General features: G+C 38.6%; 2 protein-coding genes and 2 long non-coding RNA genes across 7 annotated transcripts in view; 3 read left to right on the top strand and 1 right to left on the bottom strand.

Moving 5' to 3' along the window:
• The window catches only part of LOC106676425 (uncharacterized), a 38108-nt gene extending 18214 nt beyond the window's left edge, over positions 1 to 19894 (top strand). The window contains exons 17-42 of the mRNA XM_076882174.1: positions 1553 to 1708; positions 1805 to 1972; positions 2582 to 2611; positions 2922 to 2960; positions 3158 to 3196; positions 5389 to 5544; positions 5641 to 5808; positions 6419 to 6448; positions 6759 to 6797; positions 6995 to 7033; positions 9034 to 9072; positions 9375 to 9524; positions 9623 to 9790; positions 9927 to 10195; positions 10295 to 10347; positions 12429 to 12550; positions 12647 to 12865; positions 14034 to 14237; positions 14422 to 14553; positions 14672 to 14865; positions 16088 to 16264; positions 16349 to 17722; positions 17819 to 17860; positions 18409 to 18459; positions 18580 to 18646; positions 18965 to 19894. Coding sequence (XP_076738289.1) covers positions 1553 to 1708; positions 1805 to 1972; positions 2582 to 2611; positions 2922 to 2960; positions 3158 to 3196; positions 5389 to 5544; positions 5641 to 5808; positions 6419 to 6448; positions 6759 to 6797; positions 6995 to 7033; positions 9034 to 9072; positions 9375 to 9524; positions 9623 to 9790; positions 9927 to 10195; positions 10295 to 10347; positions 12429 to 12550; positions 12647 to 12865; positions 14034 to 14237; positions 14422 to 14553; positions 14672 to 14865; positions 16088 to 16264; positions 16349 to 17722; positions 17819 to 17860; positions 18409 to 18459; positions 18580 to 18646; positions 18965 to 19023 — 4184 coding nt within the window. The 3' untranslated portion in view covers positions 19024 to 19894. The remainder of the gene's footprint in view (positions 1 to 1552; positions 1709 to 1804; positions 1973 to 2581; positions 2612 to 2921; positions 2961 to 3157; positions 3197 to 5388; positions 5545 to 5640; positions 5809 to 6418; positions 6449 to 6758; positions 6798 to 6994; positions 7034 to 9033; positions 9073 to 9374; positions 9525 to 9622; positions 9791 to 9926; positions 10196 to 10294; positions 10348 to 12428; positions 12551 to 12646; positions 12866 to 14033; positions 14238 to 14421; positions 14554 to 14671; positions 14866 to 16087; positions 16265 to 16348; positions 17723 to 17818; positions 17861 to 18408; positions 18460 to 18579; positions 18647 to 18964) is intronic.
• Positions 19895 to 29363: 9469 nt separating this feature from the next.
• LOC106674789 (uncharacterized) lies at positions 29364 to 56600 on the top strand. Its single transcript, XM_024799151.2, has 30 exons — positions 29364 to 29488; positions 30679 to 30699; positions 31750 to 31905; positions 32002 to 32169; positions 32416 to 32445; positions 33240 to 33395; positions 33499 to 33666; positions 36434 to 36463; positions 36847 to 36888; positions 37066 to 37104; positions 39863 to 40018; positions 40115 to 40282; positions 42037 to 42066; positions 42473 to 42514; positions 42692 to 42730; positions 45636 to 45791; positions 45888 to 46055; positions 46197 to 46654; positions 46761 to 46813; positions 49971 to 50092; positions 50189 to 50410; positions 51573 to 51776; positions 51961 to 52092; positions 52211 to 52392; positions 53539 to 53715; positions 53800 to 55173; positions 55271 to 55312; positions 55670 to 55720; positions 55841 to 55916; positions 56203 to 56600. The coding sequence occupies exons 1-30, from the start codon at positions 29431 to 29433 to the stop codon at positions 56259 to 56261; spliced, it is 4779 nt and encodes a 1592-aa protein (XP_024654919.2). The 5' UTR covers positions 29364 to 29430; the 3' UTR covers positions 56262 to 56600.
• A 6809-nt stretch (positions 56601 to 63409) lies between these two features.
• On the top strand, positions 63410 to 68127 carry LOC143416416 (uncharacterized). Of its 4 annotated transcripts, XR_013096792.1 has the most exons (6): positions 63410 to 63623; positions 65395 to 66167; positions 66645 to 66775; positions 67028 to 67156; positions 67260 to 67381; positions 67527 to 68127. It is a non-coding gene; the product is annotated as an uncharacterized LOC143416416 (long non-coding RNA). The 4 variants fall into 4 exon arrangements; XR_013096786.1 differs by lacking the exon at positions 63410 to 63623 and having other exon boundaries at positions 65053 to 66167; XR_013096798.1 differs by lacking the exon at positions 63410 to 63623 and having other exon boundaries at positions 65055 to 66167; positions 67028 to 67066.
• A 2020-nt stretch (positions 68128 to 70147) lies between these two features.
• The window catches only part of LOC143417050 (uncharacterized), a 2964-nt gene continuing 1022 nt past the window's right edge, over positions 70148 to 72089 (bottom strand). The window contains exons 2-4 of the long non-coding RNA XR_013097265.1: positions 72056 to 72089; positions 71572 to 71629; positions 70148 to 70640 (exon numbers count right to left, since the gene is read on the bottom strand). The exon at positions 72056 to 72089 is cut by the window's right edge and continues 124 nt beyond it. This is a non-coding gene — a long non-coding RNA (uncharacterized LOC143417050). The remainder of the gene's footprint in view (positions 70641 to 71571; positions 71630 to 72055) is intronic.

Genomic DNA, 72089 nt, shown 5'->3' with positions numbered 1-72089 from the left:
AAAAAAAGTTTAACCCTCTGGGGTCCAGGGTATAATTGGACATTTTTAACAACTTTTGATTTTACCTCTACAGTTCACTTTTAAAAACGATTTACTTTGCCTTGTTTGGTATCATCCTTTTCAGCACAACCTCACGTGTCTGAATTTACAGTTTTGTTTTCATTTTGACATACTGTATTAACACAATTGATCTAAAATCAGACAAAAAACATAACATCCAAGTAGAAAAAGTTATATTTTTTACTGTAACAACCACAAACATTTTTAATGAATCATATTTCATAACTTTAAATGCAAATATAAATTGTCAATTTTAAAATCATATGTACAAGTTTTGCAAACAACAAAGTTATTTGCAGCCATTCAACTTTCACCCTTTAAAAAAAAAACATTTAAAGCTATTTACATAACAAGCAGGTGTTCTGCATTCAATAAGATGCCACACAAAATATTTGTGCGACTCCCAAAAAATAATTTCTGTCGACTATAAAGGAGAACATCACAGCCTGATACCTGGAGGTCTGACAGCAGCAGGTGTATCACTCCTGTTTCTACCTGGAGACAGCAGTCGCCTCATTGTTCTGACACACAACACCAACCTATCCACAACACTACACACTAAATACACTAGACAACACATTAACTACACACCCCAAACACGCTAAACGTCACACATCTCTCACATCTCAAAACTCTCTCTCTCTCTCTTTCTCTCTCGCTGACACTCCTAAAACCTCCCCCTCTTCCTAAACAACCAAATGTCATGTTTTCATATCATTTTTTGATTGGTCGACATGGTGCATTTTTTCACCAACATGAAAGGTCTCTTTTTTGTTTAGTTTTTTTATTTTTTGCTCATAAGCAGAGAGTGCTTGCTGCGCTGTCCTTGGACAGTAAACATGATGAAGCTATTGAGGAAAAAACTCTGCGTATATATTGTTTATCATGACTCTGGTTTTACGTGGCCTCTCAACACAATTTAAAAACTGGTATATATCACCATTTTGCTTTGTCATCTTAAAGTGGTCATGTGATTGGCTTACCATGACTACCTTATTCTTCCTCAGTCAAACAGCAGCACTCATGTGATTATTTTGCCCCCTTTGCTTCAGGTGTTGTGCCAAAAAGCAATTGTGTGCCAGAAAGTGATTGCCGTCCGCGGGAACGCGCGCAGCTGCTTAAAGCTGTAGCACGTAGATTAGAGCATTTTCAGATGAAAACGCCGTTTTAAAACCTGTCCGGGCTAGTGTGGACGTACCCTTAGTGAGCTCTTTAGAATGATCCATCCTTTCATAAATGTTTGGAAAAAGGGGGACTGCATGGCTAGGTGCTCTTTTATACACCTGTCACAATGGAGCTGAAAAAAAATCAAAAAAAAACATTTAAGAGGTGTGGCCCTTCACTTCTGTACTTCTTCTAGTCCTGTACGTCTCAAAAGAAGTAGAAACATGTTAGATCAATGGGATGTTTGTTCATAAACAATTTATGTAAATGTTGTTTCTCATAATTGTGAAAGAGTTTTGTGACGATTTTCTCCTTGTCTCCTCTACAGAGCCAGTGGAGTTTATTATAGACTTGAACTTGCTCTTCCCAATATCCAGTCTGCCCCCAAATTTCATTGATCTATTCAGAGGCTATGTGAGAAATGTGTCCTTTCCCCAAAACATCACTGGGTCTTTAATAATAGAAGACTTGAACTTCACCACATGTAAGAATTTTGTGCTCAGTCACATTTAAATGTGTTCATACTCTGGTGCATGATTTATGAGCTGTGTTTGGTGATTGTCTTAAATGTGTTTATCAGGGTGCTATCCAAACTCCACTGGAGGACAGCAGTGTCAATGTGAGGACCAGTTTGCCTGGTCATGTGAGAAGTGTGGCCGATACGGTGCATGCAGTAATGTCACCTCTCACACCTGTGAATGCATCAAAGGGCTTCCTCCTGGTGGAGAGTTCTGTGAACCAATCGCAAGTAAGCCTCTGTCACAGCCAGTTTCTAACTCCTTGCTCTGCAGCACAGACACCCCCAATAATGCAAACCAACCAAAAATAATTATTATCCTGTTTTGTTTTTTAAACTCTTTTTACAGTATGGCAAAAAAAACAAAACTTCAGCTTCAACTTCTCTCCAGTCCTCTCTATCTTATGTTTTTCTCTATATTGTTTATTGCATATTAAGGTTCCTGTTTACTCTCCATAGAAAATAGAGAAACGGTACATTTGCAATAGCAAGATACATAAAATTCGATGATATTTCCGTCCTTCTAATGGAGAGTTTTGTAAACTAATCACAAGTAAGCACTGAAATCTTCTCGGTGTTGCTACAGAAAAGTGCTGTCACCAAAGACCTTATTGAATGTATCAGGCCAGGATGTGCTCATCAATATATAGCTACGGTTACTTAGAATCATCTATTAAACTTCAGTGTAAACTTTCTGTTTTTAAAAATAACGGTGTTCTTGTATTTGGTTTTTTTTTGTCTCTTTTCTTGATTGTGTTTTTTTTTGTCTTCTTTGCTGTTAATCATTTTTGTCATATACTAAAAAAATAAACATTTTCAAACCCTGAATTTCTTCCACAGATATTTCTCCATGTCCAACAACAACTCCAGGTATGTGAACAATTCTTGCTTTCCTTGTTCCTTCTTTAAAGTATTGTTTTGCAGTAAATATCATTAAAAAGTTGTAGTCACTGTATTTACTAACCTAAAGTCTTTCAACAATTTCACCAAGGCTTATATGGTGATGATATGTAAGCACAGCACTCCTGTCCTTAAAGCAAACACTTGATATTAAAGACATAATATGTACATTGCAAGGGTAATTTAAATTAGATTCTGTGGCTGCATTTAAAAATATTAATCTACAGCACAAATAAAGTGTGCTGAAATCTAAACTGCTGCTTTTTTTCCTGTTTTATAGCCATAACACCATCAACACCAGAAACTACAGCAACAAACGGTATGGTGTTTGAAATGTAAAGTGAAGAATGAATGTTTGTATGTGAGCTCCAGATTATCACTTGCACTGTAAAATCTAAAACGTGAATCACTTTTGTTGTACCAACACATTTATATGGCTGCATTTAGAAAAGAGAAATTTGAAATATAAGAAAAGTGTGCTGAAATCTGAACTGCTGCTTTTTTCTGTTTTCACAGTCACAACACCAGTAATAACAATGCCTACTACAACATATGGTATGATGTATGAAATGTGAAGCATAAATGTTTTTGTGTGAGCGCCTGATCATCACTTGCACTTTAAATTCTGAAAAACTGCATGACTGTTGTTGTAACTACATCCGTATTTAAATGATCTGCAACTACACCCTATTTATGTGATTTTGTTAATAAATTTAATCTCTGTTAATACTTTATATATTCATATGCAGTCCCAATCAAAAGTTTAAGACCACCTGCAAAAAGTCAAAAAATCATATTTTGCATGGATGGATATTAACAAGGTTCCAAGTGGAGCTTCAAAATGCAACAAGACAGAATGGGAGTGTAATGGATGTTTTCATTTAATAAAGCCTGGACACAAACAGTGAGCGGTCGCTGGACAGAACCCCAGGATTTTCCCTCTGGAGACTCGAACTCCTTTATAGGAATAAGATAAATCATTTTTTGAGCATGCAATTTATTGAAAAAAACTGAAACGGGCTGTGTTACTGCTGGATTCATTGTCATTTTCTGTCAGGTAGTCACACTGTAATTCCGATGGCCAAAGACAAAAAAGGTTTCTTTTGTTTAACGTAGTCGGGTTGTTTAACTGCATAAGCAGGATCTCTCACGGCGCACCATCGCTGCTGAGATGGGCCGTAGTAAGACAGTCATTTGAAATTTCTTAAATGATCCTGAGGGTTATGGAACAAAAAATTCAAAGCTGTTTTGGTTGTCGCCATTACATATTCAGTTTACCATTCTGCTATCCCTGAGTATCTATGGCTGGACACTAAAACTACTCTGTGTTCTGTCCCCTTCATATCTTCTCTGTCTTTTGTTTTCAGCTGTGCCCATCATTTTAAGTGGATCTGGATCAACTCTGATGTTCTTGTAGAGTTGACGTTTTTTTAGGAATTGCTACCTGATGTGGTCAAAGCATTTGTTCCATTCGATCCAGGTTTTAACCATGAGTTGTTGTCATGAACTCTGTGTAGTGACTGAACAAATTAGATTGTGGATATTAGCAGAAATAAGCCTATTATTTTAGTGTGTCAGTAGAGTCTCTCTTTTAGCAAAATAGTGAGGATTTTGGAAATTACTCACCAAGCTCTACTTGGTGTAGAGCTGCTGCACCAAGTTCTTAAATCAACTGCAGCAGGACTATATTATTATTATTATTATTATTATTATTATTATTATTATTGAGCAAGTAAATCTGAGCTGTCCACTTTGTACTTATTCTTACAAAAGATTTTTTGATATCTTCAAGACTTTTTAATATTCAATACTCTGACATTCTCACTATTTTAAAAAATAGTTTACATTTTTTTTTTCTTTCAACCAGCATTTCCTAATTATACATTGTATGCTTGACGTGGGTCATCAATATGGATACATCATTCTAAATTTCATTTATTTGATCAGTCTTCAATGCCATAATTCTTTCTTGTGACTCATTTTTAAGGTGGTTCACTCACATTAAATGAACACTTGACATCTGAATCATGTATAATCCAAAAAACAAGAATATGATAACTACCATCACTTAAAATTAATCCACTTGTTATTGAAAAATGAGCATTTGGAAAAACCATTTTGTTAATAAGGGTTATACTTTCTTTGGTAATCTGACTAGGTTTACTAGGTCAATTGAAACCGATGACTTAATGTTTTTAAATAATTTACATTTTCAACAAGATTTATATAAATGCTTCTACTATTTAAATGCAATATGCAAATACTATTGCATTTCTTCTTGAATAACATTTAGAATATTATTCATCATTATAATAAACAGTTGCATCAAAATCAATGTTGTTTTTAAAATTAAATAATTTATGTTCGATTGGAGCAGCTGCAGCTGCCCAGCCAAGAAAACTCATGTCTTTAAGCTCATGCCAGAGGAGGTTTGGACCTCTGTAGTTAGTGAGTTAGTGAGCTCTTTAGAAAGATCCATCCTTTCATAAATGTTTGAAAAAGGTGGACTGCATGGCTAGGTGCTCTTTTGTTTTGTTTTTTTTACACCTGTCACAATGGAGCTGAAAAAAATGTGAATTAAAAAGTGTGGCCCTTCACTTCTGTACTTCTTCTGATCCTGTACATCTCAAAAGAAGTAGAAACATGTTAGATCAATGGGATGTTTGTTCATAAACAATTTATGTAAATGTTGTTTCTCATAATTGTGAAAGAGTTTTGTGACGATTTTCTCCTTGTCTCCTCTACAGAGCCAGTGGAGTTTAATATAGACTTGAACTTGCTCTTCCCAATATCCAGTCTGCCCCCAAATTTCATTGATCTATTCAGAGGCTATGTGAGAAATGTGTCCTTTCCCCAAAACATCACTGGGTCTTTAATAATAGAAGACTTGAACTTCACCACATGTAAGAATTTTGTGCTCAGTCACATTTAAATGTGTTCATACTCTGGTGCATGATTTATGAGCTGTGTTTGGTGATTGTCTTAAATGTGTTTATCAGGGTGCTATCCAAACTCCACTGGAGGACAGCAGTGTCAATGTGAGGACCAGTTTGCCTGGTCATGTGAGAAGTGTGGCCGATACGGTGCATGCAATAATGTCACCTCTCACACCTGTGAATGCATCAAAGGGCTTCCTCCTGGTGGAGAGTTCTGTGAACCAATCGCAAGTAAGCCTCTGTCACAGCCAGTTTCTAACTCCTTGCTCTGCAGCACAGACACCCCCAATAATGCAAACCAACCAAAAATAATTATTATCCTGTTTTGTTTTTTAAACTCTTTTTACAGTATGGCAAAAAAAACAAAACTTCAGCTTCAACTTCTCTCCAGTCCTCTCTATCTTATGTTTTTCTCTATATTGTTTATTGCATATTAAGGTTCCTGTTTACTCTCCATAGAAAATAGAGAAACGGTACATTTGCAATAGCAAGATACATAAAATTCGATGATATTTCCGTCCTTCTAATGGAGAGTTTTGTAAACTAATCACAAGTAAGCACTGAAATCTTCTCGGTGTTGCTACAGAAAAGTGCTGTCACCAAAGACCTTATTGAATGTATCAGGCCAGGATGTGCTCATCAATATATAGCTACGGTTACTTAGAATCATCTATTAAACTTCAGTGTAAACTTTCTGTTTTTAAAAATAACGGTGTTCTTGTATTTGGTTTTTTTTTGTCTCTTTTCTTGATTGTGTTTTTTTTTTGTCTTCTTTGCTGTTAATCATTTTTGTCATATACTAAAAAAATAAACATTTTCAAACCCTGAATTTCTTCCACAGATATTTCTCCATGTCCAACAACAACTCCAGGTATGTGAACAATTCTTGCTTTCCTTGTTCCTTCTTTAAAGTATTGTTTTGCAGTAAATATCATTAAAAAGTTGTAGTCACTGTATTTACTAACCTAAAGTCTTTCAACAATTTCACCAAGGCTTATAAGGTGATGATATGTAAGCACAGCACTCCTGTCCTTAAAGCAAACACTTGATATTAAAGACATAATATGTACATTGCAAGGGTAATTTAAATTAGATTCTGTGGCTGCATTTAAAAATATTAATCTACAGCACAAATAAAGTATGCTGAAATCTAAACTGCTGCTTTTTTTCCTGTTTTATAGCCATAACACCATCAACACCAGAAACTACAGCAACAAACGGTATGGTGTTTGAAATGTAAAGTGAAGAATGAATGTTTGTATGTGAGCTCCAGATTATCACTTGCACTGTAAAATCTAAAACGTGAATCACTTTTGTTGTACCAACACATTTATATGGCTGCATTTAGAAAAGAGAAATTTGAAATATAAGAAAAGTGTGCTGAAATCTGAACTGCTGCTTTTTTCTGTTTTCACAGTCACAACACCAGTAATAACAATGCCTACTACAACATATGGTATGACGTATGAAATGTAAAGTATAAATATTTTTGTGAGCGCCTGATCATCACTTGCATTTTATTTGATTTTGTTATTTTTTTTATATATATATTCATGTACAGTCCCAATCAAAAGTTTAGGACCACTTGAAAAATCTCAGAAAATCATATTTTGCATGTTTGGATCATAACAAGATTTCAGGTAGATCTTCAACACGCAACAAGAAGAAACGGGAGTGACACAAAACATTTTTTTGAACGTGAATTTATTGAAAACAACGCTTAAACTGAAACAGGCTGAGAAGTAGGACCTCCTTGCATTCCTCAGTTGTAAATTATAATTGTGAAGTTTCTCTTTATAAATGTCATAATGAACCTGGAGGTTTGTTTTTCTCCATCTGCGCTCAGCTTTCCTACACTCTCTTTTTTCTTTTTTCACCAGTGTGGAGTTTCTCCATGGAGACTTTTTCCTTCCAGAGATAACCTTCACCTTAATGGGAGCAATAGTGTCCATTACATTTAACATGTTAGCATTGAAGCTATTGACGAGCTCATTGACTGACCCTCTGGGCAGGTCAGGTGTTAATGGGAAGACCTGGTTAAAAATTGCACTACTGTGTTCAGTTATACAGCAGGGTCTCTGGCAGTGCACCATCGTTGCTGAGGTGGGACAGTCATTTGGAATTTCTTAAATGATTCTGAGGGTTATGGAACAAAAAAGTCGAGTGGAAGAAACAAACAATTTCTCCTGCAGTGAGCCACAGGATCCAATTGGCTGTCCCTCAAGACACTGGACGATCCGCGACCCAAATTAAGGCCGTTACTGGTGCCAACTGCAAACCCATAACCATCAGATGGCATCTGAGACTGAAGGGCTTCAAATATAAAAAAACATCTTCAAAGGCCTTGTGTCCTGGAACGCCACAGAACTGACTGTTTGGACTTTGCAAGAGAGCACCAAACACTGGACATTGAAAGGTGGAAGAAAGTTTTATTCTCTGAAGAGAAAAAATCCAAGCAGATGCCACTTCAGATGTTTTCTATGCACCACAGTGGTGGCACCATAATAGTCTGGGGTGCTCTTTTTCTTCAGTGGAACAATGGAGCCTCAGGAGGTGCAGGGGTGTCAAACAGCCCCTGGCTATGTCCAGATGTTGCAGAGAGCATCCCTGATGACTGAGGCCCTCGTCTGTGTGGTAACAACTGGGATTTTCAACAGGACAACGCTACAGTACATAAGGGCAAGGGACTTCTTTCCGGAGAATAACATCAGTCTTTTTTGGACCATCCTACGTGATCCCCTGATCTAGATCCAATTGAGAACCTTTGGGCATGGATGGCAAGGGAAGTTTAAAAGATGGACAACAATTCCAGACAGTAGATGTCCTCGGTGCTGCTGTCTTCACCACTTGGAGAAATGTTTCCACTCACCTCCTGGAAATGCTTGCATCAAGGATTCTGCAATAAAGTTTTGAAGTGATCGACAATAACAGTGGAGCTACTCATTACTGAGATCATGTTTGAAACTCTGATTTTTGTTCTTTTGATCAGCTGTTAAACAGCCTGTTTCAGTGTAAGCATTGTTTTCAATAAATTGCATGCTCAAAAAGTGAATTGTCTCATTTCCATTTCTTCTTGTTGCACGTTGAAGAACATTGTTAGGACCCAACCATGCAAAATATGATTTTTTGCCATTTTTAAAGTGGTCTTAAAATTTTGATCAGGACTGTATAAATTTAAAATGCTTTTGTGTCAAAGCTCACACAGTGTTAATATCAGACCAAATCACTTCAACTGTCAATAAATATGTGTGTCAACATGTCTGCTCATATGTTGATTGAAAAGATTTTAAGTGTTCTGTTTCATGTCCATAAAGCAAACACTTGGGTTTAAGATATAATATGTAGTGTTGCAGCATGTACGTTAGATTCTCAGGCTGAGTGGGAAAAGAAAAAATATACAATTTTAAAAGTATGGTGAAACCTGAACTGCTGCTTTTTTTTCTTCTTTTTTTACAGTCACAACACCATCAACAACAACACCTACATCTACAAATGGTATGATATTTGAAATGTACAATGCTCCAGATTATCACTTGCACTGTAAAATCTAAATAAATCGAATCTCTTTTGTTGTAACAATACAGCTATTTAAATTATCTAAAAATGAATCTGTTTGCCAAGTGACTCATGTAACTGAGAGCTGGGGTAAATTTAATTGTAGATTGCTGCCAACAGGATTTTGACCATGTGGAAATTGCTTTTTTTTTTTTGATATGGGAGCTTGTTGTCAACATTTTATTGTGTCCCATCATTGTGACAGGTTCATGTGATGCATTCACTCATTTTCTCCTTCACAGCACCAGTGGTCTTCTATATAGCAGTTGAATTGCACATCTCAGCAACCAATGTGCCCCCAAATATCACTGTTGTACTCAGAGACGTTATGAAAAATGTCATCTCTCCTCAAATTGAGTCTTTAACAGTAAAAGACTTGAACTTCACCACATGTAAGGACTTGATCTTATTTATGTGATTTTTGCGCTATTTTTATATAGTGCTATATGAATGAGCTTTGTTTTGTCATTCTTTTAACTGTCTTGAAAAGGGTGCTCTCCAGTCTCTACGGGAGGGCAGCAGTGTCAGTGTGAGGACCAGTTTGCTTGGTCATGTGACAAGTGTGACGAATATGGTGCATGCAGTAATGTCACCTCAGAAACCTGTGGGTGCATCAACAGGCTTCCTCCTGGTGGAGAAATTTGTGAACCAATCTCAAGTAAGAATTTAGTAAATAATTTTTATGTGACCTGAATATGATGTATTCAAATATGTCTTTAATACATTTATTTCTGTTGGAATTCTCTGGTGTTAATTTCCTTCTTTTTTCTTGGATCTTAATTTATTCTCCACAGCTTTCAATCCATGTATAACACCAAATACAACTACATTACCATCAGTGACAACTACAACAATGCCAACACCAACAACAACAACAAAAATGCCAAACATAACAACAACAACAACAATGCCAAACACAACAACAACAACCACAACAACAACAACAACAACAACCACAACAACCACACCAGTGACACAGACATTTGAAATAACTATGGATGTTGAATTCAAGGAAGAATACAATCAAGAAACCAATGACTTTCACAAAAATGTTACCAACACCGTAAGTCTTTGCCTTTTTTTCTTTATTTAGTTTTCTCTTTTTCTCCTTCTACTAGCTATATGGAATATTTATTCCCTGTTTTGCCACTGTCTCAAACAGATCAGAGAAGAAGGACTGAATCAAGGAATACAAGCAAAATTAATTAAATTTCGGTAACTCACAGTGTCTTTTTTTATTACTACACAATTCCTAACAAGGTTTTTTCTTCACTCCTTTTATGGTATGGTTATTGAAACATTCCACTTGTTTTTGCAAAGTCCGTTCACAGAAACGGATTTTGCAAAAACGTTATGCAAAAGCGTTATGGGGGGAATATCATCATCCCCACCCTATGAGATTAGTTACCAACCTCCAAGAACAACTGATGTGTTGAAGGCACTGAATGAATTGAATTGAAGAAAGAAGTACACAAAAGAGTAAAGAAGTAGAACAACCTTTACATGCCTGGGGCCTTAGAAACTGCCATTTTTTATTCCAAATGCACCCTGAGATAACTTCCTCCATTATGAGTAAAGTCACCCTATCCATCTTAACCATGTGTGGCACCACACACAAATGTGAGTTTTCTGCACAGTGAACTTAATCAAAACTAAATATCGGTCCAGGCTTGAAATAGGCAAATGAGAATGTGCCCAGGTTTAAAATCCTGGCAGCAAAAGCGAGAGCTTAGTTAGTAGGGAAGTTGATTAAAAGAGGGGGGAGAAAGTGAGCCCCTGCTACTCTATAGTTATTATCAGAATCAGAATACTTTATTGATCCCTGGGGGAAATTATTTTTTGTTACAGTGCTCCATTTTAAACCAACATTAAGACAAGACAGACAATACACTAACTAAGAATAGTACAATATATACATATACATACATACATACATACATAAGTCACTCATAAATAAATAGCTGGAAAAGAAACATGTGTAGTTGTAGCAGCAAACAGTGTGTTAAGTGGATGCGTTGTACAGGGAGATGGCCACAGGCAGGAATGATTTCCTGTGTCGTTCAGTGGTGCTTTTCGGTAATCTCAGTCTCTCACTGAACGAGCTCCTGTGACTGACCAGCATGTCATGGAGTGGGTGGGAGGTGTTATCCAACATTGTCTTTATCTTGGACAGCATCCACCTCTCCGACACCACCTTGAGGGAGTCCAGCTCCATCCCCACAACATTGCTGGCCTTACGGATTAAGACTTAAGATGAGATTTATTATCTGCAAAACTGGTTGAGACTGTTTAGTCAGGATGTGAAACACAAAAGGGGAAATTTAAATTCTTTCCCTTCACCTTCACAGACACCTTCACAGACATCTTTCCCTATTCATTTAATTTTTCTGAGGTTAGCCACTTAATTTGAAGGACAAAATTTTCAAATTTTATTATTTTCTTTTGTTTTAAAATGGAGCCTTACTTTAAATAAGAATGTTGTGGAATCTAAATGCAACATGGGTCCCAGTGGTAATCACAGCACCCGGGGCAGTGATTCCTAAAATGGGGAAAAGGGTCCAGCAGATCCCAGGAAAAACATCTGACATCTATATCCAGAAGTGCGCAGTCCTAGCAACAGCAAAGATCCTGTGCATGGCCCTCAAGCTGCCAGGATCTGAGCTTGAAGGATAAAGACTGCTCGCAGGTCGAGTGAGGAATTTATATGTTCAACATTTCAGGACCTAGAGAAGGCCTTTAACTGCAGTCCTCAGGGTGTTCTGTGGCCCATTGTTGGCCATTGTGGCTCATGAATATGGACCCATTGTTGCAAGATATCTGGCCTCACAAGCAATCATGGTTGGTTTGCATTGCCGGCAAGATGTCAAATTCATTCCTGGCGGGTTCTGGACTTTGCAAAGGCTGCAGTTTGTCAATCATTCTGTTTATTACTTTCATCACAATTAAGACATTACTGTAAACATTTCCATCTGTTAAGTTGTAAATTAATGTGACTGAGGGAAAACTCAACATGCAGTAAAACTGTCTCTACTACTCATTCTAAAAACATATAATCTGGAAATAGTCTGACATTTAGCCTTTACCCAGTAGAGGAAAAAATTAATTGTTAATTATTTGCAATTTACTGTAATGTATTTATTTTATGTTATTTGCCATAACTAAAGGCATTTGATGTTTTTGTTATTTGAGATGAAACTTGTTTGGCCTGTGTGAGTGAACATAGCATGTGAGAACTTAAGAGTTGGCAACTCTTTTGTGGTTACGTTTTTTTAAAGGAACTCTGTTCTCTGTTGCAGGAGTGGAAGTACCATTGCCCAATATGAAGTCAGTGGTCCCTCTTCTATTACACCAGACTTTCAGGCACTAAAGTTAAAAATATCTAACAACCTGGCAAAATTATACCCTGTAATATTTGAGGGTAAGGTAGTTTTTTACATTTATGCTCTTAAATGTTGTGAATATTTGTTGGTCCAGATAGTTGTTTAATAATTGTGTGACATTTTTGTCCTTAAAGCCTCGGGTCCCCTGACATTTTCGCCAAATGATGGATTTTATGAGCAACCAGTGACTGTAACATGTGGCCCTCAACCAGGGGATCTCAATTTTGGCACTGTCTCAGCAGCAGAGTGGAGACGTAATATGGTGCTCATATCTGAAGATGGAGAACACAGAATTTCAATTAAGGATGGAAAATCAACCTTAACTGTGTCCAGGTTTATTAGCGCTGACGATGGTAAGAAATGGGTTGGTGCATTTAATAGGAATACATTTTAATAGAATGTGTTCAATTAAAATTAAAATTAAAGTTCTGCATCACAGTTTTCTCTTAGTACTCAGGCCAGAGCAACAGCAAAATTCTGATTGGCTGGGTAAAATTCATCTTACAGTGCAACGCAAGCATTGTCAGTGCATCAATCAGTGTGACCTGGTTTTGAAAAGAACAAATTGCAGAGAAAGTTTCACCCAAAAATAATTATAGTGCAGTCTGTCTTAGTGTAGTAAATATACCACTACAATTATTTTATGTATTGAAGAGGTATCCAATGGTTGGGCCTAAGTCTCTCACAGAAATACAGTGCAGAAGAATTCTGCCATGTTACTGAACCACCGCAATAAACTCTGATGAGAGCAAAATGTCTGGTGCGGAAGACTCTGTATACAGTATATATGTTCAGTGCAGATAGATATATAGTGTATAGGTATACATGTCATCCAAAAAATCCACAACACAGATCATACAAAAGAAATATGGTACAAAAGCCCAAAAATGTTTTCCTTTGCTGAGCTGTTACACTTCATGTGAGCAGTATATGCATTTTAACCAGTGATTTAAGGACCACAATAGCATCTAAACAAAGGGACGTGACATTTATAGGTACACTAATATTCTGATATACAGTTTTTCCCAGTTTCTATGGCTCACTTCTCAAATAATAGTTTAGTGATGCAAAAGAGTACCGCCATTGGTTGGGGGCAGACAAACAGTTTCCCCTCTTGGGTTTGCAAGCACATTATAACGGGTGTGCAGTTTATGACAATTTGTGGCCAAACAGAGTATTAGGTTTTTTTTTTTACTGTACTATTTTATTATTAATGAGCTGATATTCTACTTTTTAGTTCTGTGCAGTCCAGTTTTTTTTTTCCTCACAATACATTGTAAAGAGTCCTTTCATTTCAATACAGAATGTAATATGTTCTGCTTTTAAGCATTTAAGCTATATTTTTACACAATCGCAGTTGGTTATTCCCAGAAAAATTAGGGTTGGATTGCTAAAAAGTAAAGTTTCAGTGTATGAGGGCGGAAAACCAGGAGTATTCCAAAAACGTTATTGTTGTTGTTATTATAAATATTTTATACCTCTTTTGTTGGTTTAATTTGAAAATTTCACTTTTAATTACAGGAGTTTATGAATGTCGGCTCATGCGCACAAATGACAAAGCATTTTTTCGTCAGAAATCAGCAACATCATTCAGTCTGAAAACAAAACCCACAATCACAGTCTCACCAATCAGACAGTATGTGCAATGTTCCGGAGGAAGTGTGAATCTGGAGTGCAGTGTGAGTGCTGGGTATGAGGTTCAGTTTCGGGACATTTCTGAAGCAGGTAAGCCTGACACAAAAACACAAAAATCAACAAAAGGCAAATCTGTTACTGAGAAACATTTTATATCACAGCATTTTTCACAAAAGCATATTTAATGCAATTAATATTATTTTGTAACTTTTTGGTCTTGCTATTGTTCTGCTCTCTAGGATATTTTTAACTTACCTTTATTCTTGTTGTTTAGGCACTGGTACTTCGATTACCTATAAATATCCTACACCTCAAGGTTGTCAACAAGGGGAAAAGACAGTCTTCTGTCAGTTAAAAAACCAACCTTTATTTGCAAATACAATAACACTACAGTTGTCCTCACAGAGTGAGTATTACTTAATACATTCAGATATTCACAAGTATGATCATGAACATGCATTCATACATACAAAATGAAAAATACATATTAAAACTGATGATGAATTTGTTCTCTCTCTGCATAGGTGCTTACTGTACAGATGACACATTTGGCCAAGGAGATATAGGTTACAAAGCTGCAGTGCCCTGTGATCCAAAATTTGTGGGACCAAATAAGGTGGGAGAAATAACTGCAGTGTGCAAGGAAAATGGGAAATTTGACGATGTTGAATACAACTGCATCCTGTTGCCAGTTCAGGAGCTGCTTGACCAGTCCCAGGTAACCTAGCGCTCTGGTTGTTTCCAACAACAGATAATGAATCATTGATTCAATTAAGGCAACACAATGCAAGTCAAATCAAATTACTTTTATTGTCACATCACAATATACTGGTACACTGGTACAGCACATGCGAGTGAAATTCTTGTGTGCAAGCTTCAAGCAACAGTCTTGTGCAAAATGCAAGAAACAAGAGAATTACAAGAATAGGAATATGAGAATTATAAGAATAAATATATGTACAACTATAATAATGTATGCACCTCATTAAGTGTGTGTGTGTGTGTGTGTGTGTGTGTGTGTGTGTGTGTGTGTGTGTGTGTGTACATATGTATAAAATACACAGAGGTCAGATGTAGTAATGGTCTGAGCCAAACCCTAATTTGGCAACTGTGATGGAGTTGGTGGGAGGTATTGGCCTGTATTGAACTTATCTTAGATACCATCCTACTCCCCAACACCACCTAAAATAGGTACAGCATGCAGCATCACAGAGGAAAGCACTGCCCACAACAGATTCATAGAGTATTATCCAACAGATGTTAAAAGACCTCATCTGCCTCAGAAAATAGAGAAAACTGGCCCTTCCTGTAAAGTGCAGTTGTGTTTTTAACCCACTCCACTTTATTGTCAGTGTTTTCTCTGAGGTATTTATGTTGTGGTGGTTTCATGGTCCTCCTAAAGTCCACAGTCAATTCTTTGATCTTTCTCACTTTGTGGAAGAGACTGGGTACAGTAGAAACTCAGCCACGGAATAGTAAAATCATATGGTCACTGGACACCTCTGCACATAGTGTGCCAGACACAGCCTGCAAAAGAGACATGGGCTCATCCTCCTGTAGGCCCACAGTCCTGTAGGAGGTGCCATTGGGGGTCAGCTGCAATGGGTGTCGCACGTCAAATGGGAGCAGAGGCCCTGGCAGACTGTTTCCGGGGTACCAAGACTAGCAAATAATTATGTGTAATAATAATTATATATCAGTATATTGGCTGTATGTAATGAATGAATATCTGTACTGTTGATGCACAGTGGTCCTGTGTGTGTGGTCCAGTGTTCTCCTTAAAAAGGGAATGAGAAAAATGCATCAGAAGCCTCATATGTGATTTTAAAGCAAGTGCATCACTTGTGCTTAAACCCGCAGGAAAACTAGAAGAAAGTAAAATAAGTAGAATACATAAAATTATTAAGTGGAGTTAACATGCCTCTGTTCAAATCTCACAGTTCTTGACTGCCACTACATTGCCAGTATTTTTGGAAGAGCTCAAGAACGTCACTGTCAATTTTACTCAAGAAGTGATTACATCTCCTCCCAACATTAAAGCTATTGTGAGAATATTCAGCAATGTCGCCAACAAATCTTCATCCCTCGATATCTCAATTAGCAGAGTTTCAATGGAGGTATGTTGATTAGATTGCAGACGTTTTCACATTCTGAACAGTTAATGTTTTTAATCTAAAATCATTCTTTTCTCTTTACTATAGAATGTCTTGATAACAGCAGGGGTTCTCACCATCAATGGAACAAAGAAAACATGGAACATTCTCAATAACAATGACACCAAAAGCATCTCAAACAACACTGATGTTAAAAGTGTTAGCTCATCATTTTTGGACTCCCTTGAAAAAATAACATCTCGTCTTGTCAATGCAACTTTTGAGATTACGACAGGCTTTATTCAGTTAAACAGAACTACATTCACAGACACTTTCAATGCTGAATTTAATTCTTCAGTGACAATACAAATACCAGAGTCTAATGGAGATAACAAAACAATCACTATGATAGTATTTAACTCCTTAGATAACGTACTACCTGCAAGAGATGAGGCCAATTCATCGCTCAAGTCCATAAATGGCAGGGTTGTACTTGTTCAGTCCACTGGCCAAATCAATAATATCTCTTTCACATATGACATTTTAAATGATACACTGGAAAACCCTGAATGTGTCTTCTGGAACTTCAGCCTCTTTGATGGTCTGGGAGGATGGGACGGCAAGGGCTGCGAGTTAGTGTTAAACATAAATGAAACAGAAACTGTCACCTGCAACTGCAACCACCTGACCTCATTCTCCATCCTCATGTCACCGAACAGTCCGAAGAAACTCTATTTGGACATTATAACCTACATTGGAGTTGGCATTTCAATGGGATCCTTGGTCATATGTCTCATCATTGAAGGCCTCATTTGGAGAAAAATAAGAAAGAATGAAACCTCTTACTTGCGTCATGTTGCCATTGTTAACATCGCCGTTTCCCTCCTGATTGCAAACATTTGGTTTATAATTGGAGCGGCCATTTCAGATGCAGAAGTTAAAAACCCCCCAGCATGCACTGCAGCTACCTTTTTTATCCATTTTTTCTACCTAGCCCTGTTCTTCTGGATGCTGGCCTCAGCTATGCTGCTGCTCTACCGTACAACTAATGTTTTTGGTGGGGGTTTGTCTAAAGCATCTATGCTGGCCATTGGATTTTTTCTAGGCTACGGAGCTCCTCTCATCATTGCAACAGTAACTATAGCTGCAACTGCACCTGACAACGGATACATTCGAGATAATACCATATGCTGGCTCAACTGGGATAAGTCCAAAGCTCTGCTGGCATTTGTGATTCCTGCACTTTTAATAGTGGTGACAAACCTCATTATCCTGGTTGTGGTTTTGTACAAAATCATAAGGAGAAGGGTTGGAACAACTGCTGCACAAGCAGAGGAAAAGCACGTCTTAGTGGTTATTGCCAAGAGCTTGGCTGTGCTCACACCATTTTTTGGCATAACTTGGGGTTTGGGAGCTGGAATTCTGGCTGATCCAACAAATGAAGGAATCCATATTGCATTTGCATTCTTCAATTCGCTACAGGTACAAATTCATTTCCCCCCCCTATCCGTATACCATGATAGTAGCATCTTTAATCACTGAATCCTTGATAACTCATGTTACTCTGTTTTTAAAAAGGGCTTCTTTATTTTGGTATTTGGAACACTGCTGGACGGTAAGGTACGTACAGCTCAATTTTAGTGCAGGTTAATTCAAGGAAAAATAATAATTTATATATGAATGATGTTTACGAATGAATATATGATTATTCCTGAATTACTTAAAAATTAAAGGTAAATGATATCAATTTGGTTTAACAACCAAGTGTGTACTGGAAAGAAATGTAGTAATTGTCTCCTGATCTTTACTGACAAAAGACTATAAATTGTAATAATATTACACTAAAATCGTCCTTTGTCAAGTCAAACTTCCGCCTTTACATTTCTTGAGACTTCTTGGTTTCTCTGTAAGTCCATTCAAATGACTACTCAGACTTGAGCATGAAAGTAGGAGACAGGCCCACACTTCAATAACTAACAGTTACGTGTATGTGGTCGCATTCCACACAAGCACACAAAACAGCACAATGAACATCTTCACAGAAGTGCAAAAATACAAGATGGTTTGCTTGTAGTGTTTGGCTTGGCCACATGAATAAATTAAATTTTAAGAACAAATTTATGTGACTTCCATTTTAGTAATCTAACATTTGACATTTCATTTATCAGGTGCGGTCAGCAATAGCATCATGGTCACAATCCTCCAGAAGTAGGACAGGGGTAAGAACAGGTTTCCTAGTCATGGGCTTCATGTTCCTTGTTTTTTTCCTTTCTTATGAATCACCGATAATTTGCTTCTTGTTAATATTGTATGATTTATTTTTATTTTGTTTTTTTTAGAGCACAAGTGCTGGAAATTCAACATCAAGTGGACTTCGATTTTTAAGGAACTGGAGACGTGGAAGAGGTAAAGAACCATCAAGGAAATTAATCAATTAAGGTTCCATATAAAAATGAAGTGAAAACTGTGTGTTTTTAGGTGTGCTTGTACTTTGATCAGGCAGTCCAACCGGGAAAATAATAATTAGATGGGTGGCGCATCAACAGATACAAAATGTCATTTTTTAAACATTTTTATTCATACAATTATTTTAACTGCCACCGAAACTACAGCTTCCTGGTGTAGTACTGTTCCTACTGTTGTATTTTTTTTTAAAATTCATACAACACAGAATAACTGTTCTATTATTGTTTTGCTTTTTTTTGTTTGTTTGGTTTTTTTTAGATGGCTACAACATGACCTCCAGTGCATCCAGTGATGTGCATTCAGCTAGCAACACGTAATCTATGCAGAAATCTGTGGTGATTCAGATAACCAACAAGAAGTCAGCCCCACTCTTACCTTTTTCCCTATTTGCAATAAATTCAACTTTGATGGGTTTTATTTATATCTTACATAATATTGAATCCTAGAAGAATCTGGCTTGATTTAAAAAACAAAAAAACCCCAAAATAAATAAATATGTGATTGCTACACTAGTTTTTGAATGGCGTGATAAATGTTGAAATCATAATTATAACGTTTTAAATTTTTTATTCATCTTTGATTTTGATTTGAATGTATGATTATCACATGTCAAATAGTACATATTTGTAGTTACTAATACATTCTGAATGTATGTTTGAACTGTTTTAGAAGAAAAGTGTTAAGTTTACTTATTCTAAAGAGTGAGCAGATTTGATTTCTGATGTAAACATGAGTTAAACATTGCACTTGCAACATCAGTGCATCAGCGAATCTTGGTTGCTAAAAAAATATTTAACATTTTCTACATGTAGTCATTATAAGCTAATTTTAAATACCAAACAACCTTTGTTAAAGAAAGTTTTGGTGTTAATCACTTTATAAGCTTGGCTACCACTTAGTTGTAGAAGGAAATCTGTCTCTAAATCTTGCGGTTTTAATTCCATCTGAATGTATTATAGTGCATGATCCCAAAATTAATCTCATGAAAATAATTAATTTAGCTTTAATAATATCATTAATTCTTACCAATCGCTGGTATTTTTTTAATTCTGTATATTTTATGCTGTATAATAATAATTTCTTAATAATTTCTCATACATCTTACTTTTACCCAATCCTTTTTTCTTTCCTGACCAAAAAATTGTTATACTAACTAGCACTTTCATGTTATAGTCACTCTCTTCTGGCTTCTCAAAATAAATTAAATATGCTTTTTTTTTTTTTTTGCGCACTTATTGTTGTATATTCTTGCATAATTTTGCCATGCCTTAACACCTGACACTCGGACCGGCGGCCGCCTCGGGTCTCTCCTCCTCCCCTTTCCCTCATCCACCTGCTGGCCTCCAACACTTGCTAATGTTATTGAATCTGTGGAAGCTCCGCGATAGCCACCACACAAAGTAACGAATAACGACCTTCTCTAAATCCCAGTAACGATTAATGTGTTCCTGATTTTGGCATAATAACTAGTTACTGTGTTCGTTACCACAATAATAACGTAGTTACTGTAACGTGTTACTTAATAAAGCGTTAGTCCCAACACTGACAGTAAAGCAGTCGTTTCCATTTAATTATATGTCATTTGTGATATTTGGGTTTTCTACACACATGGAGCAACACAACGTTGAAGTCACTGTCAGTTCCTGGGGAGGAGTAGGTAACAAAGCCAGGTGGTGTCCCTGTGAAGGTGTCCAGTGTTGGGAAGGTTACTTTTAAAATGTATTCCATTACAGAATACAGAATACATTCCTAAAATGTATTCTGTAACGTATTCTGTTACGTTACTCAATGAGAGTAACGTATTCTGAATACTTTGGATTACTTAATATATTATCATGCTTTTTACAACAACGTGAATGTACTATTGCTGTGTGATTTATTACTATTACTGAAGGTCTGCGACTCCGAACTGTAGTAAAGGGACCTCTGACTAATACGGCGGGGTCCCTGTCGGCTCATAGCCGAAAAATAGCTTTACTTTGTTGCGTAGGTCAACTTTTCTTGCGAGAGACAGAGAGAGGCGTTGAAAGACTGCTCCAACGGAACTTATTGTTTTTGGAGGAAAACACGAACACGGTGTACAGTCGAGTCTTAATAGCTTACTTACAACTGGGCTCGTCAGGCACTCTTCTTGGCTGCAGTGGTTATTATTATATTTAGATGCTTCCAGCTCCCGTTTTTCCTCGACGACAACTCGTACCTTTCCACTCTCCTTTTTCTCCCTCCTCGCTCACAGACCCATAACGTGTATGGCAGTCCATTCTCCCTGCAACACGGACTACACTGCCCATGATGCTACATTCTTTAGAGCTATGCTTGTAGCATTCTGCCTTCACTGAGTGAATGGGTTAAATGCAGAGAGGAATTTCCTCAAGGGGATCAATAAAGTATAAAGTAAGTTAAGTATATATATCATGTTCTACCTGAGTAGTGAAAGACCGCGGTGACCTGAAAATGATGTGCCGGAGGTTTGCCATTCTCGCTGGCTCAAGTCACCATTGAACCCCTCGGCTAGCTATCGAGCTGGTGGGTGACTGATGTCTCCGAAAACGTTGGAGCACTTTTGCAAATATGTGATGTCTTGATAAACTGAGCAGATATTTGAAGTTTACACACCCACACCTCGCCTGGAAATATGTTAAAAGTTTATTTTGTGACCCAGAAAGAGTAATATTAAAACTGAGTAGCGGCCACCATTGTTGGAAACTGGAGTTTGGCTGGGCTGTGCTATGAATTCTGGAATATGGTAGGACACACCCGACCCATCCTTCAAATTTGGGGAAAAGGAGGACGCATTTGTCGGCTGCATTCGGAGGACGCTACGAATTTGGACAGCCTTCGTTGCGTCGCTGTGACGTAATTGGCCTACCAATGCAGCCTCAGGAGGCTGCAGCCCATGAACTTGGACACCCCCTGCATGTTATTCTCTAAAACACAAAGAGAGCCACGCGCTCACACGATGCTCCCAGTAGCTGCAGATCCTGATGCTGTGGTGAATATTTGACACACTTTTTTTGGTAATTTTTTTTTTTGCCTGTTCCATTCGGTACTTTAGCAATCAAAATTGTTTTCTGAAGGCCAGGAAAGATGCTCAACGGATTTATTTTTTCAAGTGGAGAAAATATGCAAATGCTTATTGTTCCACTGGAATGTTCCACTACTGTTAATGCTATATAGTGACAAAGCTCCTGTAATCACAAAGAGAACAGAATAATCACAAACTGTGAAATATAAATTTTATTAGCTATTTATTAAGAAAAAGAAAAGCCTAATATAATAATAATGGATTGGATTTATATAGCGCTTTTCTAGGCACCCAAAGCGCTTTACAATACCACTATTCATTCACTCTCACATTCATACACTGGTGGAGGCAAGCTACAGTTGTAGCCACAGCTGCCCTGGGGCAGACTGACAGAAGCGAGGCTGCCATATCGCGCCATCGGCCCCTCTGGCCAACACCAGTAGGCAAGTAGGGTAAAGTGTCTTGCCCAAGGACACAACGACCAGGACAGAGAGCCCAGGGATCGAACCGGCAACAGATGCGATTCCCAACCCCCTGAGCCACGGTCGCCCACAATATACTAGCAAGTTTCCAACATAATATTTACTTTTGAGTTGTTGGTGCTTTTTAAATGGAGATCTCCAAAGCTGAGACGATGGAGTGGGTTTCAGTCCTGGTTCAGTCTGCTCCTGCGTGGTGGTATTCAACAACATATGGAGATATTATCAGCATTGTTTGAGCTGCTGCCCAAGTATTGGACAACAAATATTATTAAAATTATTACTCTCACAGGATTGTACAGAATACTGCATATGCAACTTTTTGAACAATACCGCATTAAAAATCATTCTGACAGTTTTTTAAAAAAAAATCTGAATACATGAAACAAACTCAGTAAAAAAGACAATTGTACAGAGTCAGTGCTATAAATTAAACATACATTTTTGCGTACCTGCCAAGTGGCAGTAGTTGGTTTCAGTGAATAAATATTGGGCTGTGTTATTTTAATATTGATTAATAAGGGGTTACTAAATTGAAAACTTTTATTTAAGTTGGTGTTACTGTCGTTACAGATGTGGCAAGAGATATAGAAAATGCTGCTGTTTGTACATATTTAATAATTACTTACGCGCAAGAGCTGAAGGGGTGTCTAGCCTGTTGCTCTTACAGCATAATACTCGTAATAAAAGTACGGTAACTGTAGTTAGTTAGTAACTTAGCAGCCCGGTGCATTTCTCCTGATTTCTTTAGTCTGGATAAATTGATTCACCTCCACAGATTAACTAAACGAACTTCACAAAACGAGTTTCCCCACAGCTGAGTCCTCATCTTAGATAGCTAGCTAAGGATGTTAGTTACAGGTTAGCTTACAAGCACATTTAACTTACAGCAAAAATTGCGGCAGGACCTTGGGTCCTTCTGGTCTGGCTCTTCATTAAATTGGTAGTCCACTTCAATGAAGAACTCCTCGTGCTGTCAGTTTAAAACAGTCAGTAACGTAAATGCTGGACCTCTTTTCTGCGTTTCCTCTATTTGCCACGATCTTGAGTATCTGGCCATGTTTTGTGTTTATTAATTTCCAGTGTTTTAGTGCTCTATGTGTTATGAGTGGCTGTGTGCAGACAGGAATAGGACCCAAGGTGCAGACTCCGGAGACAGTCGTGAACTCAAAACAGCTTTAATGTAAAACTCAAAACATAACATAACTGGAAAAAATCAAAATAAACTTAAACCGGAGGACTGACAGAACACACAGCTAGGTAAACGGTAGATCGCGACCCAGACACAAAGAAACACAGGGCTTAAATACACAGAGGGAGCAATCAGGGAATGGGTAACAGGAGGAAAACACAGCTGGGGCAAATCAGGCCTAACGAGACAAGGGGAAGCAAAACCAAACACATTAACATCAGACATGGACTTTCAAAGTAAAACAGGAAACATAACACAGACTGAACAAAGACACAGACTCACATGCAGGCACTACAACAGAGGGAACAGAGATGTGGGACCAGGGCAGACACAGACACTGACTGGACACGGGGATATAGGAACTAAGGATACACAGAGACGCGAACTAGACAAGGGGATACAGCTGACAGGGGAGACAGAGCAACTAGAGAAGACAGAGACATAAACCATAAGACAGAACTCAAAGAAACCAAAGACTGGAAATAATAAATAATAAACTCAAAAACCTTGGGTCAACGACCCAGGCATCCTAACACTATGTGCCTGCCTTGTGTTCCTTGTGTTGTGTCTAGTGTTTTTGGTTCTGTGTTCATGTTTTCTGTTTTGCTTCCTCCCAGTCTCGTCTGATTAGCGTCAGCTGTGTTCCCTGCCTGTCTGCCATTTCGTCATGTGGGTATATATAGTCTGTGGTTCCCTTTATTCCTTGTCGGGTCGTCTGCATTACTTTGGCGTCTCTCCGGTGTGTCATTCCCTCTATGTCTCAGGCTTTCTAGCTTCAGGTTAGTTTTCACAGTATAGGTTACTTTTACAAAATAACTTGTATGGCATTGACCAATATATACCATATTTTGCAGACAAAGAGTTACAGGACTCTCTTCCAGATCATAGTCAGGAGCTCAGTGCACAGCAGGAACTTAACACAGACTTATACTCATAATACAAGTCAGCAGTCCAAGAGACCGCTCAGGGAGTTTGTGTGTTTGCTCAGACACATGAAAAATTAGAGGGAGCATTGGTCATGTGTCATATAAGGTCAGTTGCATGACCAAAAATAGTTTATAAATTATTTGTCAAATTACTTGTCAAAATGTTTGTTTACACATATATCACACTAAATAATTCAACATTATGATCATCAGAACCTTTGCTTTGATACATTTTCTCTAACTGGACCTCTTTACATTTTTGTAGAATACTCCTCCTTTACACTGTTAATTAGAGGCTTGCATGGAGTCATTTTGGCATTGGTAATGTTTAATCAATATTGTTATATAGTATTTTGTAATAGTTATACTATTATTGGCCAAAGACATATTGGAAAACAAAATGATAGTTTGTCCACTAAAAATGTTTCATCCCAAATATGACCCTAGCCATATTTAATCATAGATGAGTTTCTCATTATGTCTGTAAATTATTTCTGCGTGTGTTCTCTCTTTTAAGACTCTGCTGGTCCCTGGTCTCCTGGTCGCTGCTCATTGGCCATTGAAAAAACTTCCTCCAGCATCAGTCATTACTAGTGATGGTAAATTCTATTCTTTTCTGAATCAAGCTTGAATGAGTCACTCACCAAAATGAATCGTGTTATTTGAGTCACTGAGTCAGTTGCCCAGAGAGTGCAAAAAATTTAATAAACATAATTTTAAGCTAGACATATTTCTACTAATGAAATTAGTTTGCTAACAGTAACAGGGATGAGTCAGTGAATGAGTCAGTTGGGCTTGTGAATAATGATTCATGAGTCAGTAAAGTGATTCTCGAGTATTGAACGATTCGTTCCTGATTCGCACATCACTAGTCATTACTCTTGCAGCAACTGGCAGCAAACCCTTTAGTGTTTAACCCTGTGTGTGTGTGTGTGTGTGTGTGTGTGTGTGTGTGTGCACGCATCTGTGTGTCTTCTGTAGTGTTCGTTTGTAAATAGCACTGAGGCAGAAGGGGTAAACTGCCTATTTATTTTGTATGACGGTAGTGCTTGTTAGCAATGGCAATTCCGGCTATTTTTAGAGAACCAGCTCTTTTGGCTCTTCAGGTTGTTTTGTTGCTTTAATTAATTTATTATCAACAACAATATAAAATTATGCACAAAAGGAATTACTAATGTAAAAAAAACCTGTGGTTTTATTTATATATGTTTATATATAAATATATAAGCGTTAACTAAACTTCCAAAACAGAGCTACCTAGATCACTTAAATATACAATTGAAAGCATATGTGTATTGTTTGTGTATTTATACACAAGCACTCATATATATTCAAGTAATTAAAAAGAAATGTTCATTTACCTCTTACTACCACACACCAAATCCGGTCGTTGGTACTTCCTGGCTTGTGTAGCCACTAGCTAACAAAAGCTCAACACTGAAGCGGGAAAAAAAGAAAAAAGAGAGAGGGTGGCAGAAAGAAAAAAACCCCCATGGCTCCCAACAAGGAAATGGAGGCAAGAAATGTCATGTTTTAAGAATGATTATGTCTAAGCTTATGTTGTTCAGCAGGTTTCCAAAAACACTGATGTAAAACAAAAACTAGTCATTGGCAGATCTGCCAACTCAGCTGGCAGAAAAACAAATGTCAAGTTCTGTCAACCTCTGAATGATGACTGGTTAATCAATAACGACTTTTGATTACATGACTCCTTTCTCGCTGACAGCTCCTTGGCAACTATCCCAAAAGTCTTTCAAGTTCAAACATTTTTCTACTTGTTTTAATAAAGTAGGCATTTAAGGTTTTGAGAGAATATGTCCATTTGAACAGAAAGCTTTTATATTATAAATGTTCAAAGTTTCAAAATGAATCATAATGACTTTATTTATCTTATCTTTTGTCATTATGAATATTTTAACGTAACGAATTTAGCACCTCACTCATTAAAACAAAACCACAAACCTGTGGCTGCACACATTTGGTTACTACTTATAATTCAGGTGGGAGGATGGAAGGCCAGCAGTTGTAAGTTAGTCAGCCATGAGACCATGGTTCACTATTTTTTCACTTGTTGTACTTCTTTGTGTATCTTCTACTTTGTTCATGTCTTCGATTTTAATTCCAGTTATGTTTGGACATAAACTACTTTGTTTAGGTCAAAGAAAAGATTGTGGGTTTGGTTTAAATGTGCCCCTTCACAACACACATCTGAGGCTAAACTTGTTTATGTGTTACTTGATGGAAGTTTCCATTAGCATATACTTCATGGTGTTTGTGCCTAAGGACATTTTGTGCATGTCTCTGAGACACCTGTGGCTTTGATGAGAGAGCAGAATATGATCGTGCCATGAAAAAGTGAACTGACACAGTGCTGATCAGCTGTTTTTTGAAATTCTATTTTATAAATTGTCAAAATAAATCATCATCAGCTAGTCGTGACAAGAAGATTTCAGAACCACAGTAATAACCCAAAGGGTTCAGAAAGATCCCTGTGTTAGATGCTGAGGAAGACAACAAGGGTGTACGACGTGCTCTGCCCTTTCATCCTACAACTGCTTTGGAACAAGAGAATGAGGGGTGAATAGCGCCCTCCTCCAACAAGAGCATGCCAAGTTTCAACATGCAGAGCGAAACTGTGTCACCCATGAGGGATTAACAAAGAAACACAAACAACGCCTGATTAAACAGTCAGGCTATTTTTGCCTGAAAAGTTCAGTGTGTTTTAGGTTAAGGTGGTCATTGATGGGACTTTTCTAATCATTTTTACAAATGATAAATATGTACATGTCTTCCCAAACATCACAAACAAAGGAAAAGTGTATATGAATTCCTGAGTTTCTAACTTTTCTCTAGTCCTGATATGATTAAATGTAACTAGTGTAAATATAATATGCAAATTTCACAGCTACTTGACTAACAATTATTTGTGCACGCTCTGCATGGGCTAGACTGTTTCGTAGGGTGATACCAGTTCCTGACACGTAAGAAAGCTGTGCATTGGATCTTAAATACCATAGTGAATATATCAACAGTTTGCTAAACAGCTTCTTTGACATATCTAATGAGTCCTGACACATTATCTGACACCCTAAAAATGATTTTGGGGACATCCCATTTCATTGAGGGATTTTACTAGGCCTCAAGCATGCTTTAAAAGTCATGTTTGGCTTTATATTCTTTTCTGTATATTTCCTGGGATGCTTAGAACTCAAATTGCACTGCTGGAAATAGTTTATTTTGATGCACATGCTGTGGTTTTTTTGAAAATTTGCATTACAACATTTATTTTCATTTTTCCTGCAGTATATAAAATTGGTGTATCTCAAAAATGAAACTATGAAGACACTCAAAATAAATTTCCTTTTGTTGGAAACTATTTTGTACAACTTTTTTGTATTTACAGTTTTGAGCAATAAACCTCTTAAATTTCTCCAAGTAGAAATATATCTAAATAAAACCAAAAACGATTTTCAATTTTTTTGTAGTTTATTGCACTTTATGCAATTTATGTAGTTTCTATGGATTTAATGCATACATATTACTAAAATTTGGGCTATAATGGTTGTATTGATGTATAGCAACTTGAAATGCTCCCAAAAATGGCACTACAGCATGTAAAAATATAAAGATAAGTGCTGGCGGACTTGGGTTAATGTCATGCTCTGCCTGCTCAAGAATAGATCTTATGCAAGTCAGCTCAGCCACCACACTGTCTTGGGATGAGCTCCTAATGTCAGCTCCATCAGGTGCCTTGGGTGCCACTGATTCTTATATAGCGCTTTTATACTCTAGAGGAGTATTCAAAGCACTGTATACAACATGCCTCACTCACCCATTCACACACACTCACACTCCGATGAAAGCATCGGCAATTTGGGGTTAGTATCTTGCCCAAGGATATTTGACATGCAGACTGGGGGAGCCAGGAATTGAACCACCAATCAGTGGCCGATCTGCTTCACCACCTGAGCCACAGCCACCCACAGTTGGCTGGTTTCGTGTCAAATAATGACTCTTCTGACTGCACTTGCAAACTCTAGACCTAAGTAAAACAAGTCCATCTGGCATACCAAACACTGGCCAATAGGTTACTATAATGTTCTTATGTATAATATCTATAGTTGGCCTCTAAAATATCTAAAATATCTTTGCAAAACTGTTATATTTGTTGTTTATATTTCTGCTGTCCTCATGACCAGAGTGCTCTTAAAAGACATGTTAATGTCACTGACACTCTTTAGATGGATACATGAAGGATGTATAAAAGTCACTTTGCCAAAAACTGATTGCAGCTTGTGACAGGAATAATGTTTGTGGCTCAAAATTGCTTCATATCATTCCTGATAGATATGTTTGGCATATGTTTCACAGATTATAGTCCAACAAGGAAATCAACTATTGGCACAAGACCTGTTGTCACTGCACACCAGCCCTACAAACACTGATGCTGGCACCGGCCTTTCTTGGTTTCTGTCAAAATATGCATAGACTGTGTTCTATTGACTTTGTATTGACCATGTCTCATATTTATATTCAGAAAAAAGTTATTTCTGGAATATTATCTTTATAGTTCTATCATTAAGCCATTAGGAGGCAAGAAACAGGTATAACAACTACAGCCTGGAAAAACCCGAAGCTTTACCTGCCGGCGGTGGTACGTAGTGAGAACAGCCAGCCAGCAACTACCCGGGCAGAGAGAGAGAGCAATGCGTGAAACTAAGATTGGAGGTGGACCCCAGGAATTGCTGGGACCATGACTATCCAATGCAAGTTGCCAAAACCACTGACAATAAAACTAAACTAAACCTGCATAATAATAACAAAACAACAGAAACACAAATAATAACAAAAAAATCATAGCTGAATCATAGCTTAACATATTACAGTCTGTCAGGGAGTCATGTGGAGAAATGTGGTCCAACTGCCTTCACAACATTACAGTGAATGCATTCTTTAACCACACTAAGAGACAGCAGGAAGAGCCTTGTGTATGACTTGGTTCTTTTACTCATAAAGCTGATAATCATTATGGTGAAGAACGTCATGCGAGGAGCATATTTTTTAGGAAAGTCTAAGAAAGCGTGAAAGAGGTGTAGTCAGCAATGGCTCTCCAACAACTTGTGTGCTGGTTCAATGTGATTATCATACTTTTTTGCAAAGGTGAGAAACAAACACAATTTTTCTTCAGTTATTTTTTTCTCATTAGCTAGTTTAATTAAGATTAATTAGAGCTATAAATGTAAACTATTTGAAACATTTTTCTGTCAATACTGTGATAAATATCTAATATCGTATTTATAAAAGTACATTTAAACAGTTTAAAATCTGAAATCATCGGAAATGTTCACAGTGTGAAGACATCTGGGAATATTAATGTTTTTGAATCTGTTTGGGGTAAATATGCAGTTTATCATTAATAAAATAATAAAACACTAAGTTTTTGTACAAAGTATTGGTATCGGATCAGTATTGTCGATACCACGCTGCTAATATGATACAACAGTGAACCTGGAGGTGGTACAAATACTTTTGAGCTTACAATTCAAAATTATAAATAATAACTTTTTCTCTTTATAAATGATGTTGACTGTTTGACACCAAAGCATATTTAGATTAGGTTTAGGAAACATTTGGTTTATGATCCTTTACTATATTAACCCTTTACACTGATACACTATTGGGGTGTGACAGTACCAAGGACAAAGCACACATCATCTGTGAATTGCTTTGAGAAGAGAGCTCTGTTTGATTACCTGAGTGTGTAAATCTCGCTGTAAATCTGTGACAATAACACTTTTTTATTAACAAATCTATAATATAAAACATAAAATAATTGTTCAGCTGAGGTTATCAGAATATGATTAACATAATTATTACTACAATACTGAACAGAGTGACCTAAAACAACCATAAATGATTGTAGCGTTGGACCCCCAAGGTGGAGCACATAAACTCGACGCAGCAGTTGCCAGAGCACAGACGCTTTATTGTGTGACAAATAATACTGTGGTTTCGACCCTAGGCTCCGGACAAAGGCACTGTGTCTCGCTGCCACACCTTCCCAGCCAGCTGTCACTGTCAGAAAGCAGACACAGTCAATTTATGTACCTGTTCTCCCCGCCTCCGTGCCGCCCCATGAGCTCGCTGTGACGCTTTCTCCCCCGCAGCAGGCCAAATACCACACCCCCGTCACAATGATATTATTTTTTATGGAATAATTATTAACAAAGATCAGCATTTTTTGTCAAAAATGTTTTGATTTAAGAATTCACTGCAACGTTTCATATGTTTGCTTTCTCACAAGCACAAGATATCTTCTCTAAACTGGTTTTGTCTTTTTCCACTTTTAGGTTGCCACTCACAGTTGCCTGGTGAGCAAATGAAGGCATTTTGTTAAAAATCCTTCAAGTTTCATGTTTGTTTGTTTTTTTAACATGTTTGATAACAAGACAAAAACACCATCATCAGTTACATTTTATAATATAGCCTCTGACTAAAAACTCTCTTAACTTTACCATGCATTTTTCATATAATTATGTGGCGCTATGGTGTAATTTTAATTTCCTGAAAATACTTAGCAGAACTTAGTTGTAAGGATTTCATTTTATTAGGAAAAAACAAAGTATACAAAGTATTTTTTTTAACACTGGTGTCATCTTTTTAGGTTACAAAACTGCTCAATATGGAAAAACCTGCATGTTAATGTGGTTTTGTATCATATGCATCTGTATTTTCTTTAAGTGACATATATTAAAGAATAGTTTTTCATTAAAAGGTCTGATCAGATTAACTGGATAGTACAGGAAAGTACTGTCTTTGGTAATCTGACTAGGTTTACTAGGTCACTTGAAACCGATGATTTAATGTTTTTAAATAATTTCCAATTTCAACAAGATTTATATAAATGCTTCTACTATTTAAATGCAATATGCAAATACTATTACATTTCTTCTTGAATAACATTTAGAATATTATTCATCATTATAATAAACATTTGCATCAAAATCAATGTTGTTTTTCAAAATTAAATAATTTATGTTTGATTGGAGCAGCTGCAGCTGCCCAGCCAAGGTCACTCATGTCTTTAAGCTGATGCCAGAGGAGGTTTGGACCTCAGTAGTTAGTGAGTTAGTGAGCTCGTTAGAAAGATCCATCCTTTCATAAATGTTTCAAAAAGGTGGACTGCATGGCTAGATACTGTTTTTACACCTGTGAAAATGGAGCTGAAAAAAATTTAAATTAAAAAATTAAGAGGTGTGGCCCTTTACTTCCCTACTACTTCTGGTCTTGCATGTCTCAATAGAAGCAAAAACATACATGTTAGATAAATGTTGTGCTTGTTCATAAACAATTTATGTAAATGTTGTTTCTCATAATTGTGAAAGAGTTTTGTGATGATTTTCTTCTTGTCTCCTCTACAGAGCCAGTGGAGTTTAATATAGACTTGAACTTGCTCTTCCCAATATCCAGTCTGCCCTCAAATTTCATTGATCTGTTTAGAGGCTATGTGGAAAATGTGTCCTTCCCCCAAAACATCACTGAGTCTTTAATAATAGAAGACTTGAACTTCACCACATGTAAGAATTTTGTGCTCAGTCACATTTAAATGTGTTCATACTCTGGTGCATGATTTGTGAGCTGTGTTTGGTGATTGTCTTAAATGTGTTTATCAGGGTGCTATCCAAACTCCACTGGAGGACAGCAGTGTCAATGTGAGGACCAGTTTGCCTGGTCATGTGACAAGTGTGGCCAATACGGTGCATGCAGTAATGTCACCTCCCAAACCTGTGAATGCATCAAAGGGCTTCCTCCTGGTGGAGAGTTCTGTGAACCAATCGCAAGTAAGCCTCTGTCACGGGCCAGTTTCTAACTCCTTGCTCTGCAGCACACGCACCGCAAAAGTGCAAATTAACCAACCAAAAATAATTATTAAACTTTGGTTTGTTTGTCTTTTGTCATTGTTAGAAATGAGGGTGTGTTCTTTTTTCTTTTGTCTGTCTTTCATTTGTTTTTTTCTTCTTTGCCATTAATCATTTTTATCATTCACTAGAAAATGAACATTTTAAAGTCACAATTTTCCTCCATAGATGTTTCTTCATGTCCAACAACAACTCCTGGTATGTGAACATCCTTCTTGCTTCTTTGTTCATTCTTTAAAGTATTTTTTCCCCAGTAAATTTCATTACAAAGATGTGTAGTCATTTTACTTACAAACTGTACTTAAACAATCTTTCAACAATTCAATTTGTGTTAATAATTTATATAGCTTCAAATATAAATTTAAGCTACCTTTACTGACCAAAGCTTATACGGGGATAACATATAACCCCAGCACTTGAAGTGTTTGCTTCATCTCTTTAAAGCAAATACTTGATATTAAAGACATAATATGTAATTTTGCAAGGATGATGTAAATTACATATTATGGTTGCATTTGAAAAAAATAATTTGAAGAATAGAAATAGCTTCGTTCCCTGTTTCCATAGTCACAACACCATCAACAACATCACCTACACCAACATACAGTAAGACATTGGAAATGTATAGTGAAGAATGAAGGTCTTTGTGTGAGCTCCAGATTATGACTTGCACTATTAAATCTAAAAAAAAAAAAAAAAATCAATCACTTTTGTTTCAACAATACAGCTCTTTAAATGATCTAGAATCACATGTGACTTATGACTCAATTAGCTGTATTTCAACTTTCAGTTTAAGTGGTAGTAAATAAGGTTTGACAGTACCAGATTAGAACAGTGTGGAAGTGGGGAGCAGATGCATCATCAAAATTGTGTCTATGCAATAAACAGGGGCCATATAAGTGACAGCTTTTGTCAGCATTTTCTTGTAAATATCATCTCCTATCATTGTGTTATGTATATGTGATGGATTCCCCCCTTTTTCTGCTTCACAGCACCAATAGACTTTGATATAGTCCTTGAATTACACATCCCAGCATCCAGTGTGGCCCCAGATTTCAGTGATGTACTCAGACACATTGTGAGAAATGTCTCCCTAACCCCAGTCATCACTGAGTCTTTAACACTGAAAAACCTGACCTTCACCACATGTAAGGACTTGATGTTAATTTAAACTTTGTAATCAGTCATGTGTAATAGTGTTCATGTGATCCTGTATGCCTTATGAATTGTGTTTTGTGTTGTCTTAAAAAGGGTGCTATCCAAACTCCACTGGAGGACTGCAGTGCCGGTGTGAGGACCAGTTTGCCTGGTCATGTGACAAGTGTGGCCGATACGGTGCATGCAGTAATGTCACCTCCCAAACCTGTGAATGCATCAAAGGGCTTCCTCCTGGTGGAGAGTTCTGTGAACCAATCGAAAGTAAGCTTCTGTCATGGCGAGTTTCTAACTCCTTGCTCTGCAGCACACGCACCGCAAAAGTGCAAATTAACCAACCAAAGATAATGATTAAACTTTGGTTTGTTTGTTTTTGTCTTTTTACAGTATGACAAAAGAACTTTAGCTTTAACTTCTCCGTTCCAGTCCTCTCTTAGGTCTTTCTCTCTATTTTTTGCATATTAAGGTTTTTTTCCTCTTCATAGGAAACAGAGAAATGGTATATTTACCGTAGCAAGATACCCTACTATCCAAACTGCACAGACAAATTTTGTATTTGCTTACATTTGTTGAGCTTACTTTTAAATCTCATGACACCTGAAAAAGGTTACTCTATTGATTCTCACTTTCCTTGAGCAGTTCTGCTAAATGCATAGTGTTGACTCCAACTTTATTAATTTCCACCATGACCACATAGTCATGATGAGAAGGGCAAAAGGGTTGTTTTGAAGGTGTACACAGGAATGTGGGATGGCATTACTTTCTTATTAGGCAAGTATCTCCAAGCTGTCCACTAAAAGCAAAACCAGACTGCAGACAACAAAGAGTTAAATAATAGTGCAATTAATTGATCTTGCACAAATTTTATTTAATAAACTCCGTGCCCAAGCTTCATTACTGATTGTTCCCATCCAATTATAATTATAGGTCTGAGATTATTTCAAAACATTAAGACATGAGTGTATTTTTTTTTATTCAAAAAGTGAGCTGGTTCCATGGTTTCCCCGAGGAGGAGTCTGAAAACTGAAGGCTCTGCCTCCTATTCTACTTTTAAATATCTTGCACTCTGCAGTAATATCACCTCACAAACCTGTAGGTACATAAAAGGGCTTCTTCTCACTGGAGAGCTCTTTTTTTTTTTTTTTTTGCTTGTTTCACTAAAGAATAATAAAACCACTCCCAGATTTCATAAAACATAGAGAAAAGTAACAATTTCTTTAAAAAAAAACTTGTTTATTGCTATCACAATACCAGCCTTTTCAGAATTCATTGAGTTTTTCAGAATGACTTTTTTGATCCAGTTTTGAGATCCCTTCCCAGACGCCTTAATGCCCACTCACATCCTGGGCCATCTGATCTCAGGAATTCGCATGATAAGGTGGGGCCAGGTTTCACAATGAACTCACCCGAAACTCTGGCTGATTGGGACCCACACCCAGTTTCACACCTTGGCTCAGGCGATTAGAGGATCATCAGGGGGTCCTTTTGTCCCTCTGTGGGGGGATACTCCCACTAGGTTTATATCTGGGACTCTCCACCATTTGACCTTAGAACTGAAGAAGCTTCTCGGATGAGAGGTGAAACGTCTTCAAGCAACTTAAAGAAGTCCAGATGCTTTTCTTTGCAAACTCATTTGACTACGATGACCTGGATGACTGAGAACCTTCACAGACCTAAAACTATATAATAATTTCATAAGCTTAAATCAGAGGTATAACATGGGCTAAGACAGTGTAATAATCTCACATAATACAATCAGGTTTCTATGATATCTACTTTGGTATTTATTTTTCTGTTTTACTAAATTTTTTACCAACATATTTTCACTTTGTGTGCTCCCTGGGGAGTGTTTTTCCATAAATTTCTCATCCCCCCCTGAGGCAGTCTTACTCGCCTGATTTTGCATTTTGACAATAATTGGTGCCACAGACAATGTGCCTGTTTCACACTCACTCACATGAGCACACACAACGTTATTCACTTTTATTTCACTTTCCCTGACGTCCCAGACGATGGCCGCACAGAGTCCCGGACCTCACAATCCCGGCTCGTGGCTTTCTCTGAAAGACTTCTAGTCATCCGTGACGACAGCCAGGTGGTGTCCCGGACACCGGGCTTCACGGTCGCGGCTTTACCTTACAAAGCAACAAACACTTCTTTCGTTGGCTCTCCCAGAGAGACGTACAGTAGTTCCAAACTACTCTGCATATACGGAACACGGTTTACAGGGCTGTCCCCTTTGTACTTACGTGAAGTTGTTACCGCGTGGTCTCAGTCTTGAATCCATACATCCGTGCCCGCTGGGGGGAAGGCAGATGCTATTCAACCGGCCTGGCAGAAAATCTTGTGCCCTAGGTCTTTTGATAAGTATTCCTGGCTGACGTGAGACTTCAGCCCATCGTTCTCCTCCCCGATGAACTAGAATCCGGCTCGAAGGACCAATTTAATGTCACAGTTTTACCCCTGATACTGCTGGATAAAAAGAAACTCACCCAGGAACGAGGTCACACAGAGCTCAAATTTTCACTCACCGCAAGGGAAGCCGTTGTCTCCAAACCACTTCAACTTGCTTCCCTCTGCAAGCTGCTTTTATTGTTTATACTCATGAATATTCATGAAGCTTGTTGCTATGTTAGCTAAGACACAATATATGGTTACAAAGCATGTTGTGCAAGCGTTGTCATACGATGTGAATGCAGCCTCCCATGATGTTGTCGTTATCTTGTGACGCCAGGTGGCTTCCTTTATTGAGTGCAGTCTGTTCTTCTCAAGGCTGCTTGTTCCCTTTATGAAGTTCATGCACGTGCTCATATGCGTAGGTTACATAGGGAGCAAGCCAAGCCATTTTAGCTTTTGAAATGGTAACCTATAACATTTTAACTCTAATATAAACCTGTTGTTAGAAATAAGGGTGTATTTGTGTTCTTGTTTCCTTTTTTTTTTGTCTATTTCTGGTTTTCATCTTTGCTGTTATTCATTTTTGTCATTCACTAGAAAATGAAAATTTTAAAACCATAATTTTCCTCCACAGATGTTTCTTCATGTCCAACAACAACTCCTGGTATGAGAACATTCTTCTTGCTTCTTTAAAGTATTTTTTTGCAGTAAACGTCATTAACAAATGTGTAGTCACTGTACTTATTAACCTAAAATCTGTCAACAATTCTATTTGTGTTAATCATTTATCTATTCAAATATAAATTTAAGCTACCTTTACTGACCAAAGCTTATACGGGGATAATATGTAACCACAACACTTGAAGTGCTCTGCTGCATGTCCTTAAAGCAAACACCTGATATTCAAAACATAATATATAAGTTGCAACAGACATAATATGTAATGTTGCACAGATGATGTACATTAGATTTTGTGGCTGCATTGGAAAATATGATTTTGAAAGATAAAAAAATATGCTAAAATCTAAATTGCTGCTGTTTCCATAGTTATAACACCATCAACCCCACCCTTTACTACAGCAACAACCGGTAAGGCCTTTGAAATGTAACGTGAAGAATAAATGTCCTTGTGTGAGCTCCAGATTATCAGTTGCACTGTAAAATCTAAAACATGAATGACTTTTGTTGTACCAACACAGCTATTTATTTGGCTGCATTAGAAAAGTATACTGAAATCTGAACTACTGCTTTTTTCTGTTTTCACAGTCACAACAACAGAAGCAACAATTCCTACTTCACCATATGGTATGACGTATCAAATGAAAAGTATAAATGTCTTTGAGCTCTTGATCATCACTTGCACTTTAAAATGTAAAAAACTGCATCACCGCTGTTGTAACTACACCGCTATTTAACCGTCCGGTTTTGTGCACCCCATCCCCTTACTTTAGTGTCCCCGGTCAAAACTGACCAGTCAGTGTTAACAGTAATTAACATAACAAACATTTTTCACCACCAAATTCAGTTCAGTGGGCCGTCAGTGGGTCTTTCATTTGGTCATTCAGTGGGCCATTCAGGGGCTCACAGGCCAAAAATCTGTGCAAAAATGTGGATTCATTGTCATTTGTATTTGTCTGTTTAAGGGAAACCACATTCCTGAAATATCTGATTAACACTGCAACTTGAAGTTTTCTTAGTTCTTTCCAAGTCTTGTAATTCTAACAGAGTCCCATCCTTCAACTCTCTAAATACTGTATGAATGTTCTGTTGTTTTCACAAACTAGTCCTAGTTAATGTCTTTCTGAGTCAGGAGCAAATCCTTTGGAATTCTTATAGTGTTTTTATGGTGAAGCTCTTTTGACTGTCACTACTACATCTTTCAGTTCTGCTATACCTGGGTATCTATGACCTTAAATATTCTCCATGTTCTGTCCCCTTTATATCTTCTCTGTCTTTTTTTTTTTTTTTTTTTAGCTGTGCCGATCTTTTTAACAAGGTCTGGATCAACTCGATGTTATTGTTTTAGCGTGTCTGAAGTGTCTCTCCCTTAGCAAAATAGTGAGGATTTTGGTCATCTGGGAGGCACTCTCAAATGACCTGTAGAGCTGCTGCACCAAGTTCTGAAATCGACTGCAGCAGGACTATATTATTATTAGTTGTAGTAGTAGTAGTAGTAGTGTTAATTAATGCTGCAACTGATCAAAAATGTCACGGTTCGGATTGGATCACGGTTTTAAGTCACGGATTGGCTCAATTTTCGCATCAGTAAAAACAAAAAAATTAAAAAAATTAACATTTACTTATTGAAGTCTTTTTTGCCTGTTCAAAACATTCAACTCAAGACTCATTCCATGCAATTATTTAAAAAAAGCAATTATGGTTCAATATAGGACAGTATAAGGCTTTGTATCTACCACTGAATTCAATTCAATTTTATTTATAAATCGCCAAATCACAACAACAGTCGCCTCAAGGCACTTTATATTGTAAGGTAGACCCTACAATAATACACACTGCTCATTATATTGCACTCCGCTGTGATATAATGAGCAGTCACGGTCACGTAGCTTTCCGTTGCTACACCTATTTGTAGTAGTTAGGGCAATAGAAGATGCCTGGGACAGTTCAGCCACAACTTAAATCTCTTCCTGCTCATACATGCTTGAAACGATCTTGCCACTAAAGTGGACGCAAACAGGATATCATAGCGTGGCTCAAGCAGGTTCATCATAGTTTAAACCCCTTGTTTTGCACAATGAAATATGGCCTCCCGTCTGCAGCTAAACACCCCAATAGCTTTTGTAATAGCTTTTGCCTGGTCGAATGGGCAGCAAAGGGCTGCTTAAATACCGCAAACTCCTCTGCTCCTCCACTTAGACCGCTAGCGCTGGCCATATCTATCACTTGGCAGACCCACCACGCCCACCATACACATACTTTTTTTCTTCTTTTTCGAATCTTCGGATCACGTGCGTGCCAAACTGTAGAGTGGGATCGGTTCGGATTACGGATCAACCGTGATCTGTTGCACCACTAGTATTAATGTTAAGCAATTATCTTCAAGCTGTTCACTGAAAGCAATTCCAGGGTGCAGCAGACAGAAAAAAGATCATAGTTTTACCAGCCAACTTTGGAGTTATTCTTACAAAATATTTATTGATATCTTCAAGAAAACTTTTTCACATTTTCATTTTATGTTTGACTTGGGTCATCAATATATACGTCATCCCAATTTTGATTTATTTATATGTCTTCAATGCCGTAATTCTTTCTTGTGTTCTTAGCCTTACTATTTTTAAGGTGGTTCACTCACACTAAATGAACACTTAACATCTGAATCATGTATAATCCAAAAAATAGGGAGATGATAACTTCAATAAGTCAAAAGAAATCCACTTGTTATTGAAAAATGAGCATTCGGAAAATCAATTTTGTCAATAAGGATAGTACTGTCTTTGGTAATCTGACTAGGTTTACTAGGTCACTTGAAACCGATGATTTAATGTTTTTAAATAATTTCCAATTTCAACAAGATTTATATAAATGCTTCTACTATTTAAATGCAATATGCAAATACTATTACATTTCTTCTTGAATAACATTTAGAATATTATTCATCATTATAATAAACATTTGCATCAAAATCAATGTTGTTTTTCAAAATTTAATAATTTATGTTTGATTGGATCAGCTGCAGCTGCCCAGCCAAGAAAACTCATGTATTTAAGCTGATGCCAGAGGAGGTTTGGACCTCAGTAGTTAGTGAGTTAGTGAGCTCGTTAGAAAGATCCATCCTTTCATAAATGTTTCAAAAAGGTGGACTGCATGGCTAGATACTGTTTTTACACCTGTGAAAATGGAGCTGAAAAAAAAAATCTAAATTAAAAAATTAAGAGGTGTGGCCCTTTACTTCCCTACTACTTCTGGTCTTGCATGTCTCAATAGAAGCAAAAACATACATGTTAGATAAATGTTGTGCTTGTTCATAAACAATTTATGTAAATGTTGTTTCTCATAATTGTGAAAGAGTTTTGTGATGATTTTCTTCTTGTCTCCTCTACAGAGCCAGTGGAGTTTAATATAGACTTGAACTTGCTCTTCCCAATATCCAGTCTGCCCTCAAATTTCATTGATCTGTTTAGAGGCTATGTGGAAAATGTGTCCTTCCCCCAAAACATCACTGGGTCTTTAATAATAGAAGACTTGAACTTCACCACATGTAAGAATTTTGTGCTCAGTCACATTTAAATGTGTTCATACTCTGGTGCATGATTTGTGAGCTGTGTTTGGTGATTGTCTTAAATGTGTTTATCAGGGTGCTATCCAAACTCCACTGGAGGACAGCAGTGTCAATGTGAGGACCAGTTTGCCTGGTCATGTGACAAGTGTGGCCGATACGGTGCATGCAATAATGTCACCTCCCAAACCTGTGAATGCATCAAAGGGCTTCCTCCTGGTGGAGAGTTCTGTGAACCAATCGCAAGTAAGCTTCTGTCACGGGCCAGTTTCTAACTCCTTGCTCTGCAGCACACGCACCGCAAAAGTGCAAATTAACCAACCAAAAATAATGATTAAACTTTGGTTTGTTTGTTTTTGTCTTTTTACAGTATGACAAAAGGACTTTAGCTTTAACTTCTCCGTTCCAGTCCTCTCTTTGGTCTTTCTCTCTATTTTTTGCATATTAAGGTTTTTTTTCTCGTCATAGGAAACAGAGAAATGGTATATTTACCGTAGCAAGATACCCTACTATCCAAACTGCACAGACAAATTTTGTATTTGCTTACATTTGTTGAGCTTACTTTTAAATCTCATGACACCTGAAAAAGGTTACTCTATTGATTCTCACTTCTCTTGAGCAGTACTGCTAAATGCATAGTGTTGACTCCAACTTTATTAATTTTCACCATGACCACATAGCCATGATGAGAAGGGCAAAAGGGTTGTTTTGAGGGTGTACACAGGACTGTGGGATGGCATTACTTTCTTATTAGGCAAGTATCTCCAAGCTGTCCACTAAAAGCAAAACCAGACTGCAGACAACAAAGAGTTAAATAATAGTGCAATTAATTGATCTTGCACAAATTTTATTTAATAAACTCCGTGCCCAAGCTTCATTACTGATTGTTCCCATCCAATTGTAATTATAGGTCTGAGGTTATTTCAGAACATTAAGACATGAGTGTCTTAATGGATGGATGGATGGCTGGCTGGCTGGCTGGCTGGCTGGCTGGCTGGCTGAACACACAGCAAGATGAGAGTAGATAAGGGAGATCGCGACACAGACAGATGAAAACACAGGGCTTAAATACACAGAGGGAGCAATCAGGGAATGGGAAACAGGAGGGAAACACAGCTGCGGCAAATCAGGGCTAACGAGACAAGGGAAGCAGACATGGACCTTCAAAGTAAAACAGGAAACATAACACAGAGACGCACGGGGATCACAGATCACAAACCAGAACACTAAAACTCTAACAAAACCCACACAAAGAACCTAAACTAAGAATAATCCTTTAACCCATAAGGAAAAGCTAGAATATAATGAAATAAACAAAATCAAATTCATTATATTCTAGCTTTTCCTTAAACAAAATCAAAGAACCAAAACTACAAACCACTGGATCGATGACCCAGGCACTCTAACAAATAGTTGAACCTGAGGAGCCTGGCAGGTTAAGTCCTGCCATCCACAGCTGTTAATGGAAGCTCCAACCTAGATCCATACATTTGTTTATATAACTGTGTCAGTTTTAGTTGCCTGGAAAGGAGTTACACCAATACAGATCTACATATTAAATGATGTTGTTTACATTAAATCATCCAATGTCGAAGCACAACCTATCATTCTCTCAACCCTCCCAGTCTAAACTCTAAAATCACTTTAATACATTTTCTATTTTATTCTTAACATAGAAATCCCTTCACATTTCCTTCCTTCTAAGGGAGAGTTCTGTAAACTAATCACAAGTAAGCACTGAAATCTTCCAGCTGTTGCAAAAGATAAGTGCTTTCACCAAAAACATTAATAAATGTGTCTGACCAGCACAACATAGAATTATGGTTACTTAGAATCATTTATTAAACATCTGCTTCAGCGTGAACCTTTTGTTGTTAGAAATGAGGGTGTGTTCTTTTTTCTTTTGTCTGTCTTTCATTTGTTTTTTTCTTCTTTGCCATTAATCATTTTTATCATTCACTAGAAAATGAACATTTTAAAGTCATAATTTTCCTCCATAGATGTTGCTTCATGTCCAACAACAACTCCTGGTATGTGAACATCCTTCTTGCTTCTTTGTTCATTCTTTAAAGTATTTTTTTCCCCAGTAAATTTCATTACAAAGATGTGTAGTCATTTTACTTACAAACTGTACTTAAACAATCTTTCAACAATTCAATTTGTGTTAATAATTTATATAGCTTCAAATATAAATTTAAGCTACCTTTACTGACCAAAGCTTATACGGGGATAATATGTAACCACAACACTTGAAGTGCTCTGCTGCATGTCCTTAAAGCAAACACCTGATATTCAAAACATAATATATAAGTTGCAACAGACATAATATGTAATGTTGCACGGATGATGTACATTAGATTTTGTGGCTGCATTGGAAAATATGATTTTGAAAGATAAAAAAGTATGCTAAAATCTAAATTGCTGCTGTTTCCATAGTTATAACTCCATCAACCCCACCCTTTACTACAGCAACAACCGGTATGGCTTTCGAAATGTAACGTGAAGAATAAATGTCCTTGTGTGAGCTCCAGATTATCAGTTGCACTGTAAAATCTAAAACATGAATGACTTTTGTTGTACCAACACAGCTATTTATTTGGCTGCATTAGAAAAGTATACTGAAATCTGAACTACTGCTTTTTTCTGTTTTCACAGTCACAACAACAGAAGCAACAATTCCTACTTCACCATATGGTATGACGTATCAAATGAAAAGTATAAATGTCTTTGAGCTCTTGATCATCACTTGCACTTTAAAATGTAAAAAACTGCATCACCGTCATTGTAACTACACCGCTATTTAACCGTCCGGTTTTGTGCACCCCATCCCCTTACTTTAGAGTCCCCGGTCAAAACTGACCAGTCAGTGTTAACAGCTCTTAAATTAACATAACAAACATTTTTCACCACCAAATTCAGTTCAGTGGGCCGTCAGTGGGTCTTTCATTTGGTCATTCAGTGGGCCATTCAGGGGCTCACAGGCCAAAAATCTGTGCAAAAATGTGGATTCATTGTCATTTGTATTTGTCTGTTTAAGGGAAACCACATTCCTGAAATATCTGATTAACACTGCAACTTGAAGTTTTCTTAGTTCTTTCCAAGTCTTGTAATTCTAACAGAGTCCCATCCTTCAAATCTCTAAATACTGTATGAATGTTCTGTTGTTTTCACAAACTAGTCCTAGTTAATGTCTTTCTGAGTCAGGAGCAAATCCTTTGGAATTCTTATAGTGTTTTTATGGTGAAGCTCTTTTGACTGTCACTACTACATCTTTCAGTTCTGCTATACCTGGGTATCTATGACCTTAAATATTCTCCATGTTCTGTCCCCTTTATATCTTCTCTGTCTTTTTTTTTTTTTTTTTTTTTAGCTGTGCCTATCTTTTTAACAAGGTCTGGATCAACTCGATGTTCTTGTAGAGTTGAACTTTTTCTGCTACCTGCTGTGGTTAAAAGAGCTGATCTTTAAGCATTCGAATCAGGTTCTAACCGTGACACTGTCATGATCTCTGTGTAGTGACTGAACAAATTAGATTGCAGATATAAGCAGAAATAAGCTTATTGTTTTAGCGTGTCTGAAGTGTCTCTCCCTTAGCAAAATAGTGAGGATTTTGGTCATCTGGGAGGCACTCTCAAATGACCTGTAGAGCTGCTGCACCAAGTTCTGAAATCGACTGCAGCAGGACTATATTATTATTAGTTGTAGTAGTAGTAGTAGTGTTAATTAGTGCTGCAACTGATCAAAAATGTCACGGTTCGGATTGGATCACGGTTTTAAGTCACGGATTGGCTCAATTTTTGCATCAGTAAAAACAAAAAAATTAAAAAAATTAACATTTACTTATTGAAGTCTTTTTTGCCTGTTCAAAACATTCAACTCAAGACTCATTCCATGCAATTATTTAAAAAAAGCAATTATGGTTCAATATAGGACAGTATAAGGCTTTGTATCTACCACTCAATTCAATTCAATTTTATTTATAAATCGCCAAATCACAACAACAGTCGCCTCAAGGCGCTTTATATTGTAAGGTAGACCCTACAATAATACACACTGCTCATTATATTGCACTCCGCTGTGATATAATGAGCAGTCACGGTCACGTAGCTTTCCGTTGCTACACCTATTTGTAGTAGTTAGGGCAATAGAAGATGCCTGGGACAGTTCAGCCACAACTTAAATCTCTTCCTGCTCATACATGCTTGAAACGATTTTGCCACTAAAGTGGACGCAAACAGGATATCATAGCGTGGCTCAAGCATGTTCATCATAGTTTAAACCCCTTGTTTTGCACAATGAAATATGGCCTCCCGTCTGCAGCTAAACACCCCAATAGCTTTTGTAATAGCTTTTGCCTGGTCGAATGGGCAGCAAAGGGCTGCTTAAATACCGCAAACTCCTCTGCTCCTCCACTTAGACCGCTAGCGCTGGCCATATCTATCACTTGGCAGACCCACCACGCCCACCATACACATACTTTTTTTCTTCTTTTTCGAATCTTCGGATCACGTGCGTGCCGAACTGTAGAGTGGGATCGGTTCGGATTACGGATCAACCGTGATCTGTTGCACCACTAGTATTAATGTTAAGCAATTATCTTCAAGCTGTTCACTGAAAGCAATTCCAGGGTGCAGCAGACAGAAAAAAGATCATAGTTTTACCAGCCAACTTTGGAGTTATTCTTACAAAATATTTATTGATATCTTCAAGAAAACTTTTTCACATTTTCATTTTATGTTTGACTTGGGTCATCAATATATACGTCATCCCAATTTTGATTTATTTATACGTCTTCAATGCCGTAATTCTTTCTTGTGTTCTTAGCCTTACTATTTTTAAGGTGGTTCACTCACACTAAATGAACACTTAACATCTGAATCATGTATAATCCAAAAAATAGGGAGATGATAACTTCAATAAGTCAAAAGAAATCCACTTGTTATTGAAAAATGAGCATTCGGAAAATCAATTTTGTCAATAAGGATAGTACTGTCTTTGGTAATCTGACTAGGTTTACTAGGTCACTTGAAACCAATGATTTAATGTTTTTAAATAATTTCCAATTTCAACAAGATTTATATAAATGCTTCTACTATTTAAATGCAATATGCAAATACTATTACATTTCTTATTGAATAACATTTAGAATATTATTCATCATTATAATAAACATTTGCATCAAAATCAATGTTGTTTTCAAAATTTAATAATTTATGTTTGATTGGATCAGCTGCAGCTGCCCAGCCAAGAAAACTCATGTATTTAAGCTGATGCCAGAGGAGGTTTGGACCTCAGTAGTTAGTGAGTTAGTGAGCTCGTTAGAAAGATCCATCCTTTCATAAATGTTTGAAAAAGGTGGACTGCATGGCTAGATACTGTTTTTACACCTGTGAAAATGGAGCTGAAAAAAATCTAAATTAAAAAATTAAGAGGTGTGGCCCTTTACTTCCCTACTACTTCTGGTCTTGCATGTCTCAATAGAAGCAAAAACATACATGTTAGATAAATGTTGTGCTTGTTCATAAACAATTTATGTAAATGTTGTTTCTCATAATTGTGAAAGAGTTTTGTGATGATTTTCTTCTTGTCTCCTCTACAGAGCCAGTGGAGTTTAATATAGACTTGAACTTGCTCTTCCCAATATCCAGTCTGCCCTCAAATTTCATTGATCTGTTTAGAGGCTATGTGGAAAATGTGTCCTTCCCCCAAAACATCACCGAGTCTTTAATACTAGAAGACTTGAACTTCACCACATGTAAGAATTTTGTGCTCAGTCACATTTAAATGTGTTCATACTCTGGTGCATGATTTGTGAGCTGTGTTTGGTGATTGTCTTAAATGTGTTTATCAGGGTGCTATCCAAACTCCACTGGAGGACAGCAGTGTCAATGTGAGGACCAGTTTGCCTGGTCATGTGACAAGTGTGGCCGATACGGTGCATGCAGTAATGTCACCTCCCAAACCTGTGAATGCATCAAAGGGCTTCCTCCTGGTGGAGAGTTCTGTGAACCAATTTCAAGTAAGGATTTAGCAAATAATTTTTACGTGACCAGAGTGTGGTTATATACTCACAGAATGTATTCAAATATGTCTTGAATAAATTAATTTGTTTTGGACTAATTTCCTTCTTTTTCCATGGATTTTAATTTATTCTTCACAGCTTTTAATCCATGTCCAACTATTACAACTACACCGTCAATACCAACAATTACAAACACAACAACAAACACAACATCGACGACAACACCAACAACAAACACAACATCGATGACAACACCAACAACAAGCACAACATCAGCGACAACAACAACAACAAACACAACATCGACAACAAGCACAATATCAGCAACAACACCAACAACAAACACAACATCGACAACAAGCTCAATAGCAGCGACAACACAAACAACAAGCACAATAGCACCGCCAATACCAACAGCAAACATAACATCGACGACAACTCCAACATCAACAACAACAACAACATCGACGACAACAACATCAACGACAAAAACAACTACACTGATAACAGAGAGATTTAACATAACTATGGATGTTGAATTCAAGGAAGAATACAATCAGGAAACCAATGACTTTCACAAAACTGTTAGAGACACTGTAAGTCTTTATTTGCTGTTTTTCTGTGTCATTTAGTTTTCTTGTGTTCTCAATCTACTAACTGTATGGGATATTAATTCTTGTGTTTTGTCATTGTCTCAAACAGATCAGACGTGAAGGAACAAACCAAGGAATAGAAACAAAATTAATTGATTTCCGGTAACTCACAATGTCTTTGTTTTATTAACTTAACTATTCCTAACAAGGTTTTTTTTTCTTCGTCTTCTACTCCTTTTATAGTATGGTTATTGAAACATTCCACCTGTTTTTGCAAAGTCCTTTCACAAAACTGATATTTTAGTGTTAACTAGTTATGGGGGGATATTATCATCCTAACCCAATGAGATTAGTTAACAACCTCCAAGAACAACTGGTGTGTTGAAGACACTGAATTCGAAAGCAGGTGACCTGAAAGAAAGGATTATGCCTAAGTTGAAAACCTACACCCTCTGTGGCTGAATTTTAGGACTACATGAAGGGAAAGTCTCCTACATCATTACGTATAATCCCTAGTGTGACAATCACTAAAAACTTACCAGCTGATCTATAGTGGTCCTTGAGTGACCTTTTGAGATACTTGGCTACAATACGCAGAACACTCCATGGAGAGGAAGAGACTAAGATCAAAGCAGACTAGAGAGAAGTCAGCTAGGGGCGATCGTGGCTCAAGAGTTGGGAGTTCGCCTTGTAATCGGAAGGTTGCTGGTTCGAGCCCCGGCTTGGACAGTCTCGGTCGTTGTGTCCTTGGGCAAGACACTTCACCCATTGCCTACTGGTGGTGGTCAGAGGGCCCGGTGGCGCCAGTGAACGGCAGCCTCGCCTCTGTCAGTGTGCCCCAGGGTGGCTGTGGCTACAATGTAGCTTGCCATCACCAGAGTGTGAATGGGTGGACGACTGGATATGTAAAGCGCTTTGGGGTCCTTAGGGACTAGTAAAGCGCTATATAATACAGGCCATTTAGCTATTGAAATTACAGAAAGGTATGATGAAGAAAGAAGTACAGAAAAGAGGAAAGAAGTACAACAAGCTTTATATACCTGGGCCCTTAGAAACTGTCATGGTGCATTTTTTTTTATTCCAAAAGCACCCTGAGATAACTTTCTCCAGTGTGAGTAAAGTAGCCCTATGCATCCTGGAGTGCACCTGAAGTTACACAGAGGACTCCCACCTGAAGCGGGCGAGCCTTGGGTGCAGGCGGAGCAACAGGTGGGTGCTTTTGTCAGCTCCGGGGACCTCCGAGAGCCAGCTGGGTCCCGCGGACAATGCACTTGTAGTTGGCAGCATGCCACGACTTCCAGTGGAGCTCTTCCTCCAGCTGAGTGAAAGCTGCCTCCCGTCTGCTGAGTCCATTATATGGTCAGGTCATTCTGTCACAGTCTGACTGAGGCAGACTGCATGTATTGTGAAGAAGGACTCAAAAGCAGACCAAAACAGAATGTGCAACGTGACGTGGAATAACAAAAAACGAGCCGTTTATAAAGGCTCAAAATAAACTAAAACTCAAAATGCTGGGTCAAAAGATCCTACTGACACTACTCTTCAGTTGTTAAGATTTCAGATGAGATTTATTATCTGCGAAAGTGTCCCCATTCATTTTAAAATAATTTTTTTATTGAATTTTTCTGAAGTTAGGCACTTCATTTGAAGGCCACAATTTTCACATTTTATTTTCTGTTATTTTTAAATGGAGCCTTACTTTTAATGAGAATGCTGTGGAGGGTGAATGCAACATGGGTCCCAGCGGTAATCAGAGCACTCGGGGCAGCGATTCCTAAACTGAGCAAAAGGGTACAGCTGATCCCCGCAACGACATCTGAGGTCTACATCTAGAAGTGGGCAGTCCTTGGAACATCAAAGATCCTGCAAAGGACCCTCAAGCCTGCAGGCATCTGGCAGAGGACCTGAGCTTGAAGGGTCAAGACTGCCCACAGGGCGAGTCGGAAACTGATCATGTTGAACATTTCATAACCTACAAAAAGCCTTTAAATGAAGTCCTCGGGGTGTTCTTTTGTCACGTCGGCTATGACAGACGTGTGGAGTGGAGAGAGTGTGGACCCAAATGCAGACACTGACAACAAACTTAAACTGAAAACATGCCTTTAACTGGAGCAGAGCGAATAAAAATACAGGAATGCAATGACTAAACTAATATGACCTAAACAGAGAGGAAACTAGAAACAAGTAAAACGAAACTAAACAACTGAAACTCAAACTATGGACCATGGGACCCTTAGACCTGCAGTGAGTAATACACAGACAACCCACCAGCAAACAGCAGAAGATAAAGGGCGTAAATACACAGAGGGATAATGAGGGAATTAGACACAGGAGGAGAGCACAGCTGGGAGTAATCACACATAACGAGACAGGGAGGAAGCAAAACTGAAAACACTAGCATAGGACATGAGACCGTCAAAGTAAGAGGAAACACGAGAGAGGCACAGAAATACGAATTTGACAGTGAAACAAGGAGAAGCACAGACATGAAAACATAACTTGACTAGATGTGACACAAGGAAGACAGGAGTGGCACAGAGACAGAAACCTAAACATTACAAACTATAAATAACATAAGCAGGAAACAAGAGCGACAATCAAAACCACGAAAAACAACAAAACCAAGAACTAAATAAAAAAACAGAAAACATTGGGTCCCAGACCCAGTACCGTGACATCTTTGGCCCACTGTTGGCCATTGTGGCCCATGAATATCGACCTGTTGATGCAAGATATCTGGCTTCACTAACAAATGGACTGAATGCTTGGTTTGCTTTGGCAGCAAGATGAAGAGTGCTGGCCAAAGGCTGCGCTTTGTTACTGATTCTGTTTATTACCTTCAGCCATGAAGTGTACAATATATTTTATTTAATAAACTAGGAGGAAAGAATAAAAAGATATTAAAGCAGTAAACGTAGGTTACTTTTATGTGATGAAATGTCTTAGTCTATCCTGCCTCATCACAACGAAGACTTCACTGTAAACATTTCCATCTGTTAAGTTGTAAATTAATGTGACTGAGGGAAAACTCAACATGCAGTAAAACTGTCTCTACTACTCATTCTAAAAACATATAATCTGGAAATAGTCTGACATTTAGCCTTTACCCAGTAGAGAAAAAAATAATTGTTAATTATTTGCAATTTACTGTAATTTCTTTTTTTTGTTGTTGCCATAACTAAAGGCATTTGATGTTTTTGTTATTTGAGATGAAACTTGTTTGGCCTGTGTGAGTGAACACATAGCATGTGAGAACTTAAGAGTTGGCAACTCTTTTGTGGTTACATTCTTTTTAAAGGAATTCTGTTCTCTGTTGCAGGAGTGGAAGTACCATTGCCCAATATCAAGTCAGTGCTCCCTCTTCTATTACACCAGACTTTCAGACAACAAATTTAAACATATCCAACAACCTGGCAAAATTATACCCTGTAATATTTGAGGGTAAGGTAGTTTTTTACATTTATGCTTTCAAATGTTGTGAATATCTGTTGGTCCAGATAGTTGTTTAATAATTGTGTGACATTTTTGTCCTTAAAGCCTCGGGTCCCCTGACATTTTCGCCAAATGATGGATTTTATGAGCAAACAGTGACTGTAACATGTGGCCCTCCACCAGTGGATCTCAATTTTGGCAATGTCTCAGCAGCAGAGTGGAGACGTAATACGGTGCTCATATCTGAAGATGAAGAACACAGCATTAATTCAATTAAGGATGGAAAATCAACCTTAACTGTGTCCAGGTTTATTAGCGCTGACAATGGTAAGAAATGGGTTGGTGCATTTAATAGGAATACATTTTAATAGAATTTTTTTTAATTAAAATTAAAATTCTGCATCACAGTTTTCTCTTAGTACTCAGGCCAGAGCAACAGCAAAATTCTGATTGGCTGGGTAAAATTCATCTTACAGTGCAACGCAAGCATTGTCAGTGCATCAATCAGTCTGACCCGCTTTTGAAAAGAACAAATTGCAGAGAAAGTTTCACCCAAAAATAATTATAGTGCAGTCTGTCTTAGTGTAGTAAATATACCACTACAATTATTTTATGTATTGAAGAGGTATCCAATGGTTGGGCCTAAGTCTCTCACAGAAATACAGTGCAGAAGAATTCTGCCATGTTACTGAACCACCGCAATAAACTCTGATGAGAGCAAAATGTCTGGTGCGGAAAACTCTGTATACAGTATATATGTTCAGTGCAGATAGATATATAGTGTATAGGTATACATGTCATCCAAAAGATCCACAACACAGATCATACAAAAGAAATATGGTACAAAAGCCAAAAAATGTTTTCCTTTGCTGAGCTGTTACACTTCATGTGAGCAGTATATGCATTTTAACCAGTGATTTAAGGACCACAATAGCATCTAAACAAAGGGACGTGACATTTATAGGTACACTAATATTCTGATATACAGTTTTTCCTAGTTTCTATGGCTCACTTCTCAAATAATAGTTTAGTGATGCAAAAGAGTACCGCCATTGGTTGGGGGCAGACAAACAGTTTCCCCTCTTGGGTTTGCAAGCACATTATAACGGGTGTGCAGTTTATGACAATTTGTGGCCAAACAGAGTATTAGGTTTTTTTTTTTACTGTACTATTTTATTATTAATGAGCTGATATTCTACTTTTTAGTTCTGTGCAGTCCAGTTTCTTTTCCCTCACAATACATTGTAAAGAGTCCTTTCATTTCAATACAGAATGTAATATGTTCTGCTTTTAAGCATTTAAGCTATATTTTTAAACAATCGCAGTTGGTTATTCCCAGAAAAATTAGGGTTGGATTGCTAAAAAGTAAAGTTTCAGTGTATGAGGGCGGAAAACCAGGAGTATTCCAAAAATGTTATTGTTGTTGTTATTACAAATATTTTATACCTCTTTTGTTGGTTTAATTTGAAATTTTCACTTTTAATTACAGGAGTTTATGAATGTCGGCTGATGCGCACAAATGACAAAGCATTTTTTCGTCAGAAATCTGCAACATCATTCAGTCTGAAAACAAAACCCACAATCACAGTCTCACCAATCAGACAGTATGTGCAATGTTCCGGAGGAAGTGTGGCTCTGAATTGCAGTGTGAATGATGGGTATAAGGTTCAGTTTCAGAACATTTCTGCAGCAGGTAAGCCTGACACAAAAACACAAAAATCAACAAAAGGCAAATCTGTTACTGAGAAACATTTTATATTACAGCATTTTTCACAAAAGCATATTTAATGCAATTAATATTATTTTGTAACTTTTCGGTCTTGCTATTGTTCTGCTCTCTAGGATATTTTTAACTTACCTTTATTGTTGTTGTTTAGGCACTGGTACTTCCATTACCTATAATTATCCTACACCTCAAGGTTGTCAAGAAGGGGAAAAGACAGTCATCTGTCAGTTAAAAAACCAAACTGTATTTGCAAATACAATAACACTACAGTTATCCTCACAGAGTGAGTATTACTTAATACATTCAGATATTCACAAGTATGATCATGAACATGCATTCATACATACAAAATGAAAAATACATATTAAAACTGATGATGTATTTGTTCTCTCTCTGCATAGGTGCTTACTGTACAAATGACACATTTGGCCAAGGAGATATAGGTTACAAAGCTGCAGTGCCCTGTTCACAACCAAATAAGGTGGGAGAAATAACTGCAGTGTGCAAGGAAAATAGGAAATTTGACGATGTTGAAGACAACTGCATCCTGTTGCCAGTTCAGGAGCTGCTTGACCAGTCCCAGGTAACCTAGCGCTCTGGTTGTTTCCAACAACAGATAATGAATCATTGATTCAATTAAGGCAACACAATGCAAGTCAAATCAAATTACTTTTATTGTCACATCACAATATACTGGTACACTGGTACAGCACATGCGAGTGAAATTCTTGTGTGCAAGCTTCAAGCAACAGTCTTGTGCAAAATGCAAGAAACAAGAGAATTACAAGAATAGGAATATGAGAATTATAAGAATAAATATATGTACAACTATAATAATGTATGCACCTCATTAAGTGTGTGTGTGTGTACATATGTATAAAATATACAGAGGTCAGATGTAGTAATGGTCTGAGCCAAACCCTAATTTGGCAACTGTGATGGAGTTGGTGGGAGGTATTGTCCTGTATTGAACTTATCTTAGATAACATCCTACTCCCCAACACCACCTAAAATGGGTACACCATGCAACATCACAGAGGAAAGCACTGCCCACAACAGATTCATAGAGTATTATCCAACAGATGTTAAAAGACCTCATCTGCCTCAGAAAATAGAGAAAACTCTGGCCCTTCCTGTAAAGTGCAGTTGTGTTTTTAACCCACTCCACTTTATTGTCAGTGTTTTCTCTGAGGTATTTATGTTGTGGTGGTTTCATGGTCCTCCTAAAGTCCACAGTCAGCCACGAAATAGTAAAATCATATGGTCACTGGACACCTCTGCACATAGTGTGCCAGACGCAGCCTGCAAAAGGGACATGGGCCCATCCTCCTGTAGGCCCACAGTCCTGTAGGAGGTGCCATTGGGGGTCAGCTGCAATGGGTGTCGCACGTCAAATGGGAGCAGAGGCCCTGGCAGACTGATTCCCGGGTACCAAGACTAGCAAATAATTATGTGTAATAATAATTCTATATCAGTATATTGGCTGTATGTAATGAATGAATATCTGTACTGTTGATGCACAGTGGTCCTGTGTGTGTGGTCCAGTGTTCTCCTTAAAAAGGGAATGAGAAAAATGCATCAGAAGCCTCATATGTGATTTTAAAGCAAGTGCATCACTTATGCTTAAACCTGCAGGAAAACTAGAAGAAAGTAAAATAAGTAGAATATATAAAATTATTAAGTGGAGTTAACATGTAACATTGTTCTTTCCTCTGTTCAAATCTCACAGTTCTTGACTGCCGCTACATTGCCAGTATTTTTGGAACAGCTCAAGAACGTCACTGTCAATTTTACTGAAGAAGTGATTACATCTCCTGCCAACGTTAAAGCTATTGTGAGAATACTCAGCAATGTCGCCAACAAATCTTCATCCCTCGATATCTCAATTAGCAGAGATTCAATGGAGGTATGTTGATTAGATTGCAGACGTTTTCACATTCTGAACAGTTAATGTTTTTAATCTAAAATCATTCTTTTCTCTTTACTATAGAATGTCTTGATAACAGCAGGGGTTCTCACCATCAATGGAACAAAGCAAGCATGGAACTTTCTCAATAACAATGACACCAAAAGCATCTCAAACAACACTGATGTTAAAAGTGTTAGCTCATCATTTTTGGACTCCCTTGAAATAATAACATCTCGTCTTGTCAATGCAACTTTTGACATTATGACAGGCTTTATTCAGTTAAACAGAACTACATTCACAGACACTTTCAATGCTGAATTTAATTCTTCAGTGACAATACAAATACCAGAGTCTAATGGAGATAACAAAACAATCACTATGATAGTATTTAACTCCTTAGATAACGTACTACCTGCAAGAGATGAGGCCAATTCATCGCTCAAGTCCATAAACGGCAGGGTTGTACTTGTTCAGTCCACTGGCCAAATCAATAATATCTCTTTCACATATGACATTTTAAATGATACACTGGAAAACCCTGAATGTGTCTTCTGGAACTTCAGCCTCTTTGATGGTCTGGGAGGATGGGACGGCAAGGGCTGCGAGTTAGTGTTAAACATAAATGAAACAGAAACTGTCACCTGCAACTGCAACCACCTGACCTCATTCTCCATCCTCATGTCACCGAACAGTCCGAAGAAACTCTATTTGGACATTATAACCTACATTGGAGTTGGCATTTCAATGGGATCCTTGGTCATATGTCTCATCATTGAAGGCCTCATTTGGAGAAAAATAAGAAAGAATGAAACCTCTTACTTGCGTCATGTTGCCATTGTTAACATCGCCGTTTCCCTCCTGATTGCAAACATTTGGTTTATCATTGGAGCGGCCATTTCAGATGCAGAAGTTAAAAACCCCCCAGCATGCACTGCAGCTACCTTTTTTATCCATTTTTTCTACCTAGCCCTGTTCTTCTGGATGCTGGCCTCAGCTATGCTGCTGCTCTACCGTACAACTAATGTTTTTGGTGGGGGTTTGTCTAAAGCATCTATGCTGGCCATTGGATTTTTTCTAGGCTACGGAGCTCCTCTCATCATTGCAACAATAACTATAGCTGCAACTGCACCTGACAACGGATACATTCGAGAAGATACCATATGCTGGCTCAACTGGGAAAAGTCCAAAGCTCTGCTGGCATTTGTGATTCCTGCACTTTTAATAGTGGTGATAAACCTCATTATCCTGGTTGTGGTTTTGTACAAAATCATAAGGAGAAGGGTTGGAACAACTGCTGCACAAGCAGAGGAAAAGCACGTCTTAGTGGTTATTGCCAAAAGCTTGGCTGTGCTCACACCATTTTTTGGCATAACTTGGGGTTTGGGAATTGGAATTCTGGCTGATCCACCAAATGAAGGAATCCATATTGCATTTGCATTCTTCAATTCACTACAGGTACAAATTCATTTTTTCCCCTATCTGTATACCATGATAGTAGCATCTTTAATCACTAAATCCTTGATAACTCATGTTACTCTGTTTTTAAAAAAAGGGCTTCTTTATTTTGGTGTTTGGAACACTGCTGGACGGTAAGGTACGTACAGCTCAATTTTAAGAACAGAAATATAAATTCTAATAATACTGCACTAAAATCCACTTCCACTTTCAGTGCCATGTCATGGTTTCTCTGTAAGCCCGTTTAAATGGCTACTCAGACTTGAGGATAGAAGTAGACAAGTAGCAGACGGGACCATTTAATAAATAACAGTTATGTGCATATGCTCATATTCCACACAAGAACACACACAAAAAAATATAATGAACATCACCATAGTGCAAAAACAATACAAGATAGTTTGCGTATAGTGTTTGGCTTGGCAATAAGAACAAATTTATCAAATTTCTGTGACTTCTATTTTAGTGTTCTAACATTTGACATTTCATTTATCAGGTGCGGTCAGCAATGGCATCATGGTCACAACCGTCCAGAAGTAGGACAGGGGTAAGAACAAGTTTCCCTGTCATGGGCTTCATGTTCCTTTTTTCTTTCCTTTCTTGTTAATCACAGCTAATTTGCTTTTTGTTAATATTGTTTGATTTGCTTTTTGTTTTGTTTTTTTAGAGCACAAGTGCTGGAAACTCAACATCAAGTCGACTTCGATTTTTAAGGAACTGGAGACGTGGAAGACGTGGAAGAGGTAAAGAACCATCAAGGAAACCATCAACTTAATTTCTCTGTAAAAATGAAGTGAAAGCTGTGTGTTTTTAGGTGTGCTTGTACTTTGATCAGGCAGTCCAACAGGGAAAATAATAATTCGATGCTTTTTGCATCAACACATACAAAATGTCATTTAAAAAAATGTTATTTATACAATTATTTAATCTGCCACCGAAACTACAGCTTCCTGGTGTAGTACTGTTCCTACTGTTGTATTTTTTTTTTTGAATACACAACACAGAATAACTTCACTCTTTTTTTTTTAGATGGCTATCAGACGACATCCAGTGCATCCAGTGATTTCCATTCCGCTAGCAACACATAATGTGTGCAGAAAACTGTGGTTATTCAGATAACCAACAAGTCGGCTCCCCCCCCCCCCCCCCCCCCTTTTTTTTGCCATATTTACAATAAGTTAATCTGTGATGGTTTTATTTATATATTAAATAATATTGAATCCTACAAGAATCTGGCTTGATTTTGAAGAAAATTTAATTAAGAAAAACGTATGTGATTGCTACAATATTTTTGAATGGCATAATAAATGTTGGAATTGTAATTATAACTTGTTATTTATCTTTGATTTTGATTTGAATGCATGATTATCACATGTCACAGAGTACATATTTGCAATTAGTAATACATTTTTATTCATCTGTTTTAGAGGAAGAGTTAAGTTTACTTATTCTAAAGAGTGAGTATATCCATGTAAAATAAAATGCTTAAGTTTCCAGAAGGTTCTCAATTATATATATATATATATATATATATATATATATATATATATATATATATATATACATATATACATATATACGTGTGTGTGTGTGTGTGTGTACATATATGTGAAATAAAGAATATACAGAGGTTAGCAATTGGATATTGTGCAAAAGAAATGGCATTTATGTACACTATGGAGTGTAGAACCTGTGACTCTGTGTCTGAGGCAAAATTTCCCAGATTTTAATCGAATCGAATCTAGAAATCAGTGACGATACCCAGCCCTAATGGCCTTACAAACCCAACAGTGAGATCTTAAGAGATCCGCAGTCTACGGGTTTTCAATGGGGTGTCTCAGGGTCCCCAGGAAAAAAATGTAAATGTAAAATAATAAGATAAATATTCTTCTGTAGCAATAACAAAGTATAACATAAATTATTCTGTAGCAATTACACAAGAATATCCAGTAATGTCCTGCCTACAATTAAACACATTCACTTTAAATCGGGGGCATCTGCTGTGGCAAATGGGTGCAAGCCTTTGACCACAAACTTAGTCACTGCTCGGTGACATTCGTCTATCCTGGCCTGAAAGGAGACGCTACCGGTAGACTGCAGCGAGAACTGCCAGCATCTGATCCAGACTCTGTCTGTCTCATCACGGTCACCTAAATGCACAGTAATGGCAGGTTTTGTAATAAGGCAGATCGTGCTAACATAATATGCACTGTTAGTTGATTACCGTATTTCCCGGACTACAAAGCGCACCTGAATATTAGCCGCACAAGCTAAAATCACGGTAAAATCCTGTTTTGTACATACATTAGCCGCACCTGACTAAAGGCCGCAGGTGTTTCAATGTTGACTTATCATATGTAAGAGAATATGCACATAGGGAATGGTCAGGAAAGAGATGGCTGTTTGGAGACACACCCCTTTTATTAATATTTTGAAGAACAAGTTATGGGTACATGTTTGCATAACTTTTTAGGTATATAAGATAAGATAAGATAAGATAAGATAGAACTTTATTAATCCCTCGGGTGGGTTCCTCTGGGAAATTCGATTTCCAAAAAAGCACAGCACCGACAGAAGTTACAGAGTTATACACACACACATATATATAAATACAGAGACAATATAAATAAAATATACGAAGGGGATAAATAGAATAAATAGGAATAAAAATAAAAATACAAGTGAATTGCACATTTCAAGTATTGAGTCTATTGCACCGTTGACTATTTACAAAAGTATTGCACAAAAGGTATTGCACAGTGAGGTGAAGAGGCACTACAGCTTAGTTGTTCCCTCCTTTGTCCTCCTGTTTCCCCTCCCTCTCCCCTCCAGAGAGGAGTTAAACAGTCTGATGGCGTGTGGGACAAAGGAGTTTTTAAGTCTGTTAGTTCTTGTCTTTGGGAGAAGCAACCTGTCACTGAACAGACTCTTCTGGTTGTTAATGGCCGTGTGCAGAGGATGCCTGGCATTGTCCATAATGTCCATCAGTTTCTTTAATGTCCTTTTCTCTGCCACTGTCACCAGAGTGTCCAGCTTCATGCCGACCACAGAGCTAGCCCTCCTGATCAGTTTCTCCAGCCTGGATGAGTCCTTCTTTGCTGTGCTGCTCCCCCAGCACACCACAGCATAGAAAAGTACTCCAGCAACCACCGACTGGTAAAACATCCTCAGGAGCTTCCTGCAGATGTTAAAAGACCTCAGCCTCCTGAGGAAGTACAGTCGGCTTTGGGCTTTTTTATACAGGTGCTCTGTGTTGCATGACCAGTCCAGTTTATTGTCCACCCACAGCCCGAGGTACTTGTACTTGTTGACCACCTCCACCTCCTCCCCCTTTATCTGAACCGGCAGTGGACCTGCTCTAGACCTCCCGAAGTCCACAACCAGTTCCTTAGTCTTTGAGGTGTTGAGTTGCAGGTGGTTTGTGTGACTCCATGCGACAAAGTTCCTCACCAGACTTCTGTACTCCTCTTCCTGATCATCCCAGATACACCCCATGATGGCTGTGTCGTCTGCAAACTTCTGAATGTGGCATAATTCAGAGTTGTAGCAGAAGTCAGAGGTGTACAGGGTGAAGAGAAGAGGGGACAGCACAGTTCCCTGTGGTGCTCCTGTGCTGCTGACCACTGTGTCAGACGTGATGTCCTTCAGCCTGACGTACTGTGGTCTGTCGGTGAGGTAGTCGGAGATCCAAGCGACCAGGCAGGGGTCCACCTCCATCCTGTTCAGTTTTTCCTGAAGCATACAGGGCCGGATGGTATTAAAGGCACTGGAAAAGTCAAGAAACAGTATCCTGACCGTGCCTTTTCCCCCATCCAGGTGTGAGTGGGCTCTGTGTAGGAGGTACAGGATGGCATCCTCCACTCCGACACCCGCCTTGTATGCAAACTGTAGTGGGTCCTGGGCATGTTGTACCTGTGGTCGGAGGAGGTTGAGGAAGAGCCGCTCTAGAGTCTTCATAAGATGTGACGTCAGTGCCACCGGTCGGAAGTCATTCAGCTCATTGGGCCGGTTCTTTTTGGGGACCGGGACGATGCAGGATGTCTTCCATAGGGCGGGCACTCTCCCCAGTCGCAGACTGAGGTTGAAGACTCGTTGTAGCGGCTCCCCAAGTTCAGCAGCACACGCCTTTAGCATCCTAGGACACACCTTGTCTGGGCCTGCTGCCTTTCTGGGGCGAAGCTTCCTCAGTTGTCTCCTGACCTGATCCACTGTGACACTGGGAGATGTTTGGGAAGAGGGGAGGGGGGGAGATGTCTTGCTGCTGAGAGAGGGATTGGAGGAGGGGGGTGTCATGGTGTCAGGAAGGGGGGGAAGCGAGGGAGGTAGGAGAGTGGGGATTGGACTCTGTAGTGAAGGTGAGGGTGGGGGGGTTGTGGGCTGGTCAAACCTGTTGAAGAAGTTGTTGAGTTCGTTTGCCTTCTCCACAGTCCCCCCCCCCCCCCCCCCCCCCCCCCCCCCCAACTGTGCTTTTCTTGGTGTTGTGGCCTGTGATGGTTTTCACACCATTCCAGACCTCCCTCATATTGTTCCTCTCCAACTTCTGCTCCACCTTCCTCCTGTAGGTGTCCTTTGCTTCCCTCAGGCAGCGTTTCACCTCCCGCTGTGCTGCTTTCATCTCCTCCTTCACTTTGCTCCTGAAAGCCTTCTTCTTCATGTTGAGGACAGCTTTGACTTCCTGTGTTACCCACGGTTTGTTATTAGGATAACACCGTACCGTCTTAGCAGGGGCGACCGTGTCCACACAAAAGTTGAGGTAGTCTGTAAGACAGTGTGTCGCCCCCTCTATGTCCTCACCATGTGGGCTCAGGAGCACATCCCAGTCTGTGGTGTCATAACAGTCCCTCAGAGCATCCTCCTTTTCTGGGGTCCATCTCCGGATGGAGCGCGTTGTGACCGGCTGCCTTTGGACGAGGGGTGTGTATTGTGGCTGTAGGTAAACCAGGTTGTGGTCTGACTTCCCTAGTGGCGGGAGGGGGGTGGCTCTGTATGCATCTCTCACATTAGCATACAATATGTACAAGTAGCGGTAATTACAAGTAGGAAACATGTACTGTGCTTCATAAATGAGTAATAAATGTAGTACATAACAATAACCTACAGCACACCAGAAAAATAGATTCAGACTACCTTTTAGGCTCAGATGCAGTCACACGCTTTAACAAGAAGAAAAGTCAGTCATTCACCACCATCTTCCTGCGCACTAAAACCACCAAAGTCCTCTTCTCCAGTGTCAGAAACGAACAGGCTCAGAGTGGCTTCGTCATCCACTCTCAGCTTCTTTCCTTCGTTGTCACTTACAAAACCAAACAAATCCTCGCTGTCAGTGTCAGAGTCGAACACCCTCTGAAGGGCCGTGGCAGTGTCCTCCTCTCCATCATGCAGCAGTCCAGCCCTTCGAAATCCGTTGGTGATCATGGATGTTTTCACACTTTTCCACGCTGTCAGATTCCACCGGTGGAGTTGAGCATAACTTGCTTTTCGCAAGTTTATCGCCGCTCGTCATCCACGACTCCCGCTGAACGCGTACCGCTACTTTGAAGTTTGTTTTTCGCGCTACTTGTACGGCACTATGTTGCCTGGCGGATGGACACGTGGCCAACATACCACTCTTGAACCCCGATACTGTGTGTCTGATCACATGCCCTTCCACCAGGCAACGTAGTGCCGTACAACAGCGGAACAAACAAAACAAATCGTCTTACGATATGACAAAAATCATGGACAATCCACAGAAAAGCCGCACCTGACTAAAAGCCGCAGGGTTCAAAGCTTGTGGAAAAAGTAGCGGCTTATAGCCCGACAATTACGGTATTTACCTGCCGCATTAACGGGAGAGGACGTGCAAACGTTACCGCTGCTGCTGGGCTGAGATTCACGAGTCCGGAGCGAAATTAAAAACACGACATTCATTTAAGGATATCGCGTGTTTGATGAGCAAATGCTTTTGCATATTCGTAATGTTTCCTCCCTTAAATTAAATATCTACTTTGCAAGTATTGCAAGTTGCCCTGTTGTCATCCATTCTCATAAAGCATAACCAAACTTTTGAGCGTTTGAGCCGCCGTGTTTCCTGCCAGGTAAATGACGCTCCGCAACGTGGTGACGTCATTCCGGGTGACTGGAATCGATCGAATTAATCAACTAAATTTCTATATAAAAATGAAGTGAAAGCTGTGTGTTTTTAGGTGTGCTTGTACTGTAATCAGGCAGTCCAACAGGGAAAATAATAATTGGATGCATTTCGCATCAACACACACAAAATGTCATTTAAAAAAAAATTATACAATTATTTTATCTGCCAACAAAACTACAGATTCCCGGTGTAGTATGTATCTACTGTTGTATTTCTTTTGAATACACAACCCAGAATAACTTCACTTTTCTTTTTTTAGATGGCTACCACATGACATCCACTGATTTCCATTCCGCTAGCAACACATAATGCGTGCAGAAAATATATATATATGTATGCCAAGAGTGAACGAGACATCGATTCACTGATCCACACCACCAGGCTATACAGCAATGACATCGGAATGTCGTTCGGACTGCAGAAGTGTAGGCGGATGGTAACAAAGAGAAGGAAGGTAGTCAGAACTGAGGAGATTGAACTACCAGAAGGCAACATTGCAGACATAGAGGACAGTTACAAGTACCTGGGGATCCCGCAGGCGAATGGGAACCATGAAGAGGCTGCTAGAAAAGCTGCAACCACCAAGTACCTGCAGAGGGTCAGGCAAGTCCTGAGGAGTCAGCTGAATGGTAAGAACAAGATCCGGGCCATCAACACGTACGCCCTGCCCGTGATCAGGTACCCTGCTGGGGTAATAGGCTGGCCAAAGGAGGAGATAGAAGCCACTGACATAAAGACAAGAAAGCTCCTTACCATGCATGGAGGGTTTCACCCCAAGTCCAGCACCCTGAGGCTGTACGCTAAGCGGAAGGAAGGGGGCCGGGGACTGGTGAGTGTCAGCACCACAGTCCAGGATGAGACAATGAACATCCAAGAATACATTGGGAAGATGGCCCCAACTGACCGAGTGCTCAGTGAATACCTCAGGCAGCAGAAACCCAAGAAAGAGGAGGGAGACGAGGAACCATCATGGAAGGACAGGCCCCTGCACGGTATGTACCACCGGCAGATAGAGGAGGTGGCTGATATCCAGAAATCCTACCAGTGGCTGAGTTAAAGAGTTGAAGCTCGGTCAAGTTAATTAATGGTTTGAAGCTACGGCCGACGCGATGTTCGACCGATCAATTGTGCAAAGTGACCCACAGCTATTGAAAGAATTGCATACATACTTACAGTACAATTTACCACATATTAAAGGCCTGTGTGTGCCCTCAGCAGCCTGCTGCATTGGAGTTTGCCTGGTAACAGTTGACTCAAACGGAGTCAGGACGTATATTTCTAAAATGTCTTTGTTTGTCGAGTGAGGTCATGCACTGAGGTAAAGACACACGGGCTGCCTGCACACATGCACAGTATATAGACTTGTTTTGCTTGTAAACGGCATGCTCATGTTCTGTTCTGAAGTGCAGTAAGTGAAATAACAGGAAGCATCTGGCGGTGGCGGAGGAACAGAGGAAGGAACTGTTCTTTTTTAGAATATGTCCGAGCTGGAATTACTGGAACATGCATGTTTATTTATCTGCTCTGACACATAATGCTCGTCATCAACTATGTTATATATATGACACCCCATTTATTGTCCGGAGAAGATCGATGCTGTTTGAGTGATTGTGCTCGACTTCCCACATATATGTGTTTTAATAAAATCATTGTTTTGACGCACAATGGACCCCCAGTCGTATGTCTCTTCCCTCAAATACAAATCAGGACAGGAGCATGAAGCTACCATGCTATAACGGGGAGGCACCTCCAGAGACCTATCTAATCCAGGTACAGCTGGCTGCTCAGCTAAACCAACACGTTCTCACTCCCAACTCGTCAAACGTGTGACGCATGGTTAGGCTCCCTCTGCTTCACTTATGGACGCGCAGGGTACCCCCCTCGCGTCGGGAATTGACGTGGAGGGTCCTCCGATTGAAGAGATTGCCGCGGAAGTGCCTGTTGTCAGTATATTTAGACATTTTCCAAATCACATTGTAGTGACGTATACAGAACACAATAAATTATATAATGTAAACAACTACCTGAAAAACAGGTAGAACGATACTTTTGTATCGTTTATTGCATTTACGGAGGGAGTGATGTATGCTGGGTAACGGCACAGCTAGCTACTGGGTGACTTTATTCACCCGCTTCGGCTGTTATCAGTCCATACAATGGGCGTTATTAGCACAAATCAGTCCCATAGATATGGGCCATCTCCTGCTAGATTGTTCAGAAGGTTGTTCTCATCCATCCAGATGGAGGATCACTAACAGGAGCGTGGGAAGACTCCAGAATCCACTCTGGCTGGATATGCAGTGGATATTACCAACAGGTAAGACCATTTAAACGGACAGCATTTATAGAATGACTATTAAAAGTCAGCGAGTGTCAGTAATGTTAATGTGGTTATCTTAGTAATACACCGAGTGCTAATATAACAGCTTTAAGATGCATTTGTAGATATTATTACGTGTTTTACCGTCTTTTTGGTGCTAGCTTAAAGTTACGGTGTAAACGTTAGCTTATATTAGTAAAGCTGTTACTGGTTAAACGATGTTAGCACAGAGATATTAGCTTCTGTCATGACTGATGAAGTTACTAGTTAATAAACTTTTCAGTAAAGTGTTTAATGGCAGCCACAGATTGACAGCAAATATCTCGATTAGCTTCAGTGCATCTATAATAAATATGTGCAAGTTTCAGTGCTTCGTTTAAACTGTATGATACTTATACTGACCCAGGGTCAGTGTAAAATACAATCCCAGCTGTGTGAACAAAGCCTGGCTCCTTTAATCCTGCATGACAAACCTCAGGATGCAGGTTATTATTACTCTTTCCTGCTGGCACACCTGTCACACCTGAGAGTCAGCTAGAAACTTACAGTGATGAGTAAGTCATGCAAAGACTGCCAGACTCTGTAATACTGCAAATGATCAGTGACTCAGGTTATCACTAAACTTTAAACGGCACCTCTGTGTCTCTGTGTGCTGAACATCTAGGATTGAGTCAGGCTGCATCAGCTGAAGCTGTTATTTGTATATATCAGTATTTTTTTTTAATTCAGATGTGGGGAAAATACGTAAGACTGCAGTGAAGCGATGCACCAGATGAATCCCTGGCCAAAGGTATCGTACTTAAATCAGACTACTGATCCAGCCACATCAGCCTTTTGTGAGGTCTGTTTAAAGTTGACTAAAAATGAACTGCAGGTTCCTGAGAGGTGGACTGTGAGCACAGAAACACATGTTCATACATACAGCTGCAGCAAACTTACATTAATTTTAAATAGATTTGTTACTCTGATGTCTGTCTCTGTGTTAGTCCTCTGACAGACTGCTGACCTGTCCAGATGTGTTCTACCTATGACTACTGGGACAGGCTCTAGCCTCTGTAATAGAAATGTTCTGTTATTCTCATTTAAAGTATTTAAGTGCTTACTTCAGCGTCAGCAGTTTGAGAAAACAACTCCCTTTACAGGTGCTGATAAGGCCAAGGGCACAAAACAGCTTAACCATTGATCGGTTAGGTTTCATAGCGAGACACGTGAAGTGTGGTGTGATCAGTTTAACTTCCTCCCTCTTCCTTGGAATGCAAAAAGGAGGAGGAGCACGACCTCTGTGGCAGCGCTGACATGACTGAACTGTGATGTTTGATGTGTGTTGGCGCAGTAATAAATAGCTTGATCACAGCTTTCTGTGTTGCAGACTTTATTTAAAAAATTCCACGACACCTCCCCACCCTCCCACTGCGAACCTGAATTGAATATTCAGAAGACATTTGTTTAAATAGTTCTACAAATCTGAGCTGTTGGTGTGTCCTTGGATTGTGTGGTAATAATATTAGAGCCTGCAATCTTTCTTACTGAATCTCTACTATGAGTCATGTTACCTGAGATTAATTCTATGTTTACCTGTCAGCCTGGACGAATGTGCTGTGTGAAGGAAATTAAATTAAATCAGATCTGAACTGCGTACATTTAAGGAACCTGTTCATATTTAATTGAAATATGAACCAGTGATTTTTTTGATTGCTGATTCCAAGAGAGTCTTTGTGGAAATCCTGTTTGGCTTTTTGTTATTTTAATTCTCTTCTCTGTTTTCCAGAACAGTTCTCCACAGTCGCTGTCCACATGGGTCAGTGGGACCAAGAAGCACTGTGCTAATGTGTGGACTCTGACCAGCAACATCCAGCAAGACCCAGACAGCGTTTTCCATCTCCCAGCTGGAGGTTTTTGTTTGTCTGTGACTGGAGAGTCAGATTTTTGTTGAGCTTCACACTTGCAGAGTTAAGTCAGTTTGCAAAGATCCCTCCCACCCTGGCTTTTATGTCCTAGATTTCTTATCTGAAACAGTAATATTTCAGTGACTGCTGCTTATACCACAGGTTAATACCCGCTACTGATCCCTGATGGGAGAATCATCAATTTTGGCAACAAAGAAGCCTGGTGGATGTTTGTTTACAGTCTGATGATGGGACATCATGCTCTGCATCTTCAAAGTTTGCCTCCTCATTATTATTCATACCCAGTAATGTGAAGTATGCTTATATCTACTATAACTGAACCAACCTGGTGCTCTTCATTTATGGAGGCTGTTGAGTCTGAATGTTGGATGTTGTGTATCTCGTGTTCTCTGGGCTTTGTTGTCCTCAGTCTTTTTGCAGGATCAGAAAACAAAACCAGGAGGCGCGTAAATGTTTCTTCTCCATGATGTTTCTTCAAATGTTTCTTCTGGATGATGATAAGACTGTGACACGGGATGCCACCTTTGGTCTTGTGATGAAGCAAAGCTCAGGAAGAAGTGGGATTAAATGGTACCCACATGTGTGCTGCTGAGAAGGATGTACAGGGGCACCTGCAGCCAAATCCAAGCCTCAGGTTAGTTGTAGTTGCAGAACGCTATAGGACTGAGACAGCTGAGGCATCAAATGTTTGATTAAACGGATGAAAAGGAGAAGTTTCCTCCCTGTAATTATCACTTCTTAAAATCTGTAGCAACTTCAAGTCTGTCAGCATGCTGAGCATGCTCAGAATGTGACAATATATTTTTGTTCAATATTTAATTTCTTTCAGTTGCAATTGATAAATGAAAAAATATATATATTCTTATAATTTAGCAAACTAATTTATCAAAAAAAAAAACGTATATCTGCATTAGTTTTAATAAATTAATTTGACACCTGTATTGAAAATACCATATTGTATTCATACAGAATCAGTTTGGTATCATTGTCTGCTCACTGATTGCTGAAACTAAGAGCTACTTTGATCTGTTTAGATCTAAAGTATCCAAAGTTGAGCTCTGATGTTTCTTCACCCCTGTGTGTGTGATATGTGATTCCTACATGCGGGCAGAGCAGAGCAGCAGTTTGTGCTCACAGATGGTGACGGTGTGGAGAGACGGTGGTGTTTCCTCAGAAGAACCAGCAGAGTCACTTGCTGACTGATGTTCGTCTGCACTGCACAGAGGAAATCAGCTGACCGAGGTTTGTCCAGTGACGTGTTATGAAATGTATATTTGTTTTATGCTTACAGTTATGTTTTTCTTGACAGAGGCTCTGCAGAGGTTAGACAAAGCAGAGAAAACATGTGCTTTACATTTTACTGTGATTTATTGAGATATTTGTTGCCTGATGTTCAGCAGGAATGGAGAAATAGAATCAAAGGGAGATGTTTTTGCTGTTTTTGTAATGATGTAAGTAAATCTTCAATATTATTTATTTGCTTGGTTATATTAGGAGTGTTTCTGAGTGAGGGGGAGAGGAGTCATCATCCAGGTAAAGTGACATAGATCAGTGGATACACTTGTCTCCCCTTTAACACTAGGAGTCCCAGGCTTCAGGAGACGATCCAAGTCATCCTTAAATGTTAGTGCTTTCAAATACACAAACATTTTTAAAGGACAAATGAACATCCAACTTTGACTGTAATACAAAATAAATCTTTGCATGTGTGTTTTCAAACTCTCAGATGGGCAGCATATCAGTCTTGGACTGTCTAACCTGCCGGAGCAGCACTGAATGACCACCACACATGAGCATGTTCCTGCAACATTCAGCATCTGATCCTTCATCTGTGTGCTTCTGCTTTTGGTAAGTAGAGTTACCCAACTCCAGTAACTCTAAACACATGCCATCCATTTCTAACGGCCTGGTTACTTCCTGTCAGTTACTTTAGAAACCATGTGGTCACCTGACCTAACACTGTTTCTTCTTCTTCTTCCCCTTAATGTTCAAGTGTCACATGTCAAACAGCTGGAGAGGAAACTACACCAGTGTACTGGGATGTTTCACCAACACGTGCCAGATGCTGTTCCTTCATGGTGACATCACCAGAGACAGCACCACCCACCTCAGGACCTCGCCATTGATCATGATGATTATAATGATGACAGCGAGCGGAACTAAGACTGTAAAAATCCACGACCAGAATGTTTCTTTCTAATTATTAATGAATACTGAGAGCCTCTTTCTGTGTTTTGTCTGTTTTGGGGTTGTTGTTTTTTTACCTCATTTGTTACTAACAAAGTTCACCAAACTCACACAGTTTACATTCTGTATGTTTCCATCTTTACCAGCCACACTAACTGTATTTAAGAAAATAATCCTTAGAAATCGTCGTTTTTCTCTTTTGTAATTGATGATAATTCAGTGAATATACTGCGCTGCTTCCTTTTATTGCGTCACACATTGCTTTAAGTTTTTCAGTGTCCAGTTATTTTTTACTGCTGTTTGAATTCTCTGAATGTTTGACCCTGTAGACTGTTTGATGGACTGCTTGTCTTCCTGTTTGTTACCGCCGCCTGTTTTTTAATAAAGATTTGGATTTCTGACTTCAACACAGCCTCTGTGTGTCCTCCCTTTGTGTCCTCTTCCTCTGTGAATGTGTTGCATGTGTCACAGATTCATTTTATTAACAGCTTTCCCACAGTGAGTTGCATCAGCGTTCATTCACAGCACATTTCAGAAGGATTCAGATTAATACAGTGATCTTACAGTCAGAATGATCCTGACAGAGTGCCACTGTAAATGATCTTTCATCAGGTAAATTTTAAAGTTCAGTATTTCAAAGCAGGAGTTATGAAGAATCATACTGGCATTAGGACTAATAATATGTACTTACAAAGTCAAAGTTTTTTAATTATGCTAGAATATTGGAAGACAATCAACTTTTAGTGTTTTCCGCATATTAATTATTCTGAAATAGAGACGTGACCCTAACTGTACAGAAGCACTAAACAACTGACAATCTAACAGACATCATTGGCCTGAGCCGTCATGCACAGTGAGTCTGATCCTTTGCTGTGAGAGTCTGACAAGCATGTTTCTGGTCAGTTTGGAAGAAATAATATCACAATGTTGATCTTTTTTCCAATATTCCTTCTCTTTTACAACATAAACTGTGATCAAAGGTACTTATGTTCACAGCATGTAATAATACTGACAGTCCAGGGCATTGTGGTCTGTTGAGCTAGGGTTAGGGTTAGGGTTAGCAATTCAGACATATGTAATCAATATTAAACGTCTCTGACGTGGGCCACTGTCCGCAGTGTTGGGAAATCCATACCAGGCTGGAACGAGTCAAGGTAGGTGAGCATCCACGAGAAGACACAGCAGATGCATCCTACTAATACTGACAGGACCAGGAGACTCCAGAAACCGAGCATCTTCTCTTCAGTGCCATCCTCTCCTGTCACCCTCTCTGCCCGCAGCTCTTTGAGTATGGGGTAGATAAGGGCGCAGAGAAACCCTTATTACTAATTTGTATTATAATTCAATTTTCATGAAATATTCATATTCAGTATTGGTCCTTTTATATTATAACCACGTATCCACCCAGGCTCATGGTGGGGCAGGGCTCTGTCCTGGGATGCTTGAGTACAAGGTAATGTACACCTGACCAGGTATCCAGTCTGTCAGAATTGTTTTCAATATTTGGTTCAAAAACATGAGTGACAACAAAAATCCAACTAGGATTCTTGCATATGATGAATGAAGTCTGTCTTTGACTGTATTGTCCAGCTGATCCATCAAACCCCCAGCAGGTGAACCTTATTCATGACATAACACCGCAACAATGTAAAAAATGAAACAGCAACAGTCTAAATGTAAAGTGCATTCTAAACTGCTCTTCAATAAATCATATGCAAAGAGTCATTCAGGACTGTAAAACGTGAGCTACAGAACCCAGAGTCTTCATCATTAAATCTCTGGTTGCTTCATTTTTCTATCCTATATCAGATACTTTAAGGTTAGGTTAGGTAAACTTGCATTCTCATGGTGAGGCAAAGTGCTTTATGTGTGTGTGTGCGTGTCATGAACGGCTATAAAAGGCCTATAATTAAAGAACAAAGCGGGGTTTGAGTTCGAGTTGCGGCAGACTGTCACTACTTGTAAATGGAACGCAGCCTTCCTACGGCGGACAGCTAATAACAGGAATCGGACGCGGTCCACCCAAGTCCACAGCAACCACCATAGCAACCGCCTAGCATGACCTTAAAAACATATTCTGTCTTCATAACTATCAAAAACATGAAATGATTTGCAAAGTGTGAAAGTGTTACAGCTGCAGAGAGCTATGGCGGTATCTATGGAAGCTGTTTACATAGCTAATAATATACGATGTAACCATGGAGACAGTCAGTCACGTGAGCTATCGGTGCACGTTTACTACAGTGAATAAGGTGATTGCGTCCACACGCTGCAGAGGGTAAAGACATTACTTCAATATTGTTTTATATTGATATATATTAGCCTTCTGTTGACCATCACCTCAGGTTCACCATTACAGTTTCAGCATACAGATGCACACTGTCTAAACACATTCAAAAACTCACGTCTCAGAAATAAGCACAGCTGTTCATGTTTGTCATTAGAGTTTTATTTGTAAGAAAATTATGAACTTCATATTGTGCATCAAATAAAAGAACATTTTACAACTCTGAGTCAACAGAAACAGGAAACAGAAATGTCTCTAATGTAGACGTGTACAGTGTAGTGTAAGCATTAAAAGATCATAAAGGAAACACTAACATTCATGTGAAACTAATTGTAATAAAAAAAAATGAACAGGTGGTTTATAGATGTAAAAGAAAGAATCTGAAAACAACACTTTTTTGGTCTAAGTGATCAAAGTAGAAAACAGAACTGATGTTCAAGAACAAACCGTAGCTGCACTAATATTACACATCTCCATTGTTGTGGTGAACAGACATGTTGCTTTTAAAACCACATGCAGTGTGTGACCGTGACTGTTCACTGAGACCATGAATGCCACTTCGCTGAAGCCTTCGCCTTCTTCTTCTTCTTCTTCTAAATTGGAAGCAGAAGGAGCACGAGCTGCTTTGATCTACTGAAAGGAAAAAGCAGAACATCTGAGCTGAAATCATTAAGACAGGAACAAATTCAATGCAGTGTCTCAGGTGGCTTAGCCTGTTACAACTGTTGATACAAGCTAAATACAGTTAACACACAGTGTCAGGGAGCTCCAGTGTGGGAACTAGTGGCTTTAGGTTTGTAGTCATTTAACTTTCATCCATTCATTCATTTAATTCAGGAGGAAGAAATGTCAGGTGGGTGCAGGCTGGTTACATGCATTTGATCCCATGCTGTCTTTAACTAAATGACTTGGTTCACTTTATGGCTGGGCTGTATGTGGGGTTATATCATGTTATTTGGGCAGGAGTACCTGTCCCCTGTTAGACTTAGAAAGTTTCTCCATAAGTAGAGTTTCTAACTCTTCTAGCACATCTGTGGCTGACAGCTTTTTGGTGGCTCTTTTTACCCCACACTGGTTGTGAGTGTGTAAATAGCCCCACTAGTTCTTTTGGGTTGCAGTTAACTTGGGAGGAAGAGGTAGGTCTGCCATGACTAGATGAATAACAATTATCTGGGATACATAAATTTCATAATGCATGCATATATCTCTATAAACCTGCCTGAGGGCTGCCATTTTTACATTCAGTTATTTCTTTGTTGAATCTAAATAATGAATGTGTTACAGTTAAACTGACACTGATCAGTGTAAATGGCTCATTGGGACACAGAAACCTTTAAATTAAACCCTATCACCTGATATCGAGTGTCAAACAATATCAAAGCTGTAAACGCTGTTTACAGTCAGAATTTATAAAAACTATGATTGTAAATAAATTCAAACAAGTGAGCTTTTCTCTTTGTGCTGAATATCAACACTGTGGTTTCTTAGACTGTAAGCTTTACTTTAGCACAACCAGTTGTAGAAGCCGTCACTCCAAATGCCTTTGATAACAAGAAAAAAATACCTTTTCAGTCCACGGCCTGAAGTTCTTCTCTGACATCTTCTGCAATCGGCTTTGTCTGCTGGTTTGAAGACAATAAACCACAAAAAAGATGATTTAGTCACTTTGTCTGCATCATGCAGCTCGAATGTGTCGTGTAACGATGTTGAATAGCCGTCGTTATCCCTCTGCTGTGTCACTAGGATTGTACTGTACAGCATCTCATTGATATGTGAGGAATGCTAATGTAACACGATAACAGACTTACATCATTAAAACATAAAGGGCAGGAGATATTTAGATATTCTTATATTTATATTACATTTTATAGCTGACGGATATTACTAAATAGATAGAATTTACTAAATAGCTGGATGAACATGAAAAATATGTCTATAATAACAAATGACCATGAGAGCCAGTAGAATTAATTCAACTGGACACTCAAACGACGTCCTTAAATGCTCTTTAAGTGGCAGAACAGATGAACAAACAGTTAATCGCTTACTTGAGATGAAATCTGCTCAGCTACTTTGAAAACA

This window comes from Maylandia zebra, linkage group LG3 (genome assembly GCF_041146795.1).
Source record: "Maylandia zebra isolate NMK-2024a linkage group LG3, Mzebra_GT3a, whole genome shotgun sequence".
Classification (NCBI taxonomy): Eukaryota; Metazoa; Chordata; class Actinopteri; order Cichliformes; family Cichlidae; genus Maylandia; species Maylandia zebra.
The sequence above is the reverse complement of the archived record's forward strand: the minus strand, read 5'-3'. Positions and strand labels throughout refer to the sequence as shown.

Excerpts from the sequence above, each read along its gene's own strand:
- LOC106674789 (XM_024799151.2), top strand. The coding sequence starts at position 29,431 with ATGGCTCTCCAACAACTTGTGTGCTGGTTCAATGTGATTATCATACTT. Across the intron at positions 33,667-36,433 it reads GTTCTGTGAACCAATCGAAA|ATGTTTCTTCATGTCCAACA; the intron begins GTAAGCTTCTGT and ends TTTCCTCCACAG. Across the intron at positions 40,283-42,036 it reads GTTCTGTGAACCAATCGCAA|ATGTTGCTTCATGTCCAACA; the intron begins GTAAGCTTCTGT and ends TTTCCTCCATAG.